Here is a 71,812-nt window from a genome sequence, read left to right as displayed (position 1 = left end):
TTCCCTAAACAGGGCCGCCTTCAGTTGTCTTTTAAAAGTAAAATAGTTGTTTATTGCCTTGACATCTCCTGGGAAGAATCTTCCAGAGGATATTTTTGTAAGAAACAGCAAATTGCTGTGGAAATGTGGAGAGCTAACTTTAAGACTGGGAACAGGAGAAAGTGGGAGAAACCAAAATTGACAGATTTGTCCGACCCTAGAAGTATTTCTTCAGGATTTCTCTCTCCCCAGTATTCCTCCAAGTCTAGGTTTGTTTGTTTTTTAAAGGTTCTTTAAAATTATTTTTAAAGTTTTGTGGGTGTCTCTCCCGCTTGCTGCCACAAGCTCCCCTTCCCTCTGGTCTCCCAGAACCAAAAGAGGCATGAACAGGGCAGAGTAGAGATTGGCTTCGTGTAGGCATAGTCTCCAATTGCTTGGGGAGCCAAGGACTTTCAGTCTTGGCAACGGATCCACGGGGCAAGACCTAGCGGCCTGATACTCTGCCAAGTAGGTACAGATCATGTTCTTGCAGATAAAGAACAACTCCCACTTGAATGGTGTGATTTTTTACTCTCTACTGTCATTTTGTCATCTCCTCTTCTCCCTCTCTGTCATGAAGCCTGAGTTGTTGGAGGGAGGGCACCAGCGACTGTTCTTTGGAGTTGGCTGCTTCTACGGTGCAAAGAAGCCAGCAATATGGCACAGATGACAAGCCAGGCAGATCCTGCGTGACTAAATGTGAATCCAGATCTAAATCACAGCGTGGCCAGCCTCATTCAACATCAAGAGCGCTACGCTGGGAAGACATTGCAAGCCCCAGGGCCTCCACTAATTTGCTCTTTTAGTTGCACATAATTAACAAGATGTGCATGTCATTTTTATAAACCTGGCAGATGCCCAACTCCAGCTGGTAAATATCTTGCATTTAACCTGCAATTATCTTGATCTGAAATTGCTCTCTTCCAGTGTGAAGGACTTTTTGAGTTTTCCAAGGGGCCGGGGATGATACCTCGACTCTCGATGCATCCTTTTCTCCATACTTTTAAGCCAGTTCTGCTGTCACGCTTTTGAAATTACAGCCCGATCCTACAGATCTTTACTCAGAAGTAAGCCTCTATACATTCAGTGGAGCTTTCCTCAAAGTTAGGTTCTCCATTGATCGGAGAAAATGACAGAGGCTAACCAGAGAATTATTAAGAAGCAAAGCAGCTAGTAAGCCTGATCTTTATTGAACTGTTGCAACAGGGTGCCCACCTCGCATGCAGGAAAGAAGGAGGACCCAGAACAAAGGTGTTCTCGCCCTTATATAGACATTTTAAATTGCCAGTCCTGGAGTCCAAGACCACCCCCAGAAACATCATACATACATCAAAGAAAGGGCGGTCTACTACAGAAATCTGAGTGCGTTGTTTACTTCCTGTCTGGCAGGTTAACTGTTAATGCTCACTTGATTGGATACCCTGGGGAACCTGGCCAGTCTTTTATAATGATAAATACTTAGTTCCTGAGCCTGATCACAGGCTCACCCTGTTCATACACAGACATACCCTTAAGACAGGATTTGTGAACAAAAAGACAATGGGAAGGCTCCCCCACCTCCTCCCTCCTTGTAGAGAAAACATTTGGTCAGTTTGGGAGTGAAAATGGTTTCAGGGCGGTCCTCCTGTGGGGCTCTAGACATGTGGTGCACACATCTATGTATGCGCTTGGTTGGTACATTTATGAACATTTACCATAGATAGATAGATAGATAGATAGATAGATAGATAGATAGATAGATAGATATGACCTTAATTTTTTTATTTCACCTGTTTTCTTAGAAAGCAGAGAACCCCAAAGTTTGAAGAAATACAAAAAAAAAATTGAGAGAGACCTAAGGGGGCCACACCCCCAGCCAAAAATAAATAAATACCACACTGGAATGAGGACTGAGTAGCATTATCAGTGGGCATATCTGCTGAGGGAAAACAGAGCACTGAACATAATCGCTCTACACTGCAACATTGTGTTGCAAGCCCCATTTTGTTCCCCATTTCCCAGCACATTGTGAAATGTCGCTGTCCAATCACACTGCGTCAACATGCCATTGATGATTGTGGAGATCGCCTTATATTGATTCAGGATATATCAGTTAGTTCAATCTACCCAACTTAAGTGTTGTTTGCTGGGCTTGTGTATCTTTAGACAAATAAGGCACCAGAATTATATATACCTATTTCTGTCCTGCAACCAACAACTGAGGCCCTGATCATCATTCCCCATCTTCAAAGGGGAAATGAGTGGGCACAAAAGACAAGGCAGCAATACAATTAATACAGTTGTAAATTACAATAGCAAACCATGCCAAAGAGCAGGAAAAATAACAGCATTAAAAGCAACACAGCTTCCTTTCGGCAATTGAAACAATTCAATAAGAACTGAAAAACCTCTCTTAGCTCAAAAGCCTTCCTCAAAATGAAATCACCAGTGCCCATATACCATTTCCATATGTTGGCACTCCCATGGACTCTTTTAAAAGCCCATTACTTAGATCAAAATGTCTTTGAACTTCTTTTTTTAGGCATTTTATATCATCCGTCATATATCTGTTCCAGGCGGTTTACAATTTTTTTAAAAAATCAGCAATAACCTGGGACCTTTAGGTCAGACATCATGCTGTTGGTTGCGTTAGAATGTCATGATTGCACAAACATTTTCTAGTTTTCCATTTTTTATTCTCCCTCCCTCCCTCTCTCTCTCCTTTCTGCTTGCAGTTGATGCAGTCCCATTACTATGGGCTTTGCTGCCACCATGTGGAACGCCAAAAAAATTCTCACATTTGATAGAACCGTATTTGTCACAGGCTGACATACAGTGTTACCTCGGGTTAAGAACTTAATTCGTTCCAGAGGTCCGTTCTTAACCTGAAACTGTTCTTAACCTGAAGCACCACTTTAGCTAATGGGGCCGCCTGCTACTGCCGCGCCGCTGGAGCACGATTTCTGTTCTCATCCTGAAGCAAAGTTCTTAACCCGAGGTACTATTTCTCGAACCCACAAACCTGAGTCTCAGGCTCTACTGACTTTGCAGCTATAGTCTGGAACATGAAGAACTACACAACCAGTTATTCTATTTCTTTCTTTGTTTTATTTAAAGATTTTCTTGGTTTATGAAAGTAAACGAAACCGTGTCTCTTTTTTCGGGTTGTACAGTCTCTTACAAATCAGTTACATTTGTTGTGAGGCATTAGTGTTGAGTACAGTATAAGGTTGGGGGAGAGGAGAGGTGGGGTGTTTATATAATGTACATGTGGGGTTTGGGGTCAGCGTCAACTGGCTAGGTTTTTTTTCTATTGGTTTATTACATTTCCTTGGTAGTGAGGGGTGTTGTGGGGCAGGGTGTTGTTGGTTGGCTGTGGTTGGCTGCAGTGGGGTTTGTTTGCGTTTGTGAAGAGGGGTGGGCTTGTTGGGTCAGGTAAGCCAGACTGATTTGTATGCTATCAGTGGATTCTTCTTGTTGGGCTGGGTATGTGATAAACGGGAGCCATACTGGCGTCCTCTTCTATTTGCCCCTGTGTCAGTTTCAGTTTATTGGTTAGCTTTTCTAGTGCAGTGGTACCTTGGGTTACATACGCTTCAGGTTACAGACTCCACTAACCCAGAAATAGTGCTTCAGGTTAAGAACTTTGCTTCAGGATGAGAACAGAAATCATGCAGCAGCGGCAGCAGGAGGCCCCATTAGCTAAAGTGGTGCTTCAGGTGAAGAACCGTTTCAGGTTAAGTATGGACCTCCGGAACTAATTAAGTACTTGACCTGAGGTACCAGTGTAAGGCGTTTCCTATACAATTTGATACCATTGGTCCATGTTTACTCCTGACAGGTGTCTCCAGTGTCGGGCTTGTTGGAAACACGCCCTGGGAAGGTTGCCAACTTGCCAAGTCTTCGGAGCGTCTCTCCGGTGGTCCACTCTGGCTGTAAATCTCCCTCAGTCCAGAGAGACCGGTAATAAGTGCCCCTTCTCTCCTGAGAAGAGCACGCTAGTCTTCTGGTATATCACAACAGAAGAAAGACTCAATCATAATTCTAAACTACTTTATTTACAGTCTTATAATACAGAGACTCCATCAGTATGTACATCTGTGCCCTCTGAACACCAGTACAGAAATTGTGACGCATGCAGAAGTGAAACTAACTTCCAATTGTGCCCTCTGAACACCAGTACAGTGGTACCTCAGGTTAAGTACTTTATTCGTTCCGGAGGTTCGTTCTTAACCTGAAACTGTTCTTAACCTGAAGCACCACTTTAGCTAATGGGGCCTCCCACTGCCGCCGCGCCGCCGGAGCACGATTTCTGTTCTCATCTTGAAGCAAAGTTCTTAACCTGAAGCACTATTTCTGGGTTAGCGGAGTCTGTAACCTGAAACGTATGTAACCTGAGGTACCACTGTACAAAATTGCAAAGCATACTGTTGGGCCGAATAGCAGCTATAAAGATGAATGTATTGCCAAAAATGTTATTTTTGTTTCAGACCCTACAGATCGTGGACAAGGTGGAATGTTTTGGAAGGTGGCAGAAGGATATCACTAAGTTTGTTTGGCAGGGCAAAAAGCCCCGAATAAAGTTTAAGATATTAACTCCTAACAGGGCTATGAGGTTTCTGGCTGCTGAGAGTAGGTGGGTTATAAGCTCTGTATAACATGAGTGGTCATTAGGATCTTGGAAGATGTTCATTAGGGCCAGTTCTGGGGTGAGTTCTAATAGCTTTTTAGTTATTTTGCATATCTCTTGTAGGACTGCTGTCCAGAAGGGTTGGATTTTAGGGCAATCCCACCACATGGGGCGGTTCAAGGTTCTCCAGTCGTTGCAGGGCTTCAGGCATGTCAATGGCCGTGTGTTGTGTTGTCAGTTGTTACAAAGAGGTGAAGGGGAAAGCCCCATCAGTACAGTGGTACCTCGGGTTAAAGACGTTTCAGGTTACAGATGCTTCAGGTTACAGACTCCGCTAACCCAGAAACAGTACCTCGGGTTAAGAACTTTGCTTCAAGATAAGAACAGAAATCGCGCGGTGAGAGTGGGAGGCCCCATTAGCTAAAGTGGTACCTCAGGTTAAGAACAGTTTCAGGTTAAGAACGGACCTCCAGAACAAATTAAGTTCTTAACCCAAGGTACCACTGTACTTGATTCCTGCTTGTTGAAGACATTGGGTACATGGGCGTAGGTGGCTTAGGGTCTCGCGATTAATCCTGAAAGACCAGAATTGGGGTTTTTTTTCCCCATATCAGAGGTTGGTTGAGTTTCTGAGGTTGTTCCATACTTCTTCTTTCTTTTTGTAGTGGGAGAAGCACACAAGGATGTCTGGTGGAAGGGCATTGGCTTTTGGCATGGGTCTTAGAGCTGACCTCTGGACTTTGCTGGCGTGGATTGACCCCCGGCCTTTGAACTTTGGATTTGACATACTGACTTGCTGCCAGGTATGACAGGGGTTCAGGACAGTTATGCGGTTAGTGTTTAGGGAAAGTCACATCCAGCCAGGTTCGGGAAGCAGCTATAAAATTAGTTTTGTAACTGTCCTGGAGTGGATCTACACACGGGGGGGGGGGGACCCACTATAAAAAAGTCAGAAATTAAATCTTTATAACAAAAGGAAAAGATGCTATGGAAAATTGCAAATGCCATCTGGTGTTGCATGTTTATAACGCATTCAAAATGCTGGGGGTTTTTTACGGTAACTAATGTAGCTGAGTGCCTGGTTTTTATACTAACATTTTGATCTTACCAGTTGGTTGAACAGTGGATTGTTCCATATTCTATGTACAGAGGTACCTCGGGTTAAGTATTTAATTTGTTCCAGAGGTCCGTTCTTAAGCTGAAACTGTTCTTAACCTGAAGCACCACTTTAGCTAATGGGGCCTCCTGCTGCCACACGATTTCTGTTCTCATCCTGAAGCAAAGTTCTTAACCTGAGGTAATATTTCTGGGTTAGAAGAGTCTGTAAACTGAAGCGTATGTAACCTGAAGCGTCTGTAACCCAAGGTACCACTGTAACTTTTTATTTGACAGACTCCCTCGAAATATGGTGGACTCTCCTTCCTTGGAGGTTTTTAAGCAGAAGTTGGATGACCCTCTGTCATGGATGCTTTGGCTGAGATTTCTGCAATTCAGGGGGTTGGACTAGATGACCCTCGGGGTCCCTTCCAACTCTAAGATCCTATGATTCTATTATTCTATGGGCCTGCCCTAGTTTTCTGTACTTAAAAAAAGTTCAAAAGCTGCCCTTCCCTCTTTTCAGCCCGAATAATTAAAAACACAAGCATCAGGAAACAGCAAATTAGAAGGGGAAAAGTGGAGCAGTTGTGGAAAGAGGAAGCAATTAATTGGATTGAAACCAGCAGGAGGAGACTTTTTTTAAATAAAAAAAAAATGGAAAACAGTGATCGGAAGCATCCACACCTGTGGAGTTTCTCCTATAGATCTGCTCCTTTCTTTAAAATGTTGAATTTTTCTGTGGTGAGCAAAAACAGGGGGTGGTTGTTGAGAAAAGAGGCTGATTACTCAAGGATAGAGAGGTCATTTGGATCCCTCATAAAATGTGTGTGAACAAGGCATGGCTATTCGACTCACCCAGAAGCTGCTTTATTTTTAACTCTGTACCCAGAGCATGAGATCTGGGGCACTGCTGAAGATTTTTCAAACTCTGGTGGACAAAAGAGTGTTATTATTCGCAGATCACAGAGCCTCATTGCTGATCTCCCGTTCTGCTTCCCTCGTCTGCTTTCATAAATGCTTCTTGTAATGAAAAGGCAATGTATTCCTGGTTGCTGATGGTATTCAACCTCTGGGTCACTATTTTCAAAGCCCTCTGAGCAGCTTAAGAACATATTTAGGTGGCAATTTCAATTGCCATTCGAAAATGGAGAGAGTAGAATGGGAATAATAATGCAGGGTTTAAACACACGCAGCCCATAAAATTTATGTTTCCATATCACGGGGGGGCGGCGGGGGGGGAGAGATGGTATGTATATGTGACATAATGGGAAAAAGAGATGAACACATAGAAAAGCAAGCAGCTTGGACCCATCTTTTCTTCAGATGTCAAAGAGATAAACAACTACCTGACATTTAGAAGACATCTGAAGGCAGCCCTGTTCAGGGAAGTTTTTAATATGTGACATTTTAATGTATTTTTAATCTTTGTTGGAAGCCGCCCAGAGTGGCTGGGGAAGCCCAGCCTAATGGGCGGGGTACAAATAATTACGTATTACTTCTTCTTCTTCTTCTTCTTCTTCTTCTTCTTCTTCTTCTTCTTCTTCTTCTTTTACAAAAATAGCAGTGGGACGATAATAATAGAATTGTAGAGTTTGCCACATGGGGGCAGTGAGCAGCTGTTCCCTGACAAACTGAGTCAAAAATAATTTTCTGGTGATATATATTTTTTTAATCCCCCACCCACATCTTTTCTGGGGCTGCTCTTGAACTATTGGAGAACATTCATAGGATCATAGAGTTGACAAGGGACCCTGAGGGTCATCTAGTCCAACCCCCTGCAATGCAGGAGTCTCAGCAATGACAGAGGGCCATCCAACCTCAGCTTAAAAACCTCCAAGGAAGGAGAGTCCACCACAACTTCCCAAGAGTGTCCATTTCACTGCTGAACACCTTTCTTGTAACTTGAAGCCATTGGCTTGAGTCCTACCCTCCAGAGCAGGAGAAAACAAGCTTGTTCCATCTTCCATGTGGAAGCCCTTTAGATATTTGAAGGTAACTATCCTATCTCCTCTCAGTCTCCTCTTTTCCAGGCTAAACATACCCAGCTCCTTCATCAGGCTTGCTTTGCAGACCCTTGATCACCTTGGTTGCTCTCCTCAGCACACCTTCCAGCTTGTCAACATCCTTCTTAAACTGCGGCGCCCAGAACTGGACACAGGACTCCAGGTGGGATCTGACTGAATAGAGCAGTACTGTTACTTCTGTTTCGGGACGCGGGTGGCGCTGTGGGTTAAACCACAGAGCCTAGGACTTGCCGATCAAAAGGTCGGCGGTTCGAATCCCTGCAATGGGGTGAGCTCCCGTTGCTCGGTCCCAGCTCCTGCCAACCTAGCAGTTCGAAAGCACGTCAAAGTGCAAGTAGATAAATAGGTACCGCTCTGGTGAGGAGGTAAACGGTGTTTCCATGCGCTGCTCTGGTTCGCCAGAAGCGGCTTAGTCATGCTGGCCACATGACCCAGAAGCTGTACACCAGCTCCCTCGGCCAATAAAGCAAGATGAGCGCCGCAACCCCAGAGTCGGTCACAACTGGACCTAATGTTCAGGGGTCCCTTTACCTTTTTATTACTTCTGTTGATCTGGAGACTATACTTCTAGGAGCATTTGAGATCTTTTAGTTTTGGAAAAAAGTAACATAAAAGAAGTTTATAAAATTATCATCATATGGAGAAAGTAGACAGAAAAAAAATGTTTTTCTCCCTCTCTCATAGCTCTAGAACCCATCCAATGAAGCTGAATGTTGGAAGATTCAGGACAGGGCCTAGTTAAACTATGGAACTCCCTCCCACTCGAGCCAAATCATCGAATTGTAGAGTTGGAAGGGACCCCAAGAGAGACAGAGATAAAACTATTCGCATTAGCCAATGGCCAGAGCAACAGTAAAACATTACAGTATACGCAGAAAAGGAAATTTGATATAACAGCACAATTTAAAGTCCTGAATCAGCTGTCAGTTAGTGGCCCTTATTCTGATTGCCCCTGCTATGAACCTAGCAACCTTTGCTGTTATCTGCTCATTTTGATCTGATAGAAGAAAGGACATTGTGGCAGTGGTTGAGCGCCCTGGGATGGTTAGTACGAGTGGGGGGATGATCTCGTTCCCCAGGTCTTTGTAGAGACTACAGGACAGGAGGACGTGTGCCTCTGTTTCGGTGCTACCGTCTCCACAGGGGCAAAGACGTTTCTCAGGCAGGATCTTTTGGAATCGACCCTCAATTACCGCAGATGGCAAAACATCCAGTCTTGCAAGTGTAAAAGCACATCTGTATTTTGGGATAATAAGTTTGTGCAGATATGGGGCCAGAGAATCAAAATGGAGAGGTGGAAACTGGACATACCAAGGGCAGAATTTCCTTATAGTGGCCAGGTTGTTCTGATGCTTGATATCTTTTAGACGTTGACCAATTAGACTGTTTGCTTTAGTGAGGCCCATAGTTAGTACGTGTTGTGGGGATAGGCCACAAGAGTGAAGTTTTTGATAGACGGTTTTAAGCCAGGCACTTTTATGGGAGTGTTGAAGTACTAGGGATAGTAAACCGGGGGGATTTGAAGGGACCCGAAGAGTCATCTAGTCTAGCCCCTTGCAATGCTTGGATGGCTTTAAAAAATGACTGGAAAAATCCATTGGGGATAACTCTATCCATGGCTACTATCAGTGGCTATGCTCTGCCTTCACAGTCAGAGGCAATAGCTTGAGAGGGCTCTTGTGCTCAGATCCTGCTTGCCCAGTTCTGACAGGCATCTATGGCTGCCTACTGTGACAACAGGATGCTGGACCAGACGGGCCATTGGCCTCATCCAGTTGGGTCTTCTTATGTCCTTACATAGCTTGCTGAGAGCAAATAAGCAAATAACAAGCTACAGTTCCCAAGATTCTTGAGGGGCTTTTTAAAGTGGTGTGATACTGCTTTAAATCTACAGTGCAGATGGGGCCGTGTTGTTTGACAAAGACCTGAATTTGACACAGTCTAAAAAGTGGCGCTGGGTGGTAAGGGTGCTGCTGGAGGGATGCGTAATCCTTCTCTTGCCCCCTTATTTCCCTATATGCTCACCTCCCTCTTCTGTTGCCACATCCTGAGCTGGAGGAATGTGGTGGCTACAGGGGGGAAAGGGGGTGGCAAACTTAGGGGTAACCCTGAAGTTTGTTGGAGGGGAATAAGATCACTTTAAAAGCTGTCCAAGATTTCCCTCGCTCCCCTTCATAGACCTGGAACTGATGGGATCTTTTATCAGAGATTTGCAGTTTTCACGGAAATAGCAACAGACAAGAAAAGCAGCATGATGTCACTCTGGAAACAAAACAAAGAGAAACCGAGTCCCCAGTCTTGAGCTCATCTCCCTTTGCTGCTATCGGTCCTGCTTCCCTTTAAAAACCTCGGTGCAATGAGATAAAACTAATCTTTGTCAGTTGCTAAATAATTAGGGTACCCTAGGGTTCTGGCAGTCTGGAATGCTTGAGATAAAAATCGCTTTATTTTGCTAGAAAGGAGGTTCAGACTCAACATCATGAAGAACTTTCTGACTGTAAGAGCTGTTCAACAGTGGACTCCCAGGAGAAGTGGTGGACTCTCCTTCTTTGGAGGGTTTTAAGCAGAGGTTGACTATGAAGGCCACTCCATTTCTTTTATGGGATTCTTGCCCACAGTAGTAGATATGGTCATCTGAGCTGAATTCGCCCATTCCCGTCCATTTTAGTTCACTGATGCCCAGGATGTCAATATTGGACCAGAGCACGCCAGGCACTCCTGTCTTCCACTGCCTCCTGCAGTTTGGTCAGACTCATCTTTGTAGCTTCGAGAACACTGTCCAACTATCTTGTCCTCTGTCGTCCCCTTCTCCTTGTGCCCTCCATCTTTCCCAACATCAGGGTCTTTTCCAGGGAGTCTTCTCTTCTCATGAGGTGGCCAAAGTATTGGAGCCTCAGCTTCATGATCTGTCCTTCCAGTGAGCACTCAGGGCTGATTTCCTTCAGAATGGAGAGGTTTGATCTTTTTGCAGTCCATGAGACTCTCAAGAGTCTCCTCCAGCACCATAATTCAAAAGCATCCATTCTTCAGCGATCAGCCTTCTTTATGGTCCAGCTCTCACTTCCATACATCACTACTGGGAAAACCATAGCTTTAACTATACGGACCTTTGTCGGCAAGGTGATGTCTCTGCTTTTTAAGATGCTGTCTAGGTTTGTCATTGCTTTTCTCCCAAGAAGCAGGCGTCTTTGAATTTCGTGACTGCTGTCACCATCTGCAGTGAGAGAGCTACCAAAGTCTATTTTGTTGCAGTGCATATTTGGCACACAGGCAAACGGGAGAAGGGCGCCCCCTCCTCTGATTCAGGCCCCGCCCCTCCATCGGGGGATTCCCCGGGCCTGCTCCCTCCCTCCCTCCGCCCATGGTGCCTCTTCCCTAGGCCGCCCCGTTGCCCCGGCAACGGGAGAAGCCAGCCGGGCCCTCCCTGCAACTGCCGCCCGGGCGGAGGGGGCGGGGCCTGCGCGAGGCGGCAGCCGCGGCGGGAGGGCAGGAGGGCGGCGGGGCGGACGGGCTCCTTCCCCGCCAGAGCGAGGGCAGCCGCGGCTCGCAGCAGCAGCAGCAGGGGAAGGGGCAAGGTAAGCGGGCCCCCACCCACCCATTCATGCTAGGTTTCTGAGAGCTGTGCATTTAGGGCTGCGGGAGGCAGGGAGTCTTCCTCTGGAGAAAGGCACTCTGTGCATGCTCAGAGGCCCTCTTTCTACTGCCCGGTTTCTGTGTGCTCCAGAGCTATTGACTGTCTGGAGGAAGCCTCTCTAGTTATGCTCATAACCCTAGGGGTCAAGACCCCTGGAGAGAGCCGTCTGTGTATGTTCAGAGGCACCCTTCCTTCCTTCCTCCTTTTCCCACACAGCTCCAGGGCAGAGTGCTGAGAGAGCCTGGAGAAAGCTGTTCTGTGCATGCTCAGAGGCATTTTCTCTGCTTCTCCTTCCCCAAGGCGGAGTACCAACAGAGGCTGGACAAAGCCTTTCTGCATATGCTCAGAGGCGCCCTTCCTTTCCCACGTGCTCTCGGCATAGTGGTGAGATCCTGCAAAAAAGGCCCTCTAGGTATGCTCAGAGGCACTTCCCCTCTGCCTCACATTCCCACACGTGCACCTTGGCGGCATACTGAGAGAGGATGGACAAAGCTGTTCTGTGCATGCTCAGAGGCTTTTTTTTATCTCTTCCTTTCCCACTTGCTCCAGGGTGGTGTATGGAGAGAGTTTGGGGGGGGGGGAATGGCCCCTCTGCGTATGCTCAGAGGAACCATTCCACCCTTTCCCACATTTTCCATGGCAGACCATTGAGAGCAAGGAGGGTCCATCTGTGGCACTCCACATAATGCTAGTATCAGTTGCTGGGAATCATAGAATCAGAGTTGGAGAGTTGGCAGGATACCTGAATGTCATCTAGTCAAACCCCGTGAAATGCAGGGATCTCAACACGCAGTCTCCCATCCAGTTGGAAACCATACAGGACCCTGCTTAGCTTTGCAAATGTGCTAGCAGTTTTGTTGCGGCTGAGTGCTGTTCCCTTCTCATCCTGCTTCAGGCCTCTAGTCAGCCACTGTGAGAACAGGCTACTGGACTGGCAGGGCCATTGACACGACCCAGCAGGTTCATTTTATGTTCTTACACTGGATTCCAGCTCTCTTAATTTGCAAACATTAGCCATCTGGGGCCGGTGGGAGTTGTAGTTTAACATTTGGAAAGTCACAGGTTTGCCTCCCTGACTGAGTCTGGACCGAGGAAGCCCCTCTGTATATGCTCAGAAGCACATTCCCCCTGGAGTCGACACACTCCAGGACAAGGTATGCCCCTCGATGTTCACAAAAAGCTGCCTTGTACCAAGTCAGACGATGGGTCCATCCAGCATAGTATGGTCTACTGGGAACTGCTCTCGAGGGTTTCAGACAGGGTTCCTGCCCCCATCCCTGGAGAGAGCAGAAATTGAACTCAGGACCTTCTGCATATAACACGCTCCATTGAGCTTTGGCTCTTCTGACTCGCTAGGTAGCCTTAGACTAAGCTGTTTTCTCTCTCAGCCTCCACCCCCACTATAAATGCTAATTATTGTGTCATTAGTATATCCCAGTGACGTGCTGCTTGGCAGCTCAATTCTACGCCTGTTTAACTCAGAACACAAATAGTTTCCAGCGGATTCTACAGGACATATTTCCAGTTAAGAGTTGCAGCCTCCCAAATGCCATCTCACATAGCCTACCTTGGTTGTTGAACACCTTGGTACTCGTACTTGGTACTTGGCTCCCGAACGACCGAAACCCAGAAGTGTTCCAGTTTTCGAACTTTTTTTGGAAGCCGAACGTCCGACAGGGCTTCCAGTTGGCTGCAGGAGTTTTGGTTTCTGAACGTTTTGGAAGTCGAACGGACTTCCGGAATGGATTCCGTTCAACTTCCAAGGTACGACTGTATAGCTTTTGCTAATGAAATGACCAGATTAGAGGATTCCGAAAGACTATCAGAGACTCACACAGATCTCTTGAGGGGATCCTTTTTTCACTTTTTGAAAAAAGGCAATCATCTGTCACAGCATCCGTCATGGATGCTTTCATTGAGATTCCGGCATTGCAGGGGGTTGGACTAATCCTGCAGGATTTAACCTCCTTCCACAGGGGCTGTAAGACAGAGCTATTCCACCTGGCTTTCAATTTGAACTTAGCCTGATCTTTTATTCCCCTTCCTCCCCTCCCCTCTCCTTTTTATGAAGATTACCCGCTCTGGGATCTCACAGCTAATTCTCCCCTGGTCTCCTTGTTGGCCCAAATAGGACTAATTTAGCCAGCTAGCCCTGGTTTATTGGATGGATTTTTCCCCTAAATTGATTTTTGAATTCTGAATTTATTGTTATTCACGTTTTATACTGTATTTTATGCTGTTTTTTGTTTCATCAATTAAGTGTTTTTAATTTGTTGTTAGCTGCCCTGAGCCTGGTTTTCTGAACCGGGAATGGTGGGGTATAAATAAATAAAAATTATTATTATTATTATTACTCTTGGGGTCCCTTGCAGTTCTAAGATTCTATGATGCCACATAGTGAGCTCATTCTGCAAAGCAGTGAGAATTTTATCTCTCCCGGCTTCCTCCGACCCGTCAGTTTCTGATCAGGCACAAATCCACCACTGGGCTGGATGTTTTATTTATTTAATGAAGTTATGCCCCACCCTTTAATGTCAAGATATTTCCAAAGCAGATTAATAGTCCCATCAGTTGAAGACCACATATTATGTGCACATTGATGTTAGCTTAACAGTTAAGCCACAGCAAACAGCCCTATTCCCACCCCTCTGACCTGGCATGTTTGCACTTGGAATCATAGAACTGTAGAGTTGGAATAAACCATGAGCGGTCATCTAGCCCCCCAATGTAGGAATTTTTTGTTTGACACGGGACTCAAACCCACAACCCTGAGAGTAAGACTCTTGTACTCTGTTACTGCTGTTTCTCAAGTCTCTCCTTTTAACTATGAGTCTTCTATGTAAATGAATAATTAAGGGGAAAAACATTAACCCACCCACCCCCAAAATATTCTTAATAGATTGGAGAAATGCTAAAATGGAGAAGAAAATAGAAGCACTTCAGGAACAAATGATGACTAGGTAGGTTGATGCATAATAATTTCCTGGTTGTTCCTGGTTTATCTTATCTTACCTGTATGCTCAATATGATGTAGAATTTAAACCTTACACTTCAAGATTTCAAAGTTCTGTGGTCTTTTGATTCTTCATTACTTCTTATCTCAGAAAGAAACACCAGGCCTAGACTGCTCAGACAGCAACTATATTGAGCATCAATGGCCACCTTGTTTGTTTGTTTGTTTATAAAAATATTTATATACCACTATGTCATTAAAAAAAATCAAAGCAGTTTATAACAGTAAAACAGTACAAAGAAAACCATATCAGAAAGTTAAAAACAGACATCACTTAATCATTTGTGGTAAAACGTAATAAACCTGTTCTTAGCCATACCGTGACACTTGACACTGATGAGTTTACGATTTCGTTTATTAGGCAAACCATGAAGCGGTAATGTGACTTATTGCTTTTAATGAAGAGTGCACCCCTAATTGACCTACATTTCTTATTGAAATTACTTTTCAGGCCTGGTCAAAGCAGTAGAGGCGTCTTTTGATTAAACCTTCAGCGTACATAACCTTTCCAATTAGAAAATGTTACGATCTGGAAATTGCACTGTAAAACTCACCCCTGTCGAAAGACTATTGTTTGGAAAGCTTTTTTAAAATCATTACCTAATTAGAGTAGTTTGGAAGCCTTATGTCAACAGAATAAGATTACTGTATCATGAAGACGACACTTTTTTTAAAAAAAAAAATCTTTTTCTGCAGAAGTGATGTCATCAACCTGCTTGAGAATTCTTTGGGCTCAGCTATACATAATTAAAATGTTTTTCAGTGTATCTGAAGAAGTGTGCATGCACACAAAAGCTCATATCAAGAACTAACTTAGTTGGTCTTTAAGGTGCTACTGGAAGGATTTATTTATTTATTTATTTTTTAATGTTTTAAAATGTGTTGTAAAATGCATTATACAACCATGACACTAGATGGCGATGGTGACCTATGGCAAATCCAATATATTTTTTCAAAACTTTTTTGTAAAAAAAGCATCTTCACAACGTTTTTTTATATGTGTCTAGATTCCACCTTTATCTTTTTGACATTTTGATTGCAATGTTTATCAGCGGCACAGCATGAACCTATGCGTGTTGACTCAGTCCTGCTGAGACTTACTCAGATGTATGCGTTTGTGAGATTGCAGTTTTATCGTGATTCAATACAATTAACTGCCCAGAGTCAAAGATTGGGCTGGTTATTTGCAAATCAACATGTGAAAACATTGTTTCTGACCTTTGCAGTTCCTGATCATGCAAAACTCATTCTCTCTCTCCCTTCTCTCTCCATCTTGGACAATGGTTGTAGGAGGGCGGTTAGATGAGGAGGGTGGGGAGTTTGTCGAGGAGGAAGCAGAGGTGGCAAAAAAGTGATGTTTTAGGGGACCAAAGATATTTTGTTTCCCAAGTGCCCACAAAAACCTGGAGCAAACTAGTCACTTTGGTGGGAAAATTAACAAACCATCTAATCATCATTGTTCAAAGGAACAAATATAAAGATTCTTTTCTGGCATAATAGCAGTTTCATTGTTCATGCAAGTGAAGATTAAATGCAAATATGCCTGTCAGCAGGACACCAAACTTTCTGTCTGCTATGAACATCACTGACTCGACTGTCAATACTTCCTCTCTTTTCATTCGGTTTTCTGTTTGCATTTTCAAAAACAGGAACAGAGAGCACCTTTAACCCCCTCCCCCTGTCCTATCTACAACTTCGTACCAAATACAGCATATATACATATACCATATGACTTCACTTCCACCCTTTTCCCTGGTTCCTTTGTTTTTCTGCTACTCCGCGTAATCCACATCTTTTTAATCATCCAATTCGTTGTCTATTAAATACTCTTTTATCTATTTCAACTCTGCTGGATTTACTTGAGACCTGCTAAGCTGTGTATTTGTTTATACTGGTTCTTAAAATATTCAATAAACATTATCCATTCCTCCTTATATTCCTTATCTTCGTTTTCACTTATCCTGTTCGTCAGACCAGTTCAGCATATTCGAACGTTTTTTTAAAATTAATTTTTAATTATTTTTAATTATAAAATACACACATATTGCGAATATACAAGCATACAAACATACATTTCATACAATCCTTAAATATATACAAACATACCTACATTCAGTCCCACAAATAATTCGAACATTTTACACTGAATATTCAAACATTTTACACTGCCATTCTTCCTTAATGGGTACTATACTTGTTCTCCACCTTTGTCCCAGTAAGGTTCTAGCTGCAGCGGTGGCATATAGTAATAAACCCATTTGTGTGGGGGGGGGGTCTACCCTTGCCCCTACATTTTTTTGGGGGGGGGCTACCATCCCCAAGAGGAAAATCTCAGGTTTTGGGGGGAAAGTTTTTTTAAGTATCTTTTTAAATTCATTATATATAGTTTCCCAATGTTCCTTAATTATTTTACAGGGCCACCACATGTGAAAAAAGATCCCTCATTTTCATCACACTTCCAACATACACCTTTTTCTTTGAATGTCAATACTTCCTGATGGCTTACGCTGACAGATTAGTGTCTTTGGTTGGTTGGTTTTTAGCAACTCTCCAGGTCTCATGCAGAGATCTTTCACATCACCTGCTACCAAATATGTTTTAAACTGTAGATGCCTGGTTACCAGACGTCCCCATTTCCTGGGGACAGTCCCCGGATTTACAAATCTGTCCCCGGACAAAATCCGTCCCCGGAATGTCCCCGGATTTCATTTAATGTCCCTGGATTTATATTTTAAGTGTTATAGATTTATTAGTAGGAAATGAATGTTGTGTGATTGGTTCAATGGCACAAGACACATCATATGAGGACTTCTGGTGAGGGAAAATGGCAGGCGCCACAGCAGCGAGAAGCCCCTGAAGCCAGCCAGAGCCAACTGGGCTGCTGAGACTGCCGCTGCCGCTGCCACTGCCGAAGGGGAACCGGGGACGCCCGGTGCGTCAACTGGGGGAACTGCTGACAAACACCGCGTGACCCAAATTGAGCCAGGAGCGAGAGCGCCCGCTCACCCAGCCGACTGCCCAGCGGTGCTCCGGGGCCAGTAAAAACCCCGGAGCCGATGCAGGGAGGAGGGAGAGGAGAAGGAGAAGGAAGAGAGAGAAAGAGGAAGGAGAAAAAAGAGGGGAGCCCTGACCTTGCCGCGCCGCTGCTGCTGTCACTGAGGTGGAGAGGTAGGAGAGTGCCGGGAGGGCAAGGACATGTGGCCGAGCCCAGGCCTGACCCAAGCCTACTCCACAGCGGCTAGCGCTCCAAGAGAGCTCCCAGAGGAAACCCGTGCGACAAAAGAGAAGATATTACTTCTTAATTTTTTTAAAAAAATAATTTTTTAAAATAACTTTTTTTCCTCTTTAAAAAGAAAAGAACATGTCCCTGGATTCTTTGAAAAAAAATCTGGTAACCATATGCCAAGGATCAAATTTGGTACCTTTCAGAGAAGGCTGGGCATATAGTTTCCCTACATTGCCTCCTCTCATTTCACTGGACCACTCCCTCTTGACGCTCTCTTTCCCTAGCCTATCCAGCCTCACGTCACCTGCCTACTGAAGAGCAATGTCCAGCCAGAAGAGCAATGTCCAGCCACTTTTGATTGATGGGGTCTGTGTGGAGAGGGTAACAACGTTCAGATTTTTGGGCATTGAATTACAAGAGGATCTGTCCTGGAGTGTCAACACAAGGGGGCTTGTGAAGAAGGCGCAGCAGAGACTGTACTTTTTGAGAATCCTAAGGAAAAACCATCTTCCACAGAAACTGCTGCTTGCCTTCTATCACTGTGCCATTGAGAGCGTGCTCACTTATGGCTTATGTGTGTGGTACGGAAGCTGTACTACCCAGGACAGGATGGGGTTGTGCAGAGTTGTTAAGGCAGCAGAGAGCATTGTTGGCTGCCCACTCTCCACCTTAGAGCAGATTTATGCCACAAGGTGCCAGAGGAAGGCACTGGACATAGTAAAAGATCCATCGCATCCTGGTCACTGTCTCTTCGAGCTCCTGCCGTCGGGACGGAGATACAGGACAATGAAGACAAGAACGAGCCGTCTCAAGAACAGCTTCTTCTCCAGAGCGATCTCAGCCCTGAATGGGAAACCTGGACTTTGAAAGTCATCTAATCTTCCTTGCTGTATTATATTGTATTGTTTTAATTAGTGTTTTTATAGTTGTTTTGATTTTGTGGGGAGTGCCCTACCTGGGTGGATGGAGCAGCCAAGTAAATTTCGTTGTCCCTGAGAGGGGGCAATGACAATAAAGATATTATTATTATTATTATTATTATTATTATTATTATTATTATTATTATTATTACTGCATCCTCCCTCACTAAGCCTCTCCTCCTGTCACTACTTTCCCTGTGGCTCCTCTGCCCGCCCTGCTCCTATTCCTTTGTAAAACCTGAGCAGCTCAACCAGTAAGGGCACCCAGACCCCTTTCTGCCCCTCTTTAACCTTAAGGCAGCTTAGTTCAATCGCTAACAGAGGCTTCAGCATCAAAACTGTCCCTCCCTAACCTGCTGTCACTCGCAAGAACCCATTGCTCACATACAAAAGCTGAAGGAATACGGTTGAAAAGGCAGGAATTATGTCAGTAATATGGCAATTTCCTGCAGCAATCCACAGCCACCTTCATTCCTGGCCTCCGGAGCAGTTTCCTTTGTGAGAAACCTACTCCACAGGGATATAAAAGCAACTGTAGATTCGACAGCATAGTTTTAGCAAATTGCATTTTCTCCTAGCAGGGCTTCTTCTTCTCTCCCCTCTTTCTTAGCATACTCAGCTGCTTTAATTCATTCCATTTTGTGCTGTCACATTTCCACAGCAGGTCTTGTCTGCACACAGCTTGCTGTCTGACCCGGTGAGCCAACAGAGCCCCGCTGTGGCTGTTGAAAGCACAGTTCAGGATCCCTGGCAGAGAGGATGCCAAGGAGATTTGGCACCAGGGCCTGAAGCCCTGTTTAACTCTGCTCTTAATTGCAGCGTTCCCTGGCAGATGATGTGAGGGCTGTTGATCTGGAGGCTCCATCAAAACACAAGGCGGGTTGCAGGCAGAGGTGAATCTGTTCAGGCAAACTGACCAGCGCTTGGGCACATGCAAGCTGACATGTGTCTCTTTTCTAAAGACAATTTTTGGGGGGACACACCTGGAGCGTTTACAGGGCCAGATGAAACCTTGTGCACCATATGGCACCTAATAACCACTTAATAGGTATTTCCTTCCTATCCACTGTAGGGGTGGCATAGAAGTTCCACATATTCCGGTGGCACACAGTCAGTGGACTAGGGGGACTAGGCAAGTTCCTTAAATAGGGGTAAATTAGAGTATTAATGTATTAAAGCCTGGTGCCTCCTTCCCAAAGCCTGGAGAGCTTCTGCCTGGCTTAGGGAGGGAGGTGTGATGCTCCAAAGGGGTCCAGGTGCCTTCCCAAAGACCGTCTGGCTTTAGGAAAGAGGCTTCAGCATCCTATCAGTGAAGACCTTACTTGGAAAATGTATACAACCCAAGTGGTTAAGAAAGCCCAACAGAGACTCCGTCTCCTCAGAGTATTGCGGAAGAACTATGTCAATCAACATTTGATGATCTCCTTCTACCGGTCAACAATAGAAAGTGTCCTTTCATACTACATCACAGTGTGGTACACTGGTTTGACATCATCTGATAGGAAGTGCCTACAAAGGGTGGTGAATACAGCACAAGATATTATGGGGTGTCCTGTGAATCCGATGGATAAAATAGCGGAAGAACGTTGCCTCAGGAGAGTGAGGAAAATTCTCAGGGATGATTCACACCCCGTCCGGCACTTTCTTGATCTCCTGTCCTCAGGCAGAAGATATAGAAGCATGATTAGTCGCACCAACAGGGTAAAGAACAGCTTCATCTGTGGGCTGTTAGGCTGCTGAATGAAAAGATAACAACAGGGCAACTGACTTTCGGGTTTGGTGTGTGTGCGTCAGTAAACAAGGGGAATTAAGACTAAGAGAGCTGAATGGGGGGTGCTCTAGTAATCTCACTGTATACAAGTAGTACAAGTGACAATAAAGTATTCCAATTTATTTCAATTTCAATCAGAGCCCTGGCACCTCCTTCCCAAACCCCAGGGCGCTTATGCCCAGTTTAGAGAGGGAGGCAAAATGCTCACATATCAATCCAATCGCCCTCACAAGCCGGCCCTCTGGCCCTAACTGTTCCCTTACACAAAAAATTACTGCACTCCTCTGACATAGTCCCTCTTCTGCCAAGCTGTATTGGTGATGCCAGCAAGAAGAATGGAGCGAAAGGAGTCTGTAGCCCAACCAGTGTGTGGCGGGACAGGGTGGTTTTTTTTGATAGGGCCATGACTCACATGGGCAGGTTCATTTTTGAGCAGCTGCTCTTTATGTTTCTCACCAGGTGGGTAGCTAGGACGAGGCACCATAATACATTGCGTTTGCACCACGATAGCAAGTGTTGATGTAAATGATAGGCCACAGAGCAAGCCAGGATTCATAAAACAACTTCAAATCTAAGATCCTGGTTTTACAGCCTACAAACCATAGCTTGTGAGGGGGCCTAGGTTCTGATATACAACCAAACCATAGGGTAGTATTCAACTTAAGTTTTACTTAGAGTAGGTCTGTTGAAATGAATGCACCTATCTTAATTGTGTTCATTAATTTTAAGGGGTTTTACTAGGAGTAAAACATAGTAGGATATCACCTGTAGCTCAGCTAAACAAATCACGGTTTAGTGTTACATCCAAACTGGACCAAAGAAACATTGACTAAGGGAAAAAAAACATTAAAATAAGCCATTCAGTTATTCTCAAGTCGAATATGAGCTCACTGGAGGGGAAAAATAGCCTGAAGAATACTATTTCAATCTGTTCTATGCAGTACATTTTAAAAAGACCTCTCTTTTTTTAAGATCTGTCCCTTGCAATGTTGAGCTTCAAGAATTAATGCATCAGATTGATATCATGGTAAACAACAAGAAACGAGAATGGGAGAAGAAATTGCAGGCTTTAGAAGCGCGAATGACTGTCCGCGATCAAGAATTGGCAAGTGCCCAAAGCAGGTTGGATCAGAAAGGTCTAGAGGTATGGGACGCCCACTGTTTTGTGAATGAAGCATTGGCCTGGAGGTACTACTTCATTGCCCGCTTTATTAACATACATGTTCAGTGCACTTATCAACAGCTCTAATCCCGTACCCAGCCGTGAACATTTGAGTACACATATTTCCCCTCACCCCAGACCCTCCGTGCACGGTGAGATCAGAACTGAGCTTCTGACTCTCTTGCCCTGTCTTGGGTATATGTGTGGAATGTAGTGGCTTGGCTGGGATATAGGACACTGGTTTGAAGCTGGGAATTCCCAAACTTGCAAAATCCAATCTCTGAAAGAGTAATATGCCTGAGATCTGTTCACTGCATATAGATTTGGCTGGGAGGAATTAGGTGTGTACAGATGTAACATACATGTGTTTGTATTATGTATTATATGTCAGTTCCCAAGATTTTGCCACTCGGGTATGACCAGGAACCCAGGATGGGGTAACGCAACTGGCTGTTGTGGTGAGGGCAAAAGTTGCCCTCTATCCTGACTCGGATGGTCTGGTCCTTGCAGACTAGAATCCTGCTAGGGAGTGCAGTGTGTCTATTTGCAGAGTGCACCAAGATCAACTGAAACCCTGGCAGCAGTGCTTTTTGGGGGGTGGTACTCACTGGCACAGGGAACGCGGGTGGCGCTGTGGGTTAAACCACAGAGCCTAGGACTTGCCGATCAGAAGGTTCGAATTCCCGCTACAGGGTGAGCTCCCGTTGCTCGGTCCCTGCTCCTGCCAACCTAGATGTTCGAAAGCATGTCAAAGTGCAAGTAGATAAATAGGAACCGCTCTTGAGGGAAGGTAAACGGCATTTCCATGCGCTGCTCTGGTTCTCCAGAAGCGGCTTAGTCATGCTGGCCACATGACCTGGAAGCTGTACGCCGGCTCCCTCGGCCAATAAAGCGAGATGAGCGCCGCAACCCCAGAGTCGGCCACGACTGGACCTAATGGTCAGGGGTCCCTTTACCTTTTTACTCACTGGCACAGAGTACCATCGTCTCATTATTTTGCTGTCGGCTAGATACCAGCACCTCATTTTATTTTACTTTATTTTTTGCCGAAAAAGCAATGGCTATGGGCATTTGCAATACATAGACCTTCTCTTTGCAGCTACCCCGCTATGACCCACCATCCTGGACAAGTCACCCAATTTTTAATAAACTGAAAAACTACCTACCTTGGACCTGAAATCAAGCCGAGATCTGCCCCAGCCGTAAAGTTTTACAAAGCAATTAAGCCCACATTTATATCTAACCATTGCAGTAATGCATTAGATGTATTGGGGAAGCTTTTTCACCAGTTTCTCCTCTCACTCACTTCGCCTTCAGATGTATTAATCAGTACTCTTTGTATGAAATCTAGAAGGAGCAATTGCTTCCTTTCTAAGCTTGGTTCAGAGAAAGTAAGTATGCTGCTACACTAGGTATTTGTTCTAGAATTTTGTTCGTTTGCCACCCATTGTTTGTTCTTTGTCTGGGGTGCCTATCATCAAATCGTTCTCCTGCCTTTCCCCCATACTTATTCTATTTCTTTTGAGAACTCAACATACCTGAGCAGCACCACATCTGCAGGTGCCCATTGCCTTTAAATTTCTCTTTGAAGATGCACTCGTATTTTCCTGGTGAGGCTCTGCAGAAAATCCAACATCACATGGAAGATCCATTCTGTTGGCTTGGAGGGCTCCTGTCTCCTGATCAAATGGAACCATCTCCAGCTGTCATGTCCATTGCTGTCCTTGCAAATCTGCCATCTGGAAAGAGCTCCATTTAAAGGCAGCAGCAGCAGAATGTTCCAAACTAGGAGGGGTGGCTTGTCCCTACTCCTAACAAAATATATTGTTTTGGAGTGCACAGCTATTACAGCATGGCTTTTGAATTGTGCTATGTGTACCCACATATGTGTAACCACAGAGCCTAGGACTTGCCGATCAGAAGGTCGGCGGTTCAAATCCCCGTGATGAGGTGAGCTCCCGTTACTCGGTCCCTGCTCCTGCCAACCTAGCAGTTCGGAAGCACTTCAAAGTGCAAGTAGATAAATAGGTACCACTTCGGCGGGGAGGTAAACGGCGTTTCCGTGAGCCGCTCTGGTTCGCCAGAAGCGGCTTTGTCATGCTGGCCACATGACCTGGAAGCTGTACACCGGCTCCCTCGGCCAATAAAGCGAGATGAGCGCCGCAAACCCAGAGTCGGTCATGACTGGACCTAATGGTCAGGGGTCCCTTTACCTTTACCCATGTGATACCCAAGGATTTGACATGCACTTCATTCATGTCTACATACATTAGCTCTAGTTCAGAACTTCCTAGGCACTCTTTAAGGCCAAACAATTGCATGAATGTTTTTATAGTTGCAAATAGCAGCCTCTGGAGAGGCAGGCAGGATCAGGGCCAATAGGATGGAGAGGGGGAGCTTAACCCTTTCTGCTCTGACATAGCCCTGACGAAAATCACCTTGCCCCAAGATCCTATTTTCATTACAAGTAAAATTAGTAGCATTTTTATAGCCTCATAAAGAGAAGAAATAAGATACATTTACTAGATTGTGAGAACCCTCTTAAAAAGGTAAAGGTAAAGGTACCCCTGCCCGTATGGGCCAGTCGTGTCCGACTCTAGGGTTGTGCACCCATCTCGCTTAAGAGGCTGGGGGCCAGCGCTGTCCGGAGACACTTCCGGGTCACGTGGCCAGCATGACAAAGCTGCATCTGGCGAGCCAGCGCAGCACACGGAAACGCTGTTTACCTTCCCGCCAGTAAGCGGTCCCTATTTATCTACTTGCACCCGGGGGTGCTTTCGAACTGCTAGGTTGGCAGGCGCTGGGAGGGAGCAACGGGAGCGCACCCTGCCACGGGGATTTGAACCGCCGACCTTTCGATCGGCAAGTCCTAGGCGCTGAGGCTTTAACCCACAGCGCCACCCGCGTCCTGTGAGAACCCTCTTAGATTAGGATAATCTCAGCTGCACTCTTATATGGTCTCAATCTATCACTGTGTGCCTTTCAGACACAGACTTCAAAACCACTTATTTTGATTTAGTTTCTTAGGCTGCGGTCAGGCAGCTTCAGAACATGAATTGTAACGACTTGAGCTTTAATCAAATGCAAAAGGTTTGTAGGGGGAAAGTGAAACTTTTCGGAAGATTCATAGATCTCCCTTTATGATCAAATTGTCGTAAAATTCTCGCAGTCCAACAAAAATGGATCAGAACATGCATCTGGGTAGGTTTGCCAAAACCAAAATGTTTTTAGCAGGTGCTGAAAAGCATACAGCAAAGGCTACTGCCTGATATCAATATGCAGGGAGTTCCCAAGGGTAGGTGTGCACTAAAATATCAAGGTCTTACAAATGTGGAATGGGTATTATGTCGTGCCTGTAACTTGCAATACATGTTGATAGCATGCTGTTTGTTGTTGTTTTTGGCAGTGATATCTTTATGCTTTTAAAAATGCCTTTGGCTTTTGGAACTCTTTTGATGCCCAATATCATGTCCACTTCAAATACAGGTTGGGCTACTGAGGCAGAAACTGGACAGTTTGCAAAAGACAAAATATGAGATGGCTCAGAACTATGACACGCAGCTTCAAGCCCTGAAGAATCAAGTAAGGAAGGGGAAATCTCATTCCTATTTTACAGTTCATAATATTTCAAGCTAGGTTTAGTAGATTGCGGGCTGCTTTGTAACTAGCTCAATGACTGCCTATATTGTGATGTACTGAGTCAGGTGGTGCTTGATCTTTTTCGCCCTGAGGGTCCAATTCATTCTCGCCAAACCCACCAGGGACGGGGGCTGATAAGCCTTCCCATCCCCTCATGTGTGCAAACACACAGGATATACACACAGAGAGAGGATGAGTGCATATAGACACACTGTCTGTGTTCTCCTGCTACTTGCACCAACCCTAGTGGAGTTTTCAACAAGTGACACATCTATCCAGCTTAGTGCAGTCCCCACCCCACACAAGTGTCAGGCTTAAAACTTATAACAAAGGTGATTTTTATTTTTTTTTAGATCAGGATCAAGCTAGTTAACCCCACTGTCTAACTCTGAAGAACCATTAAAGCACCAACACAAGATGGCGCTAAACTGATGCAAAACACTTCCTACAAACACCAGCCAAGACATCCCTGTACATCAGAGCTTTCCAAACTTATCATGTTGGGCACACGCTTTTTAGACATGCATTGTTTCACGACGCAGTAAATCATTTTTACTAGCAAGCCACATGTTAAACTACCCCCTTTCCAGCCCTGAGAGGAGCACGGGGAGTGTTCACACAACACACCTACACACTGCAGCTGATGCACTAATGTGTTATGATGCAGATTTTGGAAAGCTCTACTCTACATGTATAAAGCAAATATCCAGGCAATCTGTGTTTAAAAGTGCAGTTAATTAACATCACAGGTTGTATGAAAGCACTGGCTTGTTCACCCATAACTGTTTAGTTGTAATAGCTGGTACAGGTGGCTCTCAATTTCTGCTGGGATTGCATTCCTGGGATAGCACATAAAGCCAAAATCAAGTACAGTATAGTCGAAATGTATTGGGTTCAATGGGGGGTGGGATTGCCAAAGACTTTCTTCCTGGTTGCCCCCTTCCTTTCTGCCTCCCTATTTAATTTGCCAAGTGCATAAAGCTGAATGCGCACCAGTTAAATGCACGTAAGTTGCTGTACTTGAATGCATGTAAGTTAACTGTGCTTTTCTTAATAAAAAAACCAGCAACCCAGATTAGATGGCTGATTAGATTATTTAAGCTTAACTGCCTTTGCCAATTACACCTCCAAAACCGAGGCAAAAAAATAAGGCGTTTGTGACGTTCATTCCTCTTCCAGTTTGCCAAGCTGACACAAAGCTATGAAAAGCTACAGCTGCACCAATTAAAACAAAAAAAAGCTCACAGCTTGGAGAAATGTACAGAAAATCAAGAAGCCCCATTTCAGCTGAGCAGTTTGAACCAGAAATTGGAGGTCAGTTCCTGTATTAAAAGGAGCGTCTTTCTTCTTCTTCTTCTTAGATGTATATATAATTGCAAGATACATTATATTTCTGGTCGTATACAGAGAATATACATATTTAGAGATGTGATTCATTTCTTTTGTGGGTTTCTTTTTTTAATTTTTCAGGAATTTAGAGCAAAATCAAGAGAGTGGGATAAACAAGAAACGCTGTATCAGAACCACCTCGTTTCATTAGATGCTCAGCGAAAACTGCTGTCTGAGAAATGCAATCTGTTTCAGGTACCACGCTACTGTTTCTACTTTCAAAGAGAAATTGTACCTAAAACTGTGCAGGTCTGGATAGCAATATCATACCGTTTCAGAAATGGCTATGTGGAGATCATTGCAAGTCAGGCTCTAAATGTTTGAAATGCAGTGTCATTAAAGGATTTTCTGATATAAGTACACAAAACATCTCTGTGTTGTAAGAAAATGTAAATGTCTCAATCTCTGTTGTGAAATAACTGGTGCTGGAGATTGTTGTCTGCTCACTAGCAGTGCCAGGGGAGCCACTTAGATGTGGGGTGGGTATGTTTTGAGGATATTGCATATTCTTTCTGGAGCAGGTACATATTCACTGATTCTACCCTCTCGAGACAGGTGACCTTGGACATCTGTGATCAGATATCCTGGCCCTGGGTTTCCTTAGATGGGCTTGTGTGTGTGTGTGTGTGTGTGTGTGTGTGTGTGCGCGCGCAAATGTATTTTCTGTCTGCAGCTAATAGCAGCTTCAGGAGTGCTACCATTTGCTGGGACCAAACATTTGTGGGGTATTTTGTTGTAAATACCGGAACCAAGAAATGTTGCAGTTAAAGCAAAGGGGCTGCTGTGGATGACGTTATGTATATACCGTAGATTCTGGTGTATAAGACAACTTTTTAACCCCAGAAAATCCTCTAAAAAGTCGGGGGCCGTCTTATACGCCAGGTATGGGTTCGCTGGGCAACTTCGCCAGGCAGCTTCCTCCCGGCGCGGAGCCTGCCGCCCACTGCCGCTGCCCAACGAAGCTGCCGCGTATAAGACTGGGCATATAAGTCGACCCCCCAAATTGGCAGAGGTCGTCTTATACACCCAGTCGTCTAATACACCAGAGTCTACGGTATATGCCTTGCTTTTCCACTCTTGGGCTGAAGGTTCTGTACATTATCCTCCCCTCCCCACGCTTTCATATTTGCAAGAGAAACTGCCTTATTCCTGTGACTGTAATTTGTCCTTTAAATTGTTAAAAAAAAACACACCAAAAAATCCGAATCTTACAGCATTATAACCTGCCCTGGGACCTGACAGGGGAAGGGCAGGTAAGAAATCAAATAATAAATGAATAATATCAATATCGGCAACAACAGCCCTTTGAGGTTGGCTATATGTTCATAAGCAGCGGGTCTTGTAAATAGATTGCAGTGGGGAGCAAGCCACATACAATATACCGGGCCTGGGAAATCTTATTGGCATCCCAGGCTAGGTGGACTGATTCAGGACAAAGCAGCAACTCATGTTCATTCAAGGAGATGGGGGAGTGCTTAAGAATTATGGGAAATGCCAGCCCAAGTCTAAGGTTACCAGATTTTTTTTCAATGAATCTGGGGACTCTTTTCAACTTCCTACTAAATAGATGGATTTTGTCAGGGGGCTGATTTGTAAATCCGGGGACTGTCCCCAGGAAACAAGGACGTCTGGTAACCTTAAGCCAGAGTTCTATGTAGATTATGAGGATAAGAGCACTGCATGAAAATAACTTGTGCAGAAATGGCCTCGGAACAGTCTAAAATGCCTTTAAAATTCCTAGAATCATAGAATCATAGAGCTGGAAGAGACCACAAGGGCCATCGAGTCCAACCCCCTGCCAAGCAGGAAACACCATCAGAGCACTCCTGACATATGGCTGTCAAGCCTCTGCTTAAAGACCTCCAAAGAAGGAGACTCCACCACACTCCTTGGCAGCAAATTCCACTGTAGAACAGCTCTTAACTGTCAGGAAGTTCTTCCTAATGTTTAGGTGGAATCTTCTTTCTTGTAGTTTGGATCCATTGCTCCGTGTCCACTTCTCTGGAGCAGCAGAAAACAACCTTTCTCCCTCCTCTATGTGACCTCCTTTTATATATTTGAACATGGCTATCATATCACCCCTTAACCTCCTCTTCTCCAGGCTAAACATGCCCAGCTCCCTTAGCCGTTCCTCATAAGGCATCGTTTCCAGGCCTTTGACCATTTTGGTTGCCCTCCTCTGGACACATTCCAGTTTGTCGGTGTCCTTCTTGAACTGTGGTGCCCAGAACTGGACACAGTACTCCAGGTGAGGTCTGACCAGAGCAGAATACAGTGGCACTATTACTTCCCTTGATCTAGATGCTATACTCCTATTGATGCAGCCCAGAATTGCATTGGCTTTTTTAGCTGCCGCATCACACTGTTGGCTCATGTCAAGTTTGTGGTCAACCAAGACTCCTAGATCCTTTTCACATGTACTGCTCTCAAGCCAGGTGTCACCCATCTTTCTATTTGTGCCTCTCATTTTTTTTTGCCCAAGTGCAATACTTTACATTTCTCCCTGTTAAAATTCATCTTGTTTGTTTTGGCCCAGTTCTCTAATCTGTCAAGGTCGTTTTGAAGTGTGATCCTGTCCTCTGGGGTGTTAGCCACCCCTCCCAGTTTGGTGTCATCTGCAAATTTAATCAGGATGCCCTTGAGTCCATCATCCAAGTCGTTGATAAAGACAGAACCCTGTGGCACCCCACTAGTCACTCTTCTCCAGGATGAAGAGGAACCATTGATGAGCACCCTTTGGGTTTGGTCAGTCAGCCAGTTACAAATCCACTGAGTTGTAGCATAGTCAAGACCACATTTTACCAGCTTCTTTACAAGAATATCATGGGGCACCTTGTCAAATGCCTTGCTGAAATCAAGGTAGGCTACATCCACTGCATTCCCTTCATCTACCAGGCTTGTAATTCTGTCAAAAAACGAGATCAGTTTAGTCTGACATGACTTATTTTTCAGAAATCCATGCTGACTATTGGTGATCACAGCATTCCTTTCTAGGTGCTCACAGACTGTTTGCTTAATGATCTGCTCCAGAATCTTCCCTGGTATTGATGTCAGACTGACTGGGCGGTAATTATTTGGGTCCTCTCTTTTCCCCTTTTTGAAAATAGGGACAACATTTGCCCTCCTCCAGTCTGCCGGGACTTCGCCTGTTCTCCAGGAATTCTCAAAGATGAGTGCCAGTGGTTCTGAGATCACATCTGCCAGTTCTTTTAATACTCTTGGATGCAGTTCATCTGGCCCTGGAGACTTGAATACATCTAGACTAGCCAAGTATTCTTGTACTATCTCCTTAGTTATTCTGGGCTGTGTTTCCTCTGCTGAATCATTTGCTCCAAATTCTTCAGGTCAGGCATTGTTTTCTTTATCGGAGAAGACTGAGGCAAAGAAGGCATTGAGGAGTTCAGCCCTTTCTGTGTCCCCTGTTTGCATTTCACCATCTTCTCCTCTGAGTGACCCCACTGTTTCTTTGTTCTTCCTTTTGCTACGAACATACCCATAAAAGCCTTTTTTGTTGCTTTTAACCTCTCTAGCAAGCCTGAGTTCATTCTGTGCTTTAGCTTTTCTGACTTTGTGTCTACACGTGCTGGCTATTTGTTTGAATTCCTCTTTGGTGGTTTCCCCCATTTTCCATTTTTTGTACACATCCTTTTTTAATCTTAACTCAGTTAAAAGTTCTTTAGATAGCCACCCTGGCTTCTTTAGGCACCTTCCATGTTTCCGTCTCATTGGTATTGCCTGAAGTTGTGCTTTTACTATCTCCCTCTTAACAAACTCCCAGCCATCATGAACTCCCTTTCCTTTTAGTATGATACTTGGGCTCAATTAGCCACACACACACCCATTTTTGTTGCTCAGTGCACTCTGTAGGGTTTACTAAATTACAGAGTATTGGATTAGAAGAATGAGCTTGAGAATAATGGACTGGGTCACTCTCATTTTCATATTTTTGTCTGATTTAATGGACTCTGCCTTTGATGTGGATAAAGCAGATGTCCAGCATTCTCAGAGCAGCACAATTACCATAGTAACATCGTTTTTCTGCCTGGCTTGTTTGGTGTCAATCAGAGAGCCACGAGTGCATTTCTGCCCTCGAAAAAAGGCATGTAAGAAACGCTCAGCGAAATCAATGGAACATAATCAAACAAAACAAACGTAGCAGGTAACAAGGGTTTTATTTTTATACAGCTAAATGATGTGCCTCTGTTGTGCAATGAGTTTAACTACGCATAGCCATTTATTGTCACATTTGTATTGGGTTGTTCTTACTGTTTGATATCAGCTTTCCTAGCCTCCTCAAAACAGACAACAATTGCAGGTGTGGATGTGTTCAGGGCATGCAGGGCCGGCGGCTGGTGCCCATTAGGGCTGGTGGGGAAGAAGGCAGGGAGACTGGCAGTAGGTGGTGCTAGAGGCAATGTTTTGTCTCCATCCTCCTCCATGCTGAGTTCCACAGGGGGCAACAATGAGGCTATGGAAAAGGAAGTGGACAGCTGGTGTCACACCCTGGAATGGAGCGAAGTAGACGTGGTCAGTTGGGGTTGCAGCTGGTGGGGCATGTTTAGCCTGGAGAAGAGGAGGTTAAGGGGTGATATGATAGCCATGTTCAAATATATAAAAGGATGTCACATAGAAGAGGGAGAAAGGTTGTTTTCTGCTGCTCCAGAGAAGTGGACATGGAGCAATGGTTCCAAACTACAAGAAAGAAGATTCCACCTAAACATTAGGAAGAACGTCCTGACAGTAAGAGCTGTTCTACAGTGGAATTTGCTGCCAAGGAGTGTGGTGGAGTCTCCTTCTTTGGAGGTCTTTAAGCAGAGGCTTGACAACCATATGTCAGGAGTGCTCTGATGGTGTTTCCTGCTTGGCAGGGGGTTGGACTCGATGGCCCTTGTGGTCTCTTCCAGCTCTATGATTCTATGATTCTTTGCCGTAATGGTCCAACCTCCACCAGCTGGACACGAAAGCAGCACAGTCCATTGCGGCTTGTGCAAATCGCTACAAAAGTGGGAACAGCCGATAGAAAAGGATGAAGGAAAAAGATAAAGATAATGATAAGATGTTAAGCTATTTAATAATAATAATAATAATAATAATAATAATAATAATAATTTATTTATACCCCGCCCATCTGGCTGAGTTTCCCCAGCCACTCTGGGCGGCTCCCAATCAAGTGTTAAAAACAGTACAGCGTTAAATATTAAAAACTTCCCTGAACAGGGCTGCCTTCAGATGTCTTTTAAAGATAGGATAGCTGCTTATTTCCTTCACATCTGAAGGGAGGGTGTTCCACAGGGCGGGTGCCACTACTGAGAAGGCCCTCTGAGTATAATCTCACTTCTCGCAGTGAGGGAACCGCCAGAAGGCCCTCGGTGCTGGATCTCAGTGTCCGGGCTGAACGATGGGGGTGGAGACGTTCCTTCAAGGTATACAGGACCGAGGCCGTTTAGGGCTTTAAAGGTCAGCACCAACACATTGAATTTTAAGCGAAGGATTGTACGCACTACGATGCAGCAAGAAGGGGGGAGAAGGGAAACACTGCGGAAAACAGGAGGGGAAGTCAACTTTAAATTCGTATTGTATTAGCTGGATGTAGATTCATTAAATTTTTTGAAAACTAATAACAGTTAATTGGTTAAAAAAAAAAGTGGGAGGACAGGGAGATTTAAAAGTGCAGGAGCAGGAGCTGAAGTTTTTCCCCAGCCCTGTTTTTAATCCCTGAAACTGTGAGCAGAAACACTGCAGCTCAGTGGTATAAGGTCCCAGTTCAGTCCCTGGAATCTCCGGGTCGGGGTGGGAGAGGCTATTGTCTGAAACCTTATAGAGCCGCTGCCAGTCAGTGCAGACAGCACTGAGATGGATGGATCCATGGTTTAACTCATCATAAGGCAGCTTCCTAGGTAGTCCCAGGAGAAAAATTAACCGGGGAAGGAGTGATTGTAGGGGGCAGCACCGTGCAGTCCTTTAAGTCTCCACCCCACTCTCACTTTATAGGGAATTGCCTGCGACCCATTGCAGTTGTGTAGATCTGTCCTGTGTAATCTGCCTCCCCATGCCCAAATGTTTGGGGACCACAGTGGTAGCCTGGGCCAAGTCTCAGGAGCGTAGAACTCTGGTAGCGAGTCTTATGCCAGAAGCCTGCTTGCAAAAAAATAATAACTTCTCCAGTGTTGGATTTCTGCTTCAGCCTTCTAAATTTCTGCAACTCACAGAATGGGAGAGGCACCTCTGTGCAAAAAAGATGGATTTCATGCGGGCTGTTTTCCTTGTCTCGCCAGAAGCAAGCGCAGCACTGTCAAATCCAGACACAGTGCCAGAAGCCAAGCCAAGACGACGCGGGTACCTGCAGCCAGTGCCAAACCGAGCACCCCGGCGTTCAGCGCGACGTCCTGGTAGAACCCGCCGAAAGGAATGAGCTCTTCATGGAAAAACTGAAGTCGACCGTGAGCGAAATAGCCGTGAACAGGAACAGGCTGCAGGAGGAAAACCGAAAGCTCCAGCAGGAAGTGAAAATGTACCAAAGGAAGTGCCAGGTAAAGAGCCATCGGAGGTAATAAGGACCTTCCCAGGTGTTAAGATCAGCAGAGGGGGGCCCTCTTGGTAGTGCCACTACCCTCAGAAGCTGGAGAGGGCATTCTCTGTAGTCAGTCCCTAAGTTGTGGAACTCGCTCCTTACAGAGGTGCATCCCACACCTTCACTGCACGTTTTTTGTCCTATGCTGAAATTACATTAATTTACATTAAAAGGGATGCGGGTGGCGCTGTGGGTTAAACCACAGAGCCTAGGACTTGCCGTTCAGAAGCTCAGCGGTTCGAATCCCCGCAACGGGGTGAGCTCCCATTGCTCGGTCCCTGCTCCTGCCAACCTAGCAGTTCGAAAGTGCGTCAAAGTGCAAGTAGATAAATAGGTACTGCTCTGGCGGGAAGGTAAACGGCGTTTCCGTGCGCTGCTCTGGTTCACCAGAAGCGGCTTAGTCATGCTGGCCACATGACCTGGAAGCTGTACGCCGGCTCCCTCAGCCAATAAAGCGAGATGAGCGCCGCAACCCCAGAGTCTGCCATGACTGGACGTAATGGTCCCTTTACCTTTACCTTTAAATGGTCCAGCACCTGTCTCCCCATTGTTGCTTAATACAGGGGTTTTCAACCAGTATGCTGTGGCATCCTGGGGTGCCTTAAATGATGGTCAGGGGTGCCGTGGGCAACACTGGCCTCTGTTCCTCTTTCCTTCCCTCCCTCCTCTGATGCCCTCTGATGTCTCTGCCTCCCAAAGCTTGCACAGCTGTTTATTGCCATGCCCCTGATTTACAAGCTCCCCAGGTGAATGGTGCCTCTGGGGCTGGCCAGAAGGTGCTTCCCAGGCCCTTGTGGGGCAGTGGGAAGAGGCACCTTTCTTTGGGGCGGGAGGGGGGCAGCTCAGAGACCAGGGTGGCAGCCGTGGCTGCCCAGAGGGACTCCCAAGGGAGAGGGGAAAGGAGAGGAGGCTGAGGGAACACTCCAAGGGAGGGTATTTGAAAAAGGGCAAAAGGCTGCCCGCTCTGCAGACAAGGGGTGACATAACTGGGCTCCTGAGCCCCACAGGGGTGCCACAGAAAGAACGTAGTTGGCCAAGGGAGCCGTGGACTCTAAAGGTTGAAAACCTCTGGCTTAATAGCTCTGCACTCAGCTAGCCCAGCCAGCTTGGCCCAGTTCTGCAGCTTGCATTTCCCCTTCGGATCCCAAATATTATATAAATACTACCGTTCTTTAGTTTCTAATATTCACTAACAGACTCTCGTACCCCAGCTATAACCATGTGTACTTTTCCCACCCGGGTCCCCTTTGCGAAGCAGCTGCATTTTTTAAAAGCTCAGATAAAATAAAAGGACCAGCAGAGGGCGAAGCAACAGCAGCTACCCAAGACACCATATAGTACAGATGGCTGCGTCTAGGTATTATAGTAGATAGTAGGACTGCTTCTAAAAATAGCTATGCACGTCCGACTTTTCTCTTCCCAGTATTGTCTAGTGCAGTGTTTCCCAACCTTGTGCCTCCAGCTGTTTTTGGACTACAATTCCCATCATCCCTTGCTAATGGTCTTGCTAGTCAGGGATGATGGGAGTTGTAGTTCAAAAACAGCTGGAGGCACAAGGTTGGGAAACACTGGTCTAGTGCAAGTGGTAGAAACCTCTGGCCCTTTGGCACAACCCCTCTCCAGCTTTGCTTCATACGCTCCTTGGGTGTTTCTTCCTGGCTGGAATGTGCCCTTGAACTCTGGGGTGCTCATCCTCTTGGCTCTCAGCTCCACCCACCCCTGGGAAAACGGCTCTTTAACGCTCAATTGGTGCAAACTGCAATTCGGGTTTTCTCCAGATAGATGTTTCCTTTGAAGAGTGGGCTTTCCCCAGGAAAGGAGTAAGGCAAGAGGGAAACCTAGAAAGCATTTGAGTAGCAGAACTACAGGTGGCTCCCGGCTAATTAAGAAGATGACCTTGTGAAGATGGTACAGTCTCGCCTGGGCTCCTTGCAGCACCTGAAGGAGTTGTACCCCCTCCCTTCTTCTGCTAATTGTGTTCCATTTTCTCTTGCAAATAAATGGCTCAACAGCCCGATCAGAATAGCCGGAGGTGGTTGCCATTGGAGGGGAGGGTCATTTTCTCCTGTGGCCGCAAATGAGCTTGAACTGGCTTTGCTCATAGGGTCTATGAGTTGGGATTGTACCTGGGAGGAAGAAGAGTTTGGATTTGATATCCCGCTTTATCACTACCCAAAGGAGTCTCAAAGCGGCTAACATTCTCCTTTCCCTTCCTCCCCCACAACAAACACTCTTTGAGGTGAGTGGGGCTGAGAGACTTCAGAGAAGTGTGACTGGCCCAAGGTCACCCAGCAGCTGCATGTGGAGGAGCAGGGAATCGAACCCGGTTCACCAGATTACGAGACTACTGCTCTTAACCACTACGCCACACTGGAGATGAAGAATGACCCGGAGCTCAATTCCTTCCTCCCCCTTCTCTCACTTTGGGGCAGAAGTGAACAAGCAAACCAAAACATCTCACCTTTGTATGGTCTCCCATGATCTTGTGAGACCAGCATCCCTTTAAAGAGACCCCCTTTTTTCTAATCCTGGGTAGATTGCTTCTGTGCAACACCTCACCTGTGTTTGGGTAGAGTTATGATGGAACCACTACTGAATTGTAGAGGACAGTGGTCCGTGAATCATCTCTTCATTAATTTTCATATAGGATGCATGTTCCATTCATTCAGTGTAGTTAGTTCTCTTCCCTTCCCCTTCTACCATTTCGAAAAACGTCTCCAAAAAGCCTCTCTGCCTCTCAAGGCACTTGTTTTCCATATCACAGCAGATCATTTTTGGAGTTGTGAGTCACCACCATGACTATTTCAGAAGCTTTCAAAAGTTTGGCATTTCAGTTTGAAATGTAGTCAAATAAATGGAAGCAATAACTCCCACACTTGCACGTTCCAATGCTGAAATCTGCAGCCTTTCTCCTTCTCCTGTTGACGGATGATATGGCTGTTGATATAATTTAGTTTGTTACCGTCATATGGTATAGCTTGCCTTGTGGATAACACGGTTACCACTTACCATAACAGTAAAACATATAATTCCAAATATAGTGAATGTATTTCTGGGAGATCTTTTTTTTTTTTTTGGAGGGGGGTGCTTCTAAATTACAGACTTAAATTGGTTTAAACAGCCATTCCCTTTCCCAAGAAAATATTGGGCATGTATTTATGTGATGGAGGACTAGGGATCTCTAGGAAGAAATTCTTGCCCTACCAAGCTGCAGTTCCCAGGGTTCTTCAGTGAAAACCATGGCAGTTAAACTGATATAAAACCTATATATGTCTTAATGCAGATACGAGAGTTGGATGTTGAATGTAGGGACTGAGAAGCAGTCGCTGCATGGAACTTCCCAAAACACCAGGTTCCAAGTCTGTCTCTGCATTGCATTGTGCCCCATGTGTCTGTATGTTGACTCTTCCCCCAAAAAGCCTCCATGTGGTCATCACATAAAAACAGTTGAGCAACTGCTTTCAACATGGAAGGTTCCAAATTCAATCCCTGGCGTCTCTGGGTAGAGCTAAGAGTGTCCTCTGTAGGAAGCCCTCACTGCCAGTCACTGCCAGTCAATGTAAATACTGAGCAAGATGGATTGTGTTTGTTAACTACTTAGAGGGTACAGTGGTACCTCGGGTTACATACGCTTCAGGGTACAGACTCTGCTAACCCAGAAATAGTACCTCGGGTTAAGAACTTTGCTTCAGGCTGAGAACAGAAATTGTGCTCAGGCGGCATAGCAGCAGCAGGAGGCCCCATTAGCTAAAGTGGTGCTTCAGGTTAAGAACAGTTTCAGGTTAACTATGGACCTCCGGAACGAATTAAGTACTTAACCCGAGGTACCACCAGTGTGGTGTAAGAAGAAGAAGAAGAAGAAGAAGAAGAAGAGTTTGGATTTGATATCCCGCCTTTCACTCCCCTTCAGGAGTCTTAAAGCGGCTAACATTCTCCTTTCCCTTCCTCCCCCACAACAAACACTCTGTGAGGTGAGTGGAGCTGAGAGACTTCAGAGAAGTGTGACTAGCCCAAGGTCACCCAGCAGCTGCATGTGGAGGAGCGGAGACTCGAACCCGGTTCCCCAGATTACAAGACTACCGCTCTTAACCACTGCACCACACTGGCTCTCAGTGTAGTGGTTAAGAGTGGCAGTCTCGTAATCTGGGGAACCGGGTTCGCTTCCCTGCTCCTCCACATGCAGCTGCTGGGTGACCTTGGGTCAGTCACACTTCTCTGAAGTCTCTCAGCTCCACTCACCTCACAGAGTGTTTGTTGTGGGGGAAGAAGGGAAAGGAGAATGTTAGCCGCTTTGAGACTCCTTTGGGTAGTGATAAAGCGGGATATCAAATCCAAACTCTTCTTCTTCTTCTTTTTTTACAATCAAGCAGAATATAAATTTTATGAAATAAATAAAAAATAAATCCTTGGCCTGACTCAATATCAGACAGCTTCTTATCCTCCTAACATGGTGGCATAAAAAAAAAAAAAATCTTAACCTGATCCTGCCATGTGTTCAATCCAGAGGGGGGGTTCCTAAGACTTACATCAAACAGGATGACCCCTGCAAGGACCACTGTCTGGGGGAGTGCCTTCGCATGCCTCCCCCAGGCATGCAGACGTGGCCACTCCCCCCCAGTTCCCTTTAACAGGATACCTCAGCGTTTGGAGGGGCGGGCGGATACTACCACCTCCCCTCCACCCAAAACAAAGGATTGCCCCACTGCTTAAAAGCGCAAAACAACAACAAACCTCTGGTTACATGAAACATACTCAATAAACACACAAGACGTAACCGGCTGTACGTTTGAAAAAATAATATATACTATTCATTGTATCGAATTGTAGATTTCAACAAAAGTTTGTTAACTACTTTGAGGATACAGTGGTACCTCGGGTTACATACGCTTCAGGGTACAGACACTGCTAACCCAGAAATAGTACCTCGGGTTAAGAACTTTGCTTCAGGATGAGAACAGAAATGGTGCTCCGGCGGCAGCAGGAGGCCCCATTAGCTAAAGTGGTGCTTCAGGTTAAGAACAGTTTCAGGTTAAGAACGGACCTCCGGAACGAATTAAGTACTTAACCTGAGGTACCACTGTAGTACAAACTGACAGTGAAACAATGCTAATTCTGTGGAACTGCAACAACCTTTCTTGTGGACTGTTGGACTCTATGAACAGACAGGTGGAATAGACACTTTCACATATATGGACCTTATGCATAAACTGATTAGAGAATGAACTGATCCACTGGGTCTTCTACTTTTTTTCGTTGAACTTTATGAGCTACTTTTGTTGAAATCTACAATTCAATACAATGAATGGTATATATTATTTTTTCAAACGTACAGCCAGTCACGTCCAATGCTTAAATGGGCAGGGGGCAGATCCGATGGAAGCCTACCTGCTCCATTGGCACCGCCTGCATCCCCATTCTCCAAAGCCAGGTGCTGGCTAGGATCCAGTTCCCGATAGGCTTAAGCCCCCACCCCTACCAGGAAGGGAGCCGCTGTTCCAGTTCCCTCATCAGGGCCCCAGTGAAGCCTCGGCCCTCCCGCACCAAGAGAGGTGAGCGGACTTGTTTGGTTTCCAAGAGACTTTTCTGCGGAGAGATGTTTGCAAGTGGAAAATCTTAGGGAAACAATAATTTTAAAAAAGAGGTGAAGAGCGGAATAACATCTTTCAGAAGTTTATTACAAGCCATGGCATATGTGAATTAGTTTACAGACACTTGGGTTCTTTGTGTGACAGAAACACCTTCCGTGAAGCCATCACTGGATAGGCTAATTTGAATGCATTTCTTTGTCTTTGCTTAGAATATTGAAGCAAGGCTCACCCAAGTGACGAACGAACTGAAGTCACGCGAGGATCTCTTGAATATGGTCGAGCTGGAGTGCCAGCAGCTGCGCAACGAAGTCGCCAAAATGGAAGAGTATAAAAATAACGAAGAAAGCCGCGTGAAGTAGGTATTTAAAATACAAGTCTCCCCTGCGTGAATTGGTGCATGTTGACATGAGAGTGAGTGCCTCTGGGTGGCGATAGCAAACATTACACCTGCTCAGAGCAGAGACACTGAAATAGATAAACCTGTCCATTGGTTTTATTGGATTCACCAGCCAGTGGTCTGACTCAATATAAGTTCACTACGCGAATAGTGACGTGCACAGCAATGCACACTGTTCCTATTGAAAATATAGGCCCGGTACAGTGGAAAGTTCTCCTGCATATGCCGTGTTGAATTGGATGGGCAACCACACTGAATTGAGTGTGGGGCGCCCCCCAAGCACAAATGAATGGGAAGAACAGGATAATTTTGTCCCCTTTTTCTCTTTGGGTTCTTACTTTAAAAAGAAACAAGCAATTTGCTTTTAATAAACTTTCAAATATAGGAGGGGAAGCTGTCATCAAGAGAATCCTGAATTTTATTTTTATTTTTTTGTTTGTTTTTTGCAGCTTGATCGATAGGGATGGACAGTTTAATAGCTGTATTTTGTGACACCTTTTGTTTGATAGCATGTGTGATGGTGGCTCATCGGAGGGGTCTGGCGTTATGCAGATAACTGGGAACCTCGAGCACTTGGCCTCGAAATAATTAGCTTCTGAACTGTGTTGTTTAAGGTTGCTTTTTGTGTTCACATCAGGGCACCTGACAGTGTGATGCCAGTACAAGCATTTTACTACATTTAAAGGGCAGGAGCAGAATGCTGGGTATTTCTCCCTTGTGGCCAAATGCCTAGTAAGCCTAAGGTTATAAGCCAGAGACATTATTGGGGATCAACACTGATTGAACCCCTGTTACAGCTCATGACCCAGCAAGGGGCCTGTTGCCAAGCTGCTGCTGCTGCTGCTACCCTTTGTCTTTAATGTTGCTACCTGTTTGCCTGCCCTCTCTGAATAAGCAACCGGCAGTGGAGCAAGGAGAAGGTGCGGGAGCCGGGTGCTTCTCTCTGCCTCTGGGCGATGCTGCAGTTTGGGCCACCTAAGACACGGGTGGCGCTATAGGTTAAACGCTTGCTGATCAGAAGCTTGGCAGTTCGAATCCCCACGATGGAGTGAGATAGATAGATAGATAGATAGATAGATAGATAGATAGATGAGAGAGAGAAGGCAGTGGGCCCACTGAGGACTTGCCCAAGGTCTCCCCGTAGCTTAGAGCTTGCACCAGCCATAGCTTTCTGAAGTGTGTTGCAAAGCTTCCTCATTTGGGCTGAGTTCAGCGCGACACAATCCTACCGCGCTACTCAGAAGTCAGTCTCACTGTGTTCCATAGGACTCGCTCCCTTGCCAGCGTATTTGCAACGGCAACCTTCCGCCCTCAACCCAGTCTAATGATGTATTCGTAAACAATACTTGCCAACCTAGCTTCTTCACAATTGCTGATGCTTGAAGCACACTTTCTTTCTGACTTAAAGTTGGGGGCACATTTCATTCTTTATGCCCTGAATGGTTTCTGTCTTGAGTCCACTGACCTGAGTGTGGCCCCTGATAGGAAGAAGCAACTTGTAGGAACCTCTAAATATTTTTACAATTTTTTCACCCTCTCAGCACACTGGTATTTACTAAAAACAGTTTGGGAATGACTACGCTATGTGTAGTGTCATTCAAACATAATGTAATGTGTTTCATATAATAAAACAATAAATTTGGGTTGGTTTGTTTTTTAAGAAAGGAAAACTGGACTTGTAATAAATTTCTTTCTTTCTTTCTTTCTTTCTTTCTTTCTTTCTTTCTTTCTTTCTTTCTAGACTTCATTCAGCTTATGCACAATGCATCAAGGACCTGGAAATAAAAAAAGCTCAGATACTTGCCTTGGAACAACAGCAGGAAAATCAGCAGAAAGAACTGAACCAGGTATGTTCTGATCTTATTCCGTGGGTCACAATTAAGGAAAAACTATGATCCAGGCTGTAGAAGGACATTGGAGCATGAGAAAGAAGCTTTCTGGGCTAATTGAGGGTCTCAGATCTCTCTTCTCCAGCTTTGTACCAGTTAATGCAAGTGTTCTAAATGCATTTCCAGTGTGCCGTCAGTGTCATCAGCATCCAGTCACTGCTGTTAAAGCTGGAAGTGGAATAACAACTCTACTTCCAGACTTTTACACATTTCTTTTGCCTACTGGGCAGTCCGCCTTTCCCAAACCCCGAGTGTTTTGCAGGGGTTGGGGTAATTTTCATTGGGATTGTGGTGTGGGAGAGAAGCACTCCCAGTTATGATTACTGCCCCACTCCATCCTTGCTGTGGTTTAAGGAAGGCAATGATGTTTGGAAAGGGGAGCGAGAGATGCCAGCCAAGCAGCCAGAGGGATAAAACGGACTCTTAAAGAGGTGAGAGACGGAATTGGCTTCAGCAGGCAATAACCTGCCCGAAAAGCTATCGAACAGCTGCACAGCGGGCTGTCTGCACTTGGGGTGGCTGCATAGCTGTCGCTTTGTGTGTGTTTTTTAAAAAAGCAAGAAAGTTGGATTTTCTGAGCTCTGAAAAAGGAAGGAAGCTGAACAGGTAAAATATGGGCAGGGTATGTCTTGATCAGAACATCACACAGATGTAAGAAAGGGAAGTGGTCAAAGTTTGGCCATTCTGCAGTAAATGGAAAGTGTGGATGCAGATGGAATTGGTGCTTCTCAAACGGCCTCTTTTTAGAGAATTGTAGACCTGGAAGAGGCCCAGAGGATCACCTTTTAATGCAGGAATATGCAGTTGTCCTATACGGGGGTTGAACCTGCAACCTTGGTGTCATCAGCATCGACTGAGCTATCCATTCACTTGCCTTACATGCCACAGATAATTTTGCAGCCTGTTCGAGGTCAGACTGCTCTGGTCAGACCTCACCTGGAGTACTGTGTCCAGTTCTGGGCACCACAGTTCAAGAAGGACACTGAGAAAGTGGAACGTGTCCAGAGGAGGGCAACCAAAATGGTCAAAGGCCTGGAAACAATGCCTTATGAGGAACGGCTAAGGGAGCTGGGCATGTTTAGCCTGGAGAAGAGGAGGTTAAGGGGTGATATGATAGCCATGTTCAAATATATAAAAGGATGTCACATAGAGGAGGGAGAAAGGTTGTTTTCTGCTGCTCCAGAGAAGCGGACACAGAGCAATGGTTCCAAATTACAAGAAAGAAGATTCCACCTAAACATTGGGAAGAACTTCCTGACAGTAAGAGCTGTTTGACAGTGGAATTTGCTGCCAAGGAGTGTGGTGGAGTCTCCTTCTATGGAGGTCTTTAAGCAGAGGCTTGACAACCATATGTCAGGAGTGCTCTGATGGTGTTTCCTGCTTGGCAGGGGGTTGGACTCGATGGCCCTTGTGGTCTCTTCCAACTCTATGATTCTATGAGGTCATGCTGTGAAGTCCCACTGAATGCCAGCCAGGCCTGTTGGTCTCTGCCCATGTGGATTAAATAATAATAATAATAATAATAATAATAATAATAATAATAATAATAATAATTTATTTATACCCCGCCCATCTGGCTGGTTTCCCCAGCCACAATGGGCAGCTTCCAACCGAATATTAAAAACAATACAGCGTCAGACATTAAAAACTTCCCTAAACAGTTGTCTTTTAAAAGTAAAATAGTTGTTTATTGCCTTGACATCTGCTGGGAGGGCGTTCCACAGGGTGGGCGCCACTACCGAGAAGGCCCTCTGCCTGGTTCCCTGTAACCCCACTTGTCGCAGTGAGGGAACCGCCAGAAGGCCCTCGGCTCTGGATCTCAGTGTCCGGGCTGAACGATGGGGGTGGAGACGCTCCTTCAGGTATACAGGACCGAGGCCGTTTAAGGCTTTAAAGGTCAGCACCGACAATTTGAATTGTGCTCGGAAACGTACTGGGAACCAATGAAGATCTTTCAGGACCGGTGTTATATGGTCTCGGCAACCACTCCCAGTCACCAGTCTAGTGGCCACATTCTGGATTAATTGCAGTTTCCGAGTCACCTTCAAAGTTAACCCCACTTAGAGCGCATTGCAGTAGTCCAAGCGAGAGATAACTAGAGCATGCATCACTCTGGCAAGACAGTCTGTGGGCAGGTAGGGTCTTAGCCTGCGTACAAGATGGAGCTGGTAGACAGCTGCCCTGGACACAGAATTAACCTGTGCCTCCATGGAGAGCTGTGAGTCCAAAATGACTCCCAGGCTGCACACCTGGTCCTTCAGGGGCACAGTTACCCCATTCAGGACCAGGGAGTCCTCCACACCTGCCCGTCCCCTGTCCCACAATAACAGTACTTCAGTCTGGAGTTGTAATCCAAACATCTGGAGGGCACAAGTGGGCAGAAGCTGCCTGGAGGGGGGGGGGTGCTTTTAAATATTGCATCATTTAAAAGTGTTTATTCCATTTACACCCGCCTCCTAAAGCCATCAGTTTTTAAGGCGAGAGGCATCCTTAGTTCTTAGCGACTTTGAAACGCATCTTCAGCGTGTGCCCAGTAACCCTTAATATCGCCAAAGGGGCAAATTGCATGTAAGAGTGCAATGAAAATCAATGGCGATTCATAAGGAAACAGAATACAACTGAACGTTGCTTGATTGGCCCTTTTTATATTGGCATCCAGAAGGGCTGTATTGTTCCAAGAAACAGGAGGATTTATTGGCATCTTGCTATTTGTTATTGGCAGAAAACTTATGAAAACCCACAAGCTTCTTTATACTCTCGGGGGAGAGCGAAGCAGTACAGGAAATGTGACCTTCAAAGCTAATAGCATAGAACAACCCATTAAATAACACTAGTGGCAAGCTTATTTTCTCTGAGAGTGGGCCTTTTTTTTTTTGTAACACTATGTCAGCATAGCCTTTATTTATTTTTATCATATTTTCTCTTTAGTGAGCTGATAAAAGTTATTTCTGGTAGTACCTGGTACTTTAACTATTGACTTTCCTTGCTTAGAGGGGGAACAGTAGACTCCGGTTACTACGTGCAACCTGCTTTTAAAGCTGATATAAGTAGTTTCTAACCATTTAGCCCTTTTGGAAAATTCCTTTGCCTCTCCGGATTCTCCTTGGAGAAAATTTGGGGTGGGCCCTTGGCTTCTGGGTTTGCTATCCCAAACTCCTTCCCACTCTCTTTGCTGCAGGGATAAGAGAATACCTTGAATTGCAAGGTGAAGGATGTCCCTGTGTCTGAGTTTTCTCCGTAAATAAGAGTGCAGAAGGGAATCTACATACAACTGCTTCCCTGATGCTCACTCTCCAGGGTACGAATTGGTCAACATCATGTCCAAACAGTGTAACATTACACTTTGTGACATCAACAGCATTGACGGAACATACTCTGAGCATTTGTTTGCTGATGCAGATATCCTTCTGTTTTTTGCGAATGCCAAAAATGGCATTTTGCAATTCTGTTCAGAACTGAACAGAACAAGTCGCGTTTGCTGTGTGGTGATCACAGTAAAGTGAAGGACCAACAAGGCAATATATGCAGCTTGATAGCCCACCAACCACTTTCATCCTATGAATGTTTTAAAACAGTGGTAGGCAGGGAGCAAAATGGGAACCTCCGTGCCTCTATGCCTCTCAGAAATCTCCCCAGGTTGCATCCTGCTCCAAATTTTGAATGTTTTTGACTGGCTGGGATGTGTCCTTGACCTCTGAAAATGCCTCTTCCTTATCTGGGTGGCAGATAAAGAGGAATGTGTTAGAAATTAGCCTCCTCCTTCTTCTTCTTCTTTGGCGATTACTCGTAGCCGAGTAAGATTGTCTGCCATTAACACGGTTTTAATAATGAGTGCGCAAGTGACTGTGGAGGCCAATTCTGGACCACAGTGGTGACATAGGTTTCTGGGTGGGAGTTGATCGCGGTGTGGATTTGCCAAGCTTGACTTCCTCTTAGCATGTTTCCCCCTTGCGTTCTGAGTTTGAGTGTCTTCAAAGTTCATGACACCTTTGATAAAGGCTTTCTCCAATTGGAGCACTCACAGGCCAGTGTTTCCCAGTTGTTGGTGTTTATACTACATTGTTTTAGATTTGCCTTGAGACAGTCTTTAAATCTCTATTGTTGACCACCAGCATTACACTTTGCATTTTTAAGTTCAGAATAGAGTAGTTGCTTTGGAAGACAATAATCAGGCATCCGCACAACATGACCAGTCCAACAAAGTTGATGTTGAAAAATCATTGCTTCAACACTGGTGATCTTTGCTTCATCCAGTACACTGATATTAGTTCACCTGTCTTCCCAAGTGATGTGTAAGATTTTTCGGAGACACCGTAGATGGAATCTTTCAAGAAGTTGGAGATGGTATTTGTAAGTGGTCCATGTTTCACAAGCATACAGTAAGGTTGGTAGTACAATAGCTTTGTAAACAGGCATTTTGGCTTCCCTGCTAATGTCCTGGTCCTCAAACACTCTGCACTTCAATCGGGAGAAAGCCGCACTCGCAGAGCTCAGGCGATGCTGGATTTCAGCATCAATGTTGACCCTTGTGGAGGTCTAGGCAGGAGAAGTGATCGACATTTTCCAATGTTACACCACTGAGTTGGATTTGTGGCGCTGCAAAGGAGTTATTTTGTACTTGTTGGTGCAGCACTTTGGTTTTTTGGATGTTGAGTGACAAGCCAAGCTTTTCGTAAGCTTCTGCGAAGATATTTAGGATGTACTAGCCTATTGTACAAAGGTAAAAATTTAGGTTCATCGCATTTTCTGTGATTCACACATTTGTGTTTTTTGTGAATATTTATTTGTGTAGCTGAAACCATTTGAGAACAAACAAACAAGATACATAACTGGGATAGCTCAGTCAGTACAGCATGAGACTCTTAATCTCAGGTTTGTGAGTTCAAGCCCCACATTGAGCAATAGATTCCTGCATTGCAAGGGATTGGACTAGATGGTTCTCGTTGTCCCTTCCAACTCTAAAGTTCTATGGTTCTATGAAAATAAAATGCACAACACAATTAAAATAATTATTAAAACCAGGCATTCTGTCAAATAGAAGTTTGCTGCCCTGGATAATTTAACTTGCATTTTCATTTTATATTTATATCGTAATGGCTATTGGCTACAAACAACGATACAACTTGACTGCATCTGTTGCTCCACCTACTTTTGCCTCTGGCCACGCCCTACTGCCATGTGGCCCCAAGAAGGTTGTATAGAAGGAAATGTGGCCCCTGGTCTGAAAAAGTTTCCCCGCCACTGTTATAAAATATCAGAGGTTGGACTGCCGGGTACATTAACATTGGTGGGTAAATTTTATTTCACTTGACTTCCTTTTGGCAGGGGTGCCAACTTGAATAAAATATTGTGGGGGCCCAGGTAAGCCCCGCCCCACAAAATCGATCACATGACACAGTATACACACCCCATTTGAATGGGAATGCCAATCAACTTTGTGGTGGCCCGGCCTCCTCAAATATTTTATTGTGGGGGCCAAAGCCCCCATGTCAGCTCAGAGTTGGCTCCCATGATTCTCGGCATGTAGCGTTTAAACAAGAGAGGAGGTAGAAAGTGTGAACTCTAAAGTGAAACACAGAGAAGCTGGTCTGAATCGTAAGCCTTTCTAAATCTCTGTGCTATCGCTAACATGGCTGGTAGGGCTGCCGTGTTGGAAACGGAGAACCCCAAAAGTTGGTGGTATGTGAAAAAAACGATGCTATCTGCAATGCCAGCGCTCATTCTTCCCTATTTGCTGCAGATAAGGGACCGCCTTTATCAGGAAGAACAGTCCCATCGCTCTGAGGTGGAAAGAATGAGGACGGAAATCTCTGACCTGACAGAAGAGCTTCATCAGAAGGAAATTACTATAGCAACTATCATGGAGAAAGCTGCTCTACTGGAAAGGCAGTTACAAACGGAGTTAGAGATAAAAGAGAAAATGTTAGGGAAACAACAGGTATGCAAACAGAATAAAAAGCAGCGGAGGTCATTTGGTCCTTACGGAGATTAGCACATATTGACGTTTAAGGAAGCGATTGCCTCATAGAATATGGGGAGGGAGTGGGGGGGGGATCAAGACTACAGAAGGAAATAAGACCATTTGACATAACACTAATCTTACACTTATCATACAGAACCAAGCATTCTGGGGTTTATACTCCTAGCATACACATGGAAATCTTTCCAACGTTTCTGCTCATGTCTCTTCCCTATAACCTGCAGTTTCTTAGCAATATTTGCTGATCTGCATTACTTTTCTGAATTTCTTGTTGAGATTATTTGGGTGTGGCACCCATGGGTGTAGCCAGGATTTTTGTTACAGGGGGCGGGGAGCAGCCAAAGTTGTTGAGACTTTTAAAGGAAATCCAAGTTGTCAAGCTTTTCTTGGGAAATCACGGTTAAAAATACTCTGAATAGGACATTGTGAGGGTCAGGCTTCTGCTGGGGGCTAGAGGAGAACCTCAGATAACTGAGTACTTTTAATGCTTTTCAAAAATAGTTGTGGATCTAGCACCCTTGGCTATGTCCATGATGACACCTGTAGACCCTGCAGTTCAAATTGTGCTAATAAGCAATTAACAGCGCTGCAGTTCTTTCTGAACCACCAGAAATTGCAAGGGGAGTTACGGCTACATGCTTGAAGTCAAATATCTGTGTTAGCATCACCAAATTGACCTCCCCTGAGCACAAGCCTAGGCAGTTTGTATGGAGGCATATAGATGTGTGTGTGTGTTAACATTTAAATGTGCAGTTCCCCACCTGTGCTCTGAAGTGCTGCTTTTGACACACATTTGCCTTCCTAACCATACGTCAGAACTATTTCAGCATAGTGTGATCCCACCCTGCAGGACCATGTGGGTGAATAACATAAAACCATGTGAGCAGGGTCAGTTCCGTGGCCTGCAGCCTAAGACCACACCATGCTGAAGTGTTTGTGTCTGAGTGTAGTGTACCTGAATCAGCTTTCAAAGAGAGGGTGGGGAAATCAAGGGCATATAGCACACCAAGGAACTGTTAAATCACATAAGTTGTTTATATTTATAGTCTGGGCAGGCCGCTTTGGGAAGTAACAGCAGAATGGCCACTGATCTTGTCTATCAAAAGTTGCTTTTATTTTCCATTCCGCCCACAGGAAATCACTCGCACGGTGTCTAAGCTTGAGGATATTACATGAATTTTTTACACTTGATAGATTTATGCTGATTACTTCTTGTCTTTTTGGAAAACACAAAGCATCTTGATATTGAAACAAGAATTTAGTTAGTTAGCTCCAGAGTGATGTGTTTAATTAACAAATCTGAGCTGTTCAAGGCCTCCATTTAAAGTTTGTGAAACGTCTGCTAAACTTCCCAACCCCCTTTGTAAATTGCTGTTGTTGTTTAGTCATTTAGTTGTGTCCGACTCTTCGTGACCCCATGGACTAGAGCACACCAGGCACTCCTGTCTTCCACTGCCTCCCGCAGTTTGATCAAACTCATGCTGGTAGCTTCGAGAACACTGTCCAACCATCTTGTCCTCTGTCGCCCCTTCTCCTTGTGCCCTCAATCTTCCCCAACATCAGGGTCTTTTCCAGGGAGTCTTCTCTTCTCATGAGGTGGCCAAAGTATTGGAGCCTCAGCTTCAGGATCCGTCCTTCCAGTGAGCACTCAGGACTGATTTCCTTAAGAATGGATAGGTTGGATCTTCTTGCAGTCCATGGGACTCTCAAGAGTTTCCTCCAGCACCATAATTCAAAAGCATCAATTCTTCAGCGATCAGCCTTCTTTGTGGTCCAGCTCCCACTTCCATACATCACTACTGGGAAAACCATAGCTTTTTAAGATGCTGTCTAGGTTTGTCATTGCTTTTCTCCCAAGAAGCAGGCGTCTTTTAATTTCGTGACTGCTGTCATTATCTGCAGTGAATCATCTGCAAATAGAAGCATATAATCAAAAATAGAAGCATATAATTTTGTATGATGGTTATGATTAGTAGTAATAACAAAAACAAAATTGGTTAATTCAATTTCTTAAGCACTACTGGTGCATCCTCTAGACCAGGGGTCAGCAACCTAAGGCCCATGGGCCAGAAGCAGCCCACAGAGGTCGTTTGACCAGCCTACAAGCCGCCCCTGAACCGAGCCAGCCGCTCGCGTGCTGTGCTAAACCGGTGCAGCATGGCACGGGGACTTGCTTCCGCGGCTCCGGAAATCGCATCTGCACGGATGCAGTCACTGGAAATCACATCTGTGCACACGCAGGCACCGAAAATCGTGGGCGGGCGCACGATCCAGCCCACGGAAGGATCTCCGCGGGACCGATCCAGTCCAGGCAAGATAAACCTTGCTGACCCTTGCTCTGGACAACTTACAGTAAAATGTTAAAAAACAATCCAGCACGAAAGAGCCATTATTCGATAAAGACAGTGGAACAAGACAAACGACTAAGCCCAAGTTATCCCATCCACATAGGAACATAACTGGGGTATCAACCTCAGCTGGTAAAAAACACTCCATGCTATATTGGATGTAGCTGATGGGACATGGGAGTCCAGCAATATATGGAGGGCCACAGCTTCTACCTCTCTGATAAATCAAGGGGGAAATATGGGAATAAACCCTTGTCTCCACCATCAAGTGCTTTTCAACCTGGAAAAGAAATGCAGACTCAAAATATTATATTTGTCCTTAACAGCCAGTAATATCGCTTTGGAGAGCCCGCTGGCATTCATGTCTCCCTTTTTTTTATCTGCCATTCAATAAAAGCCCCAGTGATCAGATAAACCTGCAAAGATGATTTATCTGAAGAACTGTTTTTGTTAAGGAATGCAAAAGCCCACAAGAGAGACTTCAGGTCTGAAGTAAATGGGATGGAGGCTGTAATCCTAAACATACTTTCTAAACTCTAGAGAGCGAGTTCCATCAACTCCAACTTCTGAATAAACATCCTTAGGGTTGTGCTGTAAATCAGCTTATAGTCAGGTATTCCAGTTTAAGTGTATGGTGAATTAGGCTGTTTATACGAAGTGCTTGAAGTTCAGATCTAGCATTTTCCTGCAGTTGAATGATAATGGAGTGTTTGAGAGCAGAATTTGAGCTTTTCCCCTCTTTTAAGACATCTTAAGGCAGCCCTGTTCAGGGAAGTTTTTAACGTGTAATATTTTACTGTATTTTTGGTTTTTATGTAAGCCGCCCAGAGTAGCTGGGGAGGCCCAGCCAGATGGGCGGGATATAAATAATAAATTATTATTATTATTATTATTATTATTATTATTATTATTATTATTATTATTATTATTATTTTAACTCCCACTGAGGTGTGAAGAGTTCATTGCATTACAAAATAAATATATATGTGTGTGTGTGTCCCTTTCATATTTTATATCCCATCCCATGAAAAACCGCCTCCCCTTGTATTTCTTAGTGTCACTGCAAATCTATGATTTAACTTTGTAGAAGCTGAGCAAATGAAACATTTTGTAAAAGTCCCACTGCTTTTTAATGGAAGAGGAAAGTTTGTGTGTGAGAGTTTGCTCTGTTTTAATCAGTGGGATCATGTCTCCCGTTTCCTTAATAAACCGCCTCCAAAATATTTAGCATGGCATTGGTTATGCTTTTTTAGTCAGCACTTTTAAGGCAATTTTTCTCATTGACACGAGGATATTGCAGTTTTATACATAAAGATTTTGAAGGAATTATGTAGTTACGACTTCAGCATTTTTCTACAATTCTCCCTTTCTGGAAGTATAACTTGAGGGAGCATTATAATGAAAATATTTACAACTCTGGCAGCTAAGGATGTCTTCTGTGCCTCTTTAAGACTTCTGAGGCAAGCAGTTCAAATGTGTTGAGTGATTTAAAAAAAAGAAAATGAAAACGCAGTTTGCAGGGTTCATTGAGCAATTGTAATATGGTGCTTTTTTGTGTTACACAAGCTATTATCCTTTCTACCCATTTGTCTTGTTTGCAGTTTCTGGAGGCAGTTCTGTGAGGGTTATCATTTACAATAAATGCTGTATGATTACATATGGTAAATAAGCGGTGAAAATATTGCCCTGTGCCTGTTTCTTTGTTGAATTGTGTGAATTCAATTAAGATGAAGTTGTAAACAAACTGATCTTTTTTTAAAAAAGAAACAAAAAACAAAACAATTCCTTCAACAGATGATAGATTTGTACAAGAAAGAACACACGGCCTATTCCGATTCCATCGATAAGCTGGAGCGCGAGAGTGGAATGTTACGCAATGACCTTGCGAAATTGCCAAAGGACAAAGAAATGCCTTTGCGAGTGAACCCCATTATGTACTTTGGAAGAAATTGTGCCAAGCAGACGGCAGTAAAAGTGGAAGAGACAGAAGAGAGGTAGGTGCATGACTGTACACAAATAACTGCACTTTGTCTCTCCGAAGCTATTCTTTTTTCTTCTTTGACGTCTTCATGGCGAGTGAAGGGGAATTGCTCTGTGATTGACAAGGTGCCTTGCTGGCCAAACGGTCAATGTGGTCAACGCTCTCTTTCCAATAACAGCTAAACCAGGGGTCAGCAAACTTTTTCAGCAGGGGGCCGGTCCACTGTCCCTCAGACCTTGTGGGGGGCCGGACTATATTTTGGGGAGGGGAAATGAACAGATTCCTATACCCCACAAATAACCCAGAGATGCATTTTAAATAAAAGCACACATTCTACTTATGTAAAAACATGCTGATTCCTGGATCATCGGATTTAGGGTCGGATTTAGAAGGCGATTGGGCCGGATCCGGCCCCCAGGCCTTAGTTTGCCTACCTATGAGCTAAACCATATGCTTCTAGCTTGCAAGCAGCTGTTTAGCATCAGCATCAGCAGCCTGGGTCCTAGAATCTAAGACACAGTTCTCCTTTGCAGCTGTAAAACTGAGGGCGGGAAGGTGCTAGTCTTGCTAAGCACAAGGACTGTCAGGGACTTCAAGGAGGTGGGCACAGCATGCCCCAGGATACCGGAGGCAGACTTGGCATGTGTGTCACCTGCCCACACTTGGAGAATTTGTGAAAAGTGGAAATAAATGTCAGTCTCTAAACATTCCATGCCACACAGTTCTTAACAGGGTTTTGTACTGAATATTTTTGTGCTCTCCAATTAAGGAATGTTGTTTCAATATGCGATCACAGCGGAGAGACACTAACACGGATACAAGCGGAAGAATTTACTGTTGTCACTCAGTATGGAGGCATGGTGGTGGGAATTACCAGAGGTCAAGTTGATATTAAAGAAGAAGCTCAGTTGACATTTACTGTTAGTAATAATAATTTGGAAAGTCCTCTTGGACTTTTCATGGGAAAAGGAAATTAATGATTTTGAGATGCTTTGATTTAAAGGAAATATTGCCTTCTGGTGGTTCTCTCATTGCGAGAAGTGAGGTTACAGGGAACCAGGCAGAGGGCCTTTTCGGTAGTGGCGCCCACCCTATGGAACACCCTCCCATCAGATGTGAAGGAAATAAGCAGCTATCCTATCTTTAAGAGACATCTGAAGACAGCCCTGTTTAGGGAAGTTTTTAATATTTAATGCTGTATTGTTTTTAACACTTGATTGGAAGCCACCCAGAGTGGCTGGGGAAACTCAGCCAGATGGGCGGGGTATAAATAATAAATTATTATTATTATTATTATTATTATTATTATTATTATTATTATGTCATCATTGTGGACTGAATGTCTTAAATGCCTTTTTCTTATGAAATGGAAAATCAGAAGTCTTTTTTATTTTTCTTTATTTTTCCCTTTCCTTTGTCTTCTCTATTTCCTTTCTTCTTCCTGCTCATTCTCTATTCTCTAATCATGAAAAACTTTAATAAAAGATTTCAACATGCAAAAATATTTTTGTGCCCTGCCGCCTCGTGCAGCTCTTCTTTGGAAATGGAGAGTTGGGAAACAATTCTTTCACCAAGGGATAGGACATCTCAGGATGAAGAGGGAGTCCCTCCACAATCTGTAGAATGCCTGTTACGGTGAGGTGTTATAATGACTGTCCGAGAGCCTCGTGGTTTATGTGGCTGTTTTCCATCCCTCCCTCATCCCCGCTGCTTTGGAGATGGCAGCGTATTGAAAGTGAGCTTGACCCCATTTGCTCTTCTCTAATGACACTTCAGGACACTGTAGTTTATTGGGAGGCTCTGTCTGACGGTGCATTTGCAATTATATCCGTTATAGCAGGGAGCAAGCCAGGGAAGCTGAGAACACTGCTATCCTTCATACGTTAACCAAGGGAGCAGGACATTCCACAACAGTCGGGGGACAATTATAATGCGATTGTAATGGGTTACATGACCTGAAAGAAAATGCATCTTTGATGGGATTGCTCAGCTCTAAACCTCTGCCAAGGAGAAACAGGGGCCTTGCCCCTCTTGAACGGCTCTCCGTTAATGGGTTTCTTTCAAGGCAGAAAAAGGGTGACCTGAAAACACAAGAAGAGCCCAGCTGGATCAGAACAAGGACCCACCCCTAGACCATCATTCTGGTCTCAAAGTGACCAAGCACATGCCAGTGGGAAGCTCACTGTGATGGCCTGGGAATTGGATTCAGAGGCTGAACCTGAGGAATCCCAGCCTGCACAGGAGTCCCTGCCTCCAGGGCCAGCTGAGCCGGGGCTGGGGCTTGAACCTGAAGGGCCCTCACCTGTGCCGGATCCTCAGGAGCAGACACCAGCTGAATCTGCTCTGGCTCCGGAGGTGATGGAGGACCCATTGCCTGCAGGTGCTCCACTCTCAGCCCCGTCAGGGGAAGGTGAGGTTGCCTCTGGGTCCAGTAACCCTCCAGCCTCTCCTGAGCTGCAGAGGCTCAGGGCAGAGAGGCGGAGGGAACTAAGTTCCCGCAGGAGGAGTGCTCGCCTCTAGGCCAGGAGAGGTGAGTCACCTGTGGGCCGGGACCACCCTATGCCTCGGGGCAGATAAAAGCTAGCCAGCCCAGTCCCAGGTTGCAGGAACAACATCGTTGGTAACCTGTTCCTGCCGGCATCCTGTCCTGCTCTTCTGCCAGAGCTCCTGACCACACCCGACTCCTTGCTTTGGACCCCGCTTCAGCCTTGACGGACAGCCTCCATACCACACCCTCGACCTCGGACTGGACTCGGACCATGCCGCACGGTAATCCCCCAGGACCAGCACACTCACAAGCAGCACGTGAGCACAATTGCCCTCTCCCAGTTGTTAAATTGAATACAACTGCCCCATCAGCTGTTAAACAGGAACAGACTGTCTCTGACATCCAGCACCAAGATGAAGGTCTACCAAGCTTGCATGTCGAGCATGCTGCTTTATTGTAGTGAGTCATCAGCAACTTGCAACCTCCAGGAGTGACACCTCAATGCCTTCCGCTTGCGCCGCATCAGGAAGATTTTGGGCATCACATGGCAGGACAGAGTTTCAAACAAAGGTGTGCTCACATTCCCAGCATGTTCGCACTCCTGGCTCCGCGACGTCTACACTGGCTTGGTCGGGTCCACAGAATGGAAGATGGCAGGATCCCCATGGACGGGGAGCTGGCTTCAGCCACCAGACCAATTCTGGTGTTTCCAAGATGTCTGCAAATGCGACATGAAGGCTGGCAACATCAACCATGGGAATCCTTTGCAGGTGACTGCGGTGCCTGGAGACAGGTTCTGCATCCGTAGCAGTGACCAGAGGCGGAATGACTGCTGGGAGGAGTGCAGAGAGAAGAAACACCATGGTGCATCTGCAGCAGCACAACCAGACACCTTCATCTACCCCAGCTGCAACAAAACATGTCTCTCCCGTATTGGTCTCTACAGCCACAGCAGGCGCTGAAACCTTCCAATAGTTTGACTTCACCCCCAATGGCACACTCCATCATTTTCTCCCAAGCCAGTTGGATGCTGACAGCACTGTCTCTGAGGCTGGCGATCTTGATCCATATCAAGGGTGGATCAAGGCTTGATCCATGCCTTCCATGCATTTGCCTAATCTCATTTTCAAGCCATCTAAATTGGTGGCCATCACTGCATCTTGTGATAGCCAATGGCGTAGTTTATTTACTGTATGAAGGCAAGCTGCTTCTTTTTCTCTGTCCTGGATCCTCCAACCTTTTGCTTTGTTGGATAACCCCAGATTCTAGCATTTTCTAACACGGTGCATATTTTTTTATTATGCCTCTGTCATGTCTCCTCCCCTCTTACCTGCTTTTTCTCAAAACTAAAAAAGCCCAAAGAAAATAAAAAATTCCTTCTAGTAGCACCTTAGAGACCAACTAAGTTTGTTATTGGTACAAGCTTTCGTGTGCATTCACACTTCTTCAGATACGTGTGCATGCACACAAAAGCTCATACCAATAACAAACTTAGTTGGCCTCTAAGGCTCCATGATCACTGCAGATGGTGACAGCAGCCGTGAAATTAAAAGACGCCTGCTTCTTGGGAGAAAAGCAATGACAAACCTAGACAGCATCTTAAAAAGCAGAGATATCAACTTGCCAACAAAGGTACGTATAGTTAAAGCTATGGTTTTCCCAGTAGTGATGTATGGAATTGAGAGCTAGACCATAAAGAAGGCTGATCGCCGAAGAATTGATGCTTTTGAATTATGGTACTGGAGGAGACTCTTGAGAGTCCCATGGACTGCAAGAAGATCCAACCTATCCATTCTTAAGGAAATCAGCCCTGAGTGCTCACTGGAAGGACAGATCCTGAAGCTGAGGCTCCAATACTTTGGCCACTTCATGAGAAGAGAAGACTCCCTGGAAAAGACCCTGATGTTGGGGAAGATGGAGGGCACAAGGAGAAGGGGACGACAGAGGACGAGATGGTTGGACAGTGTTCTCGAAGCTACCAGCATGAGTTTGACCAAACTGCAGGAGGCAGTAGAAGACAGGAGTGCCTGGTGTGCTCTGGTCCATGGGGTCACGAAGAGTCAGACATGACTAAACAACAACAAAGGTGCAACTGGAAGGATTTTTTTTGTTTCGACTACGGCAGACCAACTCGGCTACCTACTTGTAACTAAAAAAGCCCAGTTATTACTACCTTTTTTCCCCTCACAGGGGAATTGCTCTAGCCCTGTTTATGAAGCACTCATCCTGATTTATTTGCAGGGAGATTAGACAAGGTGGGCTGCTTAATGAGAATTTGGGTCTGATTTGTTGGCGGAGGCTAGATGACGTTGCGTCAGAGCATCTCCTCCTTTCCAGAGCATCTTCTCATCACTTTCCTGATCACAAAAAAGGACTGATCTTTTGGCTATGCAAGGCATCCCAACTACAATTGCACAACCTGAACCTGCCAATGCGTGACTGAATCCCACCCGGAAACTGTGACAGACTGGAAGCGCCCAGAGTAAATTCCATGACAATCGCATCAGTACTGCCCTACACACTATTATCAGTTTCACGGCTCCATCAGAATTGGAAACGTAATCTGTACAGCAACTAGTTAATAATGGAAGCACACCGCTGAGGTCTAGACATAGACTTGTAGATGAGTGAAAAAATGGCATATATATTAACCGAGCTATGAAGCTTTTATGATAACTCCTGATGAAACACATGGGCGTGTGTGTTTTATTCCTATTAAATGGCCTTTGTTTGTCTTGAACACCTGCTATTTCTTGCTTTTAGGCATCTTACTAGGATTTCTTCAAAATAATAACCAATTTGCCTTACCTCTGCATTCTGCAAAGGTGGTCAACAAGCTTCGCCCCTTGTAAACTTCAGAAGTCTGGCGTGGGAATTTATTTATTTTTATTTATCTGTGTAGCAATGATTTCTAACTGTTACTGAATTTGGCACAAGGCTCACATGGAAGCTTTCCTGATTCTGAAAACATTTAATGGAAAATCCTTTTCTTCTTCTTCCACAGTACAGCCGTACCTTGGATCTCGAAAGACTTGCGAGTCGAACGTTTTGGGTCCCAAACGCTGCAAACCCAGAAGGGATTGTTCCGGTTTGCAAACGTTATTTGGAACCCGAATGATCGACGCAGCTTACACAAAACACCTTGGTTTCTGAACCGTTTCTGAAGTTGGATTCTGTTCGACTTCCAAGGTACGACTGTACTAATTTTCCATTTGTATATGGCAGAAGCAGGAAGCATCTACCCATTGGGGGAAACTACCAACACTACAGGCATTAGAACCACAGTTCCAGGTCTTGGCTTATTGATAAAATGTGGATAGTTGCTCCTCTAAATTTTTTTACCTCTATAGTTTTTCTTCTCTGTGTTCTGATTGGCCCATTGTCGGCTGCAGTGATGAACAAGAATGGGACAGATTTCAGCCTCTCTCACTTCCTCAGCACATTACTTTACTCATACAATCCTGGGAACTATAGTTTGTTCAGGATGTTGGGAATTGTAGCTCTGTGCAGGATAAATTACAGCTCTCGGGATTCTTTGGGGGAAGTTGCGTTCTTTATCCCAGCCTGGGATGAAGGAGATCAGCTTTGTCTGGGATTTGTTAACCTTATTGAAGCTGAAGCTTTTTCTTAGTTCATTAAGGGCATTTCTTAAGAGAATGCCTCAAAAAGAATATTGTATGCGTTATTGCAGATTCTCTAAAATTGAATTGCAAGATGAGAAAGAGCAGATATTTTATGATCTCCTTAGTCTCCTGTTGTGGGGTAGCCAGCCTCATATAACCAACATGTCTAGTTAGTGCATAAAGGGGTTAATGCCATAGAGCAGGCTGTCCTGCCAGGCCACTTGTAATCAACCCTACTTTTGTATTGTCTACCTGAGATGCTCAGCATGTGGAGAGTTTTGAGCTGGTTGTTCCCTGACTCTCTTGAGTTCCTATACCAATGATCTAGAAACTTTTTCGTAACTAAGCGAAGTTCTACTGCTTGCACAACTTTTTGGAAGCACATGAACCTGACCTTTGAAGCGTTTGTAAGTAAGCCCATTTTTAACTTCCAAAACATGTTGTCTTTTCCTATGCTGGGAGAAGGTAGAAACTTTGGAAAGAAACTTTTTAAGGGGACCTTTTGGAACTCACTTGGAGGGGCACATATTTTAAAGGTCTAACAGCCTATACAGTGGTACCTCGGGTTAAGAACTTAATTCGTTCTGGAGGTCCGTTCTTAACCTGAAACTGTTCTTAACCTGAAGCACCACTTTAGCTAATGGAGCTTCCCGCTGCCGCCCGATTTCTGTTCTCATCCTGAAGCAAAGTTCTTAACCCGAGGTACTATTTCTGGGTTAGCAGAGTCTGTAACCTGAAGCGTCTGTAACCTGAAGCGTACATAACCTGAGGTACTACTGTATTTCTACGCTTTGCTTTGCTGCATATCTTGGTGGTTTTTTTTAATCTCTACTGGGGTTGTCCCAAACTTGGACCTTGGCATCCAGAAATTCTCTTTTCTATCTTTTCCCCACCAAAACATCTTGTATATTGGATCTGCTCTCAGAGCCATATATCTAAGGTTGTCCAGCCCAGAACTATGTACGATATTTCAGAAGAGGTCTTTGTTGCTAAGTCAGGTGCTTCCAAATCTTGGAAATAGACATAACCTTTTGTGTCATAGCGACATAAACTTTTGGATGAGACGGTCCAGCAGCAAAGGGATTTCCCCTACTGCAACAGAACTCCCGCTGCCCTGCTTCTCAGCACTACTTTGGATACAACCTTTTGTAATATATTATCTTGATTCTCCCCCTTGCTTTTCATTTTACAAGCCACAGAGAATATGTTAATACTGTCTAATTAAAAAAAAAAAAAATTAAGCGAGGGCCAGAGAAAGCAGTGTGAGATGTAAACTGCTCAGCAGGAGATTATTTTAATAAGCATCTTGAACTACACCTGCCATCTATCATCTCTTTCTCTCCTGCCAGTTTCAGTTTTTTAAAGTTTCATTAAAAGTGTTTCAATGCTTTTTTTGTGATTTTTAGTGCTCCCCATTGAGTCGACATGAAAAGCTGCAGCATTTCAGATGGTACTGAATAAATTAATATCACATTAAACTCATACGCGCCATGAAAGAGCAGTGCAATATATAACAATATCCTGAGCTCAATAGAAAGAAATAATTTGTAAATATATCTCTGGCTCGTTCATTTTTAGCCAGTCGCCCACTAAATTACCTTAAATGTTTCATAAATACTGACACACACAGTTTAAAAATAATCCTGAATTGCTCACTTAAAGCGAAAGAGGAAGGTATGAAGTTTGGATAAGATGAAATATTTTAAATGGTAGGAAGAAGAGAAATTCATTCTAGTTTGGCTTTTACGGCAAAGCTATTTGCTCTTTCCAAAACAATGTGGAAACTGAAAGACAGCTGTGCATTGAAATTCACATTTTCCCTAAATTTTGTAGTGTAGTTCTCTAACCAAATAAGATGTAGAAAATTGTGCATATTATGGGAATGTATGCATCAAAATGCATATATTGGTAAAGGCAACATATAAAAATGAATTATTCTAGGGGAAACTGCTTGCAAAAATGCTCATGTGAGGAAAAAATCACAGATTTTTTAAAAATTAAAACAAAGGCAGAGGACCAAAATTTCACAGGGGAAGGAGTAAAAAGAAAAAGTAACCTGGCTCTGCAATTCTGGGAGGTAGAAATATGTCAATATGTGTAATGCCTAAGAATTTGTACTGGGGCCATGTTCATTGGACAGGCCCTGTGTCTGAGATGTACCAGAGAGACGGGCTCAGTTGAGGACCTGTAAACCCATAAAAAGAGGGACGCGGGTGGCGCTGTGGGTAAAACCTCAGCGCCTAGGACTTGCCGATCACATGGTCGGCGGTTCGAATCCCCGCGGCGGGGTGAGCTCCCGTCATTCGGTCCCAGCTCCTGCCCACCTAGCAGTTCGAAAGCACCCTTAACTGCAAGTAGATAAATAGGTACCGCTTTCTAGCGGGAAGGTAAATGGCGTTCCGTGTGCTGCTCTGGTGCTGGTTCGCTGGAGCAGCTTCGTCATGCTGGCCACGTGACCCGGAAGTGTCTGCGGACAGCGCTGGCTCCCGGCCTCTAGAGTGAGATGAGCAGACAACCCTAGAGTCTGTCAAGACTGGCCCGTACGGGCAGGGGTACCTTTACCTTTACCTTTAAACCCATAAAAACTTCCAGAGAGTGCTGATTTGGGGGGGCGGGTATTGGCTTTGCAGTTTCCCCCAATAATCCATCTGAGCCTTGCTACCCTACAGATCTGCTGCTACTGTCGAACTCCAGTGATTTCTCGCCTTCCAAAGTTGCTTGAATTCCTAGCACTCATTCCTTTCTCGCACAAGACCCTCTCTGCCCATTGATGGGACTTGTCAGAGCAATTCAAATGGTTACTTGTCTTCCAAATCCAAGCCGAAACCCAGCTGAAATCTTACCAGAATTCCTTTACCTTTGCTTGAGCATCCCATGGATGACCCCACCTGCACCTGGTCCTCAGAATTTGTGCAGCAAAACTGCCCTACCTCGAACATCTCCCAAGGGACTACTAATTCCTTTTCCTTTGCAAAATAGGGCCAGGCTGATTGGTAGACAGAAATGTATATGCTAAGATCGCTTACCTGGATCGTGCAACACCGTTCTCTGATCTGGGGGTAGCAAAATCTTAACCCCCATCGTTCAGCCCAGACACTGAGATCCAGCACCGAGGGCCTTCTGGTGGTTCCCTCATTGCGAGAAGTGAGGTTACAGGGAACCAGGCAGAGGGCCTTTTCGGTAGTGGCGCCCACCCTATGGAACACCCTCCCATCAGATGTGAAGGAAATAAGCAGCTATCCTATCTTTAAGAGACATCTGAAGGCAGCCCTGTTTAGGGAAGTTTTTAATATTTAATGCAGTATTGTTTTTAACACTTGATTGGGAGCCACCCAGAGTAGCTGGGGAAACTCAGCCAGATGGGTGGGGTATAAATAAATTAATATTATTATTATTATTTAACAACTGGTTGTCAGAAAGGACAAGGAGTTCCTATGTGGGCTATGGACCTCTTGGTTATTCCATAGACAATTGTGAGTTGCGCAAAGTTTCAGTGGTTGACTTTGAGAGCGTGCTGTGATGAGAATAAGGTGCCACAACTGGGTTGTTGGTAGAGCACACAATCCAGACTTAATTGTTAAAACCACAGCAGAGAACGCTAGGCAAATATGAATATGGGTTGATTTAATGCGGATGTCAAGTCCATATAGTTTATCTACAAATTGTGGTGCCTCAACATGAAAATTCATACATAGTTTTAAACATATGCCAGAAATCCTAGTATCTAGGTTCTGGTTTTGTAAATCAGGAAAGGCACCAATATTTTCTCCCAAAAGCCTCTGTTATATTATCAAACATCAAACAGAAGCAGACAAATCAAGCTATTGTTGCTAGCTTATTTTGACTCTAGGGTATGTTTTATTTTATTGTGGACATAAACCATGTTTTTCTATTTTAATTTGCTGTTCTGTTTCCATGGCAATTATGCCAAGGAATGAAGGGTAAAAGGATATCTTTGAGATAGTAAAAATAGAAAACATGTGGTGAGGTTTTTTGGGGGAAATGAGTTGGTAATTGGCAATTTCCAGATGCCATGCTAATGTCTTTGTGCTGTTTATGTTTATGCGTCTTGGTAACATTTGCCCAGTGGAAAGCAAAAATAAAAAAATAAGAATTGAGTCAATGCTAGTAACTTCACAATTGTTTCCTTCAGTTTGTAGCTGTATAGAATCAGAAGTGTGTAATCTCCAAGAACGCCTCAGTGGGAGATTTGCAGCAGGCATTACTGAAGGCTAACACTCACTAAGGAGGGGAAAGAAATTGAATTTGGTTCACATTTAAAGCCAAATCAAATGTGCATGTTCTTAAACAGTGTAAGAACCGAAGCACAGCCATCCTTTGAAATTTGCACTTATCTGAATTTTACAATGCATCTCTCCAAACAATGTTTACAATGGGAGGGGATGTGCATTAAAAAATGAATAAGTGAAAATGACATGCAAAAAAAGGCATTAGGAAAAATTGCCTTCAAAATGCGTACACAATTCAAAACTGAATACAAAAATATGTTTATTAGGATAAAATACTGAAGAATTTTCATGAGGATTTCTCTTCAAAAATCCACAAATTGCTGCAGGAATGTGGAGAATTGATTTTAAGTTTGACAAAAATGAAAAGCGGAGAGAACAGAAACTGACAGATCGATCCCTATGACTTACCCGGCAGAAACGGATTAGAAATAACTTCAGAATAAACAGTAGAAAGTGTGTCTCCACTGATTTATTTATTTATTTATTCATTCATTCATTCATTCATTCCCCACCCATCTGAATGGGTTTCCCCAGCCACTCTGGGCAGCTTCCAACAGAAAATTAACAGCACAGTAAAGTGTCAAACATTAAAAACTTTCCTAAACAGGGCTGCCTTCAGATGTGTTTTAAAAGTCAGATAGTTGTTTATTTCATTGAAATCTGATGGGAGGGCGTTCCACAGGGCGGATGCCATTACCGAGAAGGCCCTCTGCCTGGTTTCCTGTAACTTGGCTTCTCGTAATGAGGGAACCGCCAGAAGGCCCTGAGCGCTGGACCTCAGTGTCTGGGCTGAATGATGGGGGTGGAGATGCCCCTTCAGACATACTGGACAGAGGCCGTTGAGGGCTTTAAAGGTCAGCACCAACAATTTGAATTGTGCTCGGAAACGCAGTTAGGACCAGATTAAGCATGATATTTGTTACAGGGGTGGGCGCTGCATTGTGGATTATTAGCTCAAATGGAAGAACTTGGGAATTGGACATGCAAAAGGCCTCAGGCTCAATCCCCAGTTAAAAGGCTCTCCAAGAGTTAGGGAGGGCACCCTGGCAATTGTCAAAGGGGCATGCCAGCACAAAGGCCCCCCAGCCCCCCCCCAGGCCCTTGCCTGTACTAGATTCCATAGGCCAATGGTCTGACTTAATACATCCATACAATTTAAAATGGGCTGTGAATACTTTGGCCTTCCCATGGCCTTCCCATTCAAATGTATGGTCAACATCTGGCATATGCAATGAAAACGTTGGACTGCAAATTGTGGGAATGTTCAGAGATGCAGGAGAGGATATATTGTCTGATAATAGCCTTTCCAACTTGTGTTAACAAGTTCACAATTTAGCAGAGTAACATTCCCCCTTTTAAACTTGCAGTGGATGCGTTTGCTCAGGCTCGCTAAAGCCTCTATAATAACTGTTCTGGTATTTCCCCCTTATTCCCTCATAAAAGATAAGAAACGACACAGTCTTCTATAAAAGTATAAAAAGAGTTTACTCACATATCATTCTGTTCACAATAGGATCCCAGAAGGTAGACTTAGCTTAGAAAAGTAACATAGACCTAGAATCTATCTCATAAGAAGACAGTCCCTTTGTCCTCTCTTGGCTGGAGCCAAGAGAGCATCTTTGGCTAAGCAGATGTTGCTTCTTCTATGCATGTAGTGAAAGAGAGATGGCTGCCCTGCCCTGTGCTTTTGTCGTTACCTGCACAGGTGAGGCCACGCCCACCTCTAGTCACATGCAGAGGAAGTCTGTCCCAGCCCAGAAGGAAACAGGAAGTTTACCTGCTGGCTGGACAAACATTTCTACCCATGTGTAAACATGTTCACTCTAGGAATGTTGTACTTGACTGCTCTTGTGTTTCACATCCCACACAAATTTGGCAAAAGTCAAGCCAAATTTCAAAGCTGAATGCTTCTTCTGCCATCCAGCCCAAAAGGAGGCCTCACTCTGAGTCCTGTAAAGCCACGTTCCATGGGACATTTTGTAAAAGACTGTATCATGTCAGCAGATATTTCTTGGCAATAAACCAGCCTGTAAACCTTTTAATTCCTCTTTTAGACCTGCGCAGAACGAAAGCGAATGGGCACCGCAACCTGCAGCTTATGAAAACTTCGGGCACTATAGGACACAGGTTCCTGCCTGGCATGGCCAAGGCGACATCATCAGCGTCGAGAGCAGCTGCTCATTGCCTCTTCAAAGACCAAGCAGAACCCAAGAACCCACAGCAGATGGCAGGTCTCCATCACCCCAAGAGGCATATCCAGCGCGTTACAGCAGCTGCCTCCCTGAAAAGAACAAGTGTGAGACGCTACTGAGCCAAATCTATGTTGCAGATGAAATCCGGATGGTAAGAATCTCCAGATCTTGTTTTGTAAGAGGAACACTGGGTTGCATCCACAACTTGGGCAAGTGGAAGGTTGCTGTGCGATTGAGCTTTCTCGCCTCTGGTCCTCTGAAAAGTCTCTCCTGAGGATCTTCAGGAAAAGATTGAAGGAAGCAGGGTAGAGATGGGAATGATTCAGACTCAGGCAGCTTGTGTAAAGGAAGCATCCCTCATTCTCTTAGATTCAGGCAGATGGCATGGGCAGCTCAGAAGGGCCCTCGCAAAAACGCATGCAATGGTAAAGGCCTGGTTGGAAAGCTTAAAGCCCACTGCGACTACACGGGAGATGGATAGAAGAAAAGGAAATATGAATTGGCCCCACCCTGTAGCTTGACCAATTGCAGCTAGGAGCAGCTAGGTAGAGTCAGAAATCTTTTAAAAAAGTGTTGACTTGCACACGATGGCCAGCTTATGTTTTGACTTGTTCATTTGGGGCTTCTCAGAAGTACGTATAATAATAATAATTATAATAATTTATTATTTATACCCCGCCCATCTGGTTGAGTCTCCCCAGCCAATGCCAATGCAGATCTCTCAGGACTGGTGTTACTGGTGATAACGATGATGATGTTCAGTTGTAAAAACTACATCATTCGTAATGTTGATGCCACTTGAATTTGAACCCTGAGCCAATTGTGGGGGTGGGCAGGGGAGAGGAGGTGAGAGGAAAGCCCCATTGCACTAGTGGAACTTATTGGCCTGGCTCCTACTTGTGCAACTATTTTGTTGAATTCAGCCTTATAAATGGAAGCAGCTTCAAGTCTCACAAATATATTTGCTTCCCTTGGTCTCCCGATCACTCTCAACAAAAGTATTTTGTTGGAAGAGGGGTCAAGTGCTATGAAAAAATCTTGTGTGGTGATTAACCTGTAATAGGGCATCACTTGATGCTGCAATCAAAAAACAATTAATATATGTGTGTGTGTGAACAAGCACTTAGCTTCGAAACCTTTAAAACAGCGCACAAGGTATGAACAAGATTCTTGAAGAAGTGTGGGGCGTCCTGTGTCTACTTGACCCTCACTTTGTGGAAACAGCTCAGTGATGAACACTTTCCTTAGAGAAGGCTTCCTTCCTTTGGTACTGAAGTAAAGTGTAGCGTAGCTTTTATTGGAAATAATAATAGGAACGCTCTGATTTGAACTGTTACCTGTTGGCAAATTGTGTGTGTGTGTGTGTGTTTTACAACTTAGTTCTGGGTTTCTGGGTAAAACCAATTATGAGGAACTCTTCCTCTCTGGCTTTGGACTGCAATTGTTTTGGTTACCCTTGTCCATGACTTGTGCTGGGACAGAGGGAGTGTGATCCTGTTGATTCTCCTGGCCATCTCGGTGGTGTTTAGTCACCATTAACTGTGGTGCATTTCTGGGATGCCTTGGCAGGTGTGGCTATTAGGAGCACCATCTTGAGTTGGCTCTGCTCAGTCCTGTGAGGTAGGACCCAGAAGGTAGCACTAGGAATTCGTTGCCCTTTCCTTTGGCTTGCGGCCTCTGGAGTTTTTCTCTTTCATTCCCTTCTCTTTTATTTCTTGTTCTTAGCAGCTGTTCAGAGATTTGGCTGCATGTGTAAATGATACCCAGCTCGGTCATTTCCTTCTGAACACAGGGAGGTAATGGATCCCTTAAATGCTAAAATAAAAAATAAAAAAAATCCTTCCAGTAGCACCTTAAAGACCAACTAAGTTAGTTCTTGGTATGAGCTTTCGTGTGCATGCACACTTCTTCAGATACACTGAAACAGAAGTTACCAGACCCTTCTATATAGTGAGAAGGTGGGGAGGGGTACTACTCAGAAGGGTGGTGGGAATGGGTGATTGGCAGATAGCTGTGATGAGCCTGTTGACGACTCTTAACGACTGCAATAGGTCTTACAGGAAAAAGCAAGGGGTGAGAAGGTGAAAAATGGCTTTGTCATGTATAATGAGATAAGAATCCAATGTCTTTGTTCAGACCAGGTCTCTCCATGGTTTTAAGTTTGGTGATAAGTTGCAATTCAGCAGCTTCTCTTTCCAGTCTATTTCTGAAATTCCTTTGTAGTAAAACAGCTAATTTGAGATCTTGTATAGAATGTCCTGGGAGATTGAAGTGTTCTCCTACTGGTTTCTCTGTCTTGTGATTCCTGATGTCAGATTTATGTCCGTTTATTCTTTGGCGTAAGGTTTGGCCTGTTTGTCCAATATAGAGAGCTGAAGGACACTGTTGGCATTTGATGGCATACACAATGTTAGACGATGAGCAATTAAATAGTCCCGAGATGGTATGTGTGATGTTGTTGGGGCCAGTAATGGTGTTGTCCAGGTGTATGTGGCAGCAAAGTTGGCATCTGGGTTTATTGCAGACTCTGGTGCCAGTGTCCGTGTTAAGTCTGGTTGTAGTATTATTGTGGGTTAGGAGTTGTTTAAGATTGGGTGGCTGTCTGTAGGCAATGAAAGGTCTTCCTCCCAGAGCTTGAGAAAGAGAACTGTCATTGTCCAGGAGAGGTTGTAGATCTCTGATGATGCGTTGTACTGTTTTAACTTGGGAGCTGTATGTGATGACTAGGGGTGTTCTGTTATTTTCTTTTTTGGGTCTGTCTTGCAGCAAGTTCTCTCTGGGTATCAGTCTGGCTCTGTTGATCTGTTGTCTAACTTCATCTGCTGGGTATTTTAGTTCTAAAAAGGTTTGCTGTAGATCTCTTAGGTGAGAGTCTCTGTCTGTAGAATTGGAACAGATACGGCTGTAACGTAGTGCCTGGCTATATACAATGGACTGTTTGGTATGTTTGGGATGGTAGCTAGAGGCATGTAGATATGTTTGTCGGTCAGTTGGTTTACGGTATAAGGTGGTGTCTATGCGCCCATCCTGTATTTTTATAGTAGTGTCCAAAAAATGTATTTCTTGCATAGATTGATTCATTGTTAGGTTGATTGTGGGGTGAAAATCATTGAATTTCTGGTGGAAGGTGTCCAGGGTCTGTTGACCATGTGTCCAGATGATAAAAATATCGTCAATGTATCGCAGGTACAAGAGAGGTACCTTAAATGCTGTCTGTCAGCCGCAAAGGACTGGATGGGACAGAACAATTTGAAACTTAATCCAGACAAGCTGGAAATGCTGACTCAGAGTTAGGTGTGCAGCCTGTAAGGAAGTCTGGTCTCTTGTCCGCCATTATGCTTTGGCCAAGAAGACAGGTCCTTTCTTAAATACACAAGTGCCAGGGCCATCTTACCCATAGGGGCGCAGGGCGCCAGGGCACCAGGTTCTAGAGGGTGCCAGGGAAGAGGCGGAGGCTGGACGCAGTGCCTCCCTGCATCAGCTCGCCCACCTCCGCCATGCAGCGCAGCGCCCAGAGCCTCCGTCTGCTGTGGCCACCATGGCACAAAGTGGCCAACAGCCTCCGCCTCTTCCCCGCCGGAGGAGCTGCCCTTCAGCCACTGCCCACCTCCTCCAGCCCTGCAAAGCTGGGTGCGTCACTGGCAGCGCCATCTTCCCTAAAAAAGGTCAGCAACTCTGGGAAACCGGGGGGGGGGCAGGAGGGACCTTTGCACCACGGCGCCGGATATGCTTAAGACGGCCCTGACAAGTGCCTAATTAAATTCTATCTAGCAAAGAGATAGAGAAACCTGGCAGTGAATTACATCCTCGGCAGCCATCTTTTCCTGCTCCTAGGAGGTGTCTGCCTCACCACCTGCCTATAAAAAAAGGTGTCAAGCTGACCATCTTGACCTGAGAGATGATTGGCAGGACATGGCCATGTGTCAATCAAGACCCACCTGGGTCAGGGGCTCTTTAGAAGGTTACTCTTTCAGGCAGTTCTTGTCCCTCTTGATCCCGTCTAACCTGCAACTGATTTCTGAAAGCTGCCAGGACCAGAGGTGACCATGTGTTTAGCAATGTTAGTTTGGATCAAGTGAAGTGTTAGTTAGACCTATAATATAATGTTTCATTTCACTTTGGAGCCCCGCCCTTGCTATTTCTCTCCCCTCTTTCTATTTACATGTCCTCCTTTTGAATAAAATCCTTTCTGGGCTGTACTGGCTTCAGGGTCTCGCCATGTGGTTTAGGCTGCCGGGTCTACGCTGCTGGGAGAGCGGAGTGTAGATGGGCTGAAGTTGCCAAACCAGAGGCTTGGATTCTGCTGCTTGTTCCCCTACTCTTGAGGAGATCAAGTGGCGGCAGCAGCAGAGAGAGGACAAACTCCCAGTGCTAGTGGGTTAACCTACAGGGTTAGCTGACCTGGCTTTTTAGGATGTGATTTCACTGCTCCTAAAATATCAGGTTCACAGCTTTGGGAGTCCTCCTTGATGTGGCTGCATGTGCAGCTGACATCAGTGGTGAGAGGTACACTTTTCTTTCCAAGCTTTGGGTGGTACACTAGCTACAACAACCCTTCCTGCCTAAGCCACAACCACACCACTTTGGTTCATGCCATAATCACACACACACACACACAGAGAGAGAGGATCTGCCCTTGAAAACTGTTCAGAAACTTCTCAGGTTCGATTCAGAGTGTTGGTTTTAACCTTTAAAATCCTAAATTTCCCCAAGGGCTGCCTCTTTTGATATGTTCCTCCCCACACATGCCTTTCAAAAATCTGAGGCCTTGCTCCAGATCGCTTGGATAAATGAGATTCAGCATACACCTGCTGCCTTTTTGACGATGGCCTACTTTGTGGAACGCCCTCTCCTGGGAAACTGATCTGTCCCAAGCGCGTCGTTCTTTTCGGGATCTGGCCCAAACATGGTTGTTCCAAGAGGATTTTAGTTGATTGATCTCTTAGCTATGCTATTTTAGTGCTTGCTATTTTGTGATACAGGATTATTTTTTTTTATGGGCATGTTTTTATAAGGTAAAGGTAAAGGTAAAGGGACCGCTGACCATTAGGTCCAGTCGTGGCCGACTCTGGGGTTGGGGTGCTCATCTCGCTTTATTGACTGAGGGAGCTGGCGTACAACTTCCGGGTCATGTAGCCAACATGACCAAACCGCTTCTGGCGAACCAGAGCAGCGCACGGAAACGCCGTTTACCTTCCCGCCGGAGCGGTACCTATTTATCTACTTGCACTTTTGGGTGTGCTTTCAAACTGCTAGGATGGCAGGAGCAGGGACCGAGCAACGGGAACTCACCCTGTCACGGGGATTTGAACCGCCGACCTTCTGATCGGCAAGTCCTAGGCTCTGTGGTTTAATCCGCGTACATGACCCTTTATACTCTAAGCCGCATTAAGTTAGCTTATGAAAAAAATGGTGATGCATATGGTTTTAAGACAAATGCAGAGATTGGATAAATACCTCTTTGGAATAAAAAACACAAAAATCAAGACTTAAAATTTAAGATGTGAAATGAGGCAGAGTTTCAGTAATGTTAAAATACTGGTTTTCATGCGCTTTTATAGTAAGGAACCTTAAATAAGGGATCCGTCCCAGCATGGTTATTGTAGTTTTTCTTCTTCCAATTTGATGGCAGTGGCGTCCCGATATAGACACGGACTTATCCCAGCGGGATATAATACCACTGGCTGGGCTAAGTACTCTGTGGAACAGAATGTGCAAAAGAAGGAGAGATTGTTTCACCAGTGCAGTATTGTCAGTGTGAAAGCTAATAAGAAAAGCTGGCTAATTATACCCCGTCCTAATTGTGCCAATTCTTTGTGTCGTTCAGGCTTCCCCAGAGACTCCATTTGCTGCAACGGTGACAGAGAAGTTCCTACAGGAGGAGGAGAAGCGAGCGAGAGATTTTGAGCAGGTTTTAAACTCTCACATTGAAGAGCTGCAAAGGCAGTCAGAGAACACCATAAAGAAGTACACCGCTTTCAAGCAAAGCAGGCACAGATGAGCCTGGAAAAAAAGAAAGTCTAAAATGTAGTGACAGTCCCGGAATAAATAATCAGCTGCTGCTTTATAAAAGGGGGAAAGGGGGAAAAGAATTGCCTTTATGCAAAGAAGTGTTTGTAATGTGAGATTTTGTATATACTTCGACTGTGGATTTCATTTCAACATGAATTTGGAATATTGTGTATTGCAGAGTGTATGAGATCTAAAAAAAAGAAACCTGGAAATTAAATATGGAAACTTTTTAACCTTTAAATGCATACCAGATGTCCATATTGTTACGGAAAAATCTAGGTGTGAGGCTGCTCAGTCACCCAGCTCGTCGGGCAGAGCCCGCAGGTCCCTGTGGAATAAAGGAAGGATTCCAACCACCAACCAGAGCAAATAGCTGTAGACCAAAGTTTATTCCGCAATAGGTTCAAAGAGGAAATTTGAACCCCGAGGATGCGGTGACAAAGACTTTTAAAACTTTCCCACCATATCCCAGAATACAGTTCGTACAGCATCATTGCTACATCACTGACATGTCACAAAAGGGGAGGGGTAGACAGGGGTTACACTAGTTTAACCTTGGCAAACATGTCTTGGTACAAGATTAGCATAAGCAGGCATGGCAGGGCAAGACCCAGGTATAAGATTAGCATAGGCAAACACCTCTGAAGTCCCACCACCCAAAGTACAATAGAACTTCCTTTGCACGTCTGGCCCCCTTGGCAAGTCTGGTGATGGGATTAGGCTTTCCTTGGCCAACAATCAGCTCAGCAAATGTCACCTCTGGGAACTTCCTGGAGTCCCTTTTCAAGGGGAAAATAGCTTTGGAATGGAGGAAACTGGCAAAGGAGTTGATTTTATATTATTTTTAAAGCTAGGTAACTTCCCTGAGCTGTCAAGTTGAAAGGATACATTCAGGCATAGTATTTGTAACATTAAATTTTAAAGATGTGCCCCCCCCCCCGTAATTTCCGTAACAATATATTGAACTTTTATTTAAGATGCACCCTGTTCACAAACCCAGCCAACTGCAGCAGATGCTAAAATATAATAATTCAAGAGGGTCCCAGACCTCTCCTCCCTCAGCTTGGATTCTGTCTGTCCTTCACTGCACCGTAAAGCAAATATACAGAGAGAGCAAACAGTAGCTCGGCTACAAACCTTCATTTATTTATTTATCCCACCCTGTCTCCAAAGTCCTCAAAGCTGTGTTAGTTTCATATTAACCCTGTAGGTTAGGCTGAGAAACAGATGATCTGTTGCAGATTAGGAATCTGTTTAGGACTGGATATGGGAAACCCCGAAGGTTGCAGCGTAAAGTCAGTGTCTCAGAAAAGGGCTGTAGCTCAGTGTTAGAGCATCTCTTAAAATGCAGGGAGTCCCAGGTTCTCAAGGTCTGAAACCCTGGAGAGCAGCTGCCAGTCAGAGTAGACAGTAAAGGTAAAGGGACCCCTGACCATTAGGTCCAGTCGTGGACAACCCTGGGGTTGTGGCGCTCATCTTGCTTTATTGGCCGAGGCAGCTGGCGTACAGCTTCCGGGTCATGTGGCCAGCATGACTAAGCCACTTCTGGCAAACCAGAGCAGCGCACGGAAACACCGTTTACCTTCCCACTGGAGCGGTACCTATTTATCTACTTGCAGTTTGACATGCTTTCGAACTGCTAGGTTGGCAGGAGCAGGGACCGAGCAATGGGAGCTCACTCCATTGTGGGGATTCGAACCACGACCTTCTGATTGGCAGGTCCTAGGCTCTGTGGTTTAACCCACAGCACCACCTGCGTCCCTGTAGACAATACTGAGCTGGTTATGGTCTGACTCAGTAAAGGCAACTTCACGTGTCCTTTGCCTTTTTCTGATCTATTTTGCACATTGTGGTTAGGCTTTTTATTATAAATACAGTTTTCTTGACTTTCATCATATGACAACAATTAGGAGAAAAAATAAATTCGAAAACAAAATCCCAGTTTACCCTCCTCCCACCTCCAAGACGGATCACTCTGTTTAAGTTTGCC

At 44.9% G+C, this 71,812-nt stretch overlaps 1 protein-coding gene across 2 annotated transcripts; it reads left to right on the top strand.

Annotated features, from left to right (window-relative positions):
• The first annotated feature begins 11,201 nt into the window (after window positions 1-11,201).
• DEUP1 (deuterosome assembly protein 1) lies at window positions 11,202-70,063 on the top strand. Of its 2 annotated transcripts, none has more exons than XM_083736750.1 (13): window positions 11,202-11,324; window positions 14,283-14,343; window positions 21,286-21,457; window positions 24,962-25,057; window positions 26,294-26,428; window positions 26,585-26,698; window positions 32,779-33,033; window positions 38,872-39,017; window positions 40,801-40,906; window positions 46,689-46,886; window positions 51,071-51,270; window positions 63,673-63,961; window positions 69,638-70,063. In XM_083736750.1, the coding sequence occupies exons 2-13, from the start codon at window positions 14,300-14,302 to the stop codon at window positions 69,809-69,811; spliced, it is 1,929 nt and encodes a 642-aa protein (XP_083592876.1). In that variant the 5' UTR covers window positions 11,202-11,324; window positions 14,283-14,299; the 3' UTR covers window positions 69,812-70,063. The 2 variants fall into 2 exon arrangements, with proteins under 2 accessions (XP_083592876.1, XP_083592877.1); XM_083736751.1 differs by having other exon boundaries at window positions 11,208-11,324; window positions 32,782-33,033.
• The last annotated feature ends 1,749 nt before the right edge of the window (window positions 70,064-71,812 follow it).

This window comes from Podarcis gaigeae, assembly GCF_964106915.1.
Source record: "Podarcis gaigeae genome assembly, chromosome: 4".
Lineage (NCBI taxonomy): Eukaryota > Metazoa > Chordata > Lepidosauria > Squamata > Lacertidae > Podarcis > Podarcis gaigeae.
Note: the sequence above shows the minus strand (reverse complement) of the source record. Positions and strands in the feature narration are given on the sequence as shown.

Excerpts from the sequence above, each read along its gene's own strand:
- DEUP1 (XM_083736750.1), top strand. The coding sequence starts at position 14,300 with ATGGAGAAGAAAATAGAAGCACTTCAGGAACAAATGATGACTAG. Across the intron at positions 25,058-26,293 it reads TTCAAGCCCTGAAGAATCAA|TTTGCCAAGCTGACACAAAG; the intron begins GTAAGGAAGGGG and ends TTCCTCTTCCAG. Across the intron at positions 46,887-51,070 it reads AAATGTTAGGGAAACAACAG|ATGATAGATTTGTACAAGAA; the intron begins GTATGCAAACAG and ends TTCCTTCAACAG.